The following is a 72,089-nucleotide window of genomic DNA, read 5'->3' on the forward strand; positions in this document are numbered from 1 at the left end:
GAATATAGGTCGCATCCAATATTTTCGTCGTTTTTTAATATTTTCATTTCTTTTTACAATTATATACAATGAATATAATTTTATAATCTTACGGCGTAATTCATTCTTTTTAAATATACACCAACTTTGTTTTAATTTACTTAACAATCCACAAATAATAATAAACAATTTTTCAGAATTCATATTCAATATTAAGTTGTTGTCAGTTTTGAAAGTTATATATGAAATTCATGAATTTTTTGACATATATGTGTGAATCCGATCCGCATAAATTTGTATTTCATATGTCCCATGCAGCGGAAAATACGGAAGCGTAATTTGCGCGAGCCAATAATGTACGCTGTTCCGATATAGACAACAAAAAATCTATGGGAAAGAATCTTGTGATTGGCCAACACCAATTGCGCTTCCGCGTTTTCCGCTCCATGGGACATAAGAAAATATATTTCAACGGAACGCAATTGACGGAATGTCTGTGATTGGACGAACTTCGTTCCGTCAATTCCGCATTGCGCATACGTTCCGTATCATGGGACCGCACCATAATGGCTCCAGCAGATCAGCGCGATAACGTGTGACGTCCCGCCATTTTAAAAATTACTAGATTTAGTTATTATTCACTTACTCATCTTGCTTCTTTAGTATAACCACGGAGTAAGAATATTCGATTTTATTAATTACAATCCGATTTTATTCATTATTATTAATTTTAATTTTAATATAAGCGTATATGAATTCTAACATTCAACACTTGTTTACTGTTCCTATTATACACGGTTTTTTAACCTGCTAATTAACTATGTACTCCTTAATCAATATATAATAAGGACTTTTTATATATGTTAAATTTAAAATTTAGATTTAAATAAATGCGACCGAAATAGATAATTTAAGTAAATAAGGTATTTCAGGGAAATTATTGGATTAATTTTAAATGAATAACTACCAAATTATTTCAACTTTTTGAAATGCTTTATTTAAACTCATTATGAATTTACAACCAGTGTAAATAATTTCCTTTATATGCTGTAATTTAAATTCGATTATTCTATCTAAATTGAGTTATATTTCTAAATCTTTTCTAAAATATAAGAGAAGTTATACATATATAACGATTCTATAATTTTAATATCGATAGCGTTAGATATTAGTATTGAAATTAAGAGCACATAACTTTTGCGTGAGGTAATCAAAGAGGAAGTCATAAATATGTCAAACATCGATTTTTCGGAGATGTCGACCGACACTTCTGATGAAATTCACGCATTACTCTTTGATCACCGCCGCGCCTCAATGAAAAAGATATCTATGTCTAAACAATTGATAAGAAATTCGGTGGTGCTTCCGAGTACGACGTGGTCCGATGAAGAGATCACCTTACTCGGGAATTCCTTTAGCAAAAGATCATGTAAGGAACAAAGGAATTACTAATATATAAACCCCGGATTTCGGGCGCGAGCGAACAGTAGTAATAATTAGTCAGTAAAAAAGACTCGCTGTCAGTCGCTTTTGTCAGTGTCATTTCGTCGCTATTACTTTTATATTCTTGCTATTCGTAATAATTAAACTATACTTTTGTATCAATTTGCTATATCATTCGGTCAAATTCAAATAAAAGAATTATAATTGTGCATATCTACCGTTTCAATTTTTGAAGAGACCCAAACCTCGCGTATACGAAGGCGACCACGATCAACAGAAATCCACCTCTGAGTAGTAAGTAGATTCCAGATTCCTTTACATTCTTTATTTTATTCTTTCGTTTTCAAACTCAATTATTCGTTCCTTGCATTCACTACACATTCTGAAACAAGATATCAAGAATTAAATAAATAACAATACTGTCAAGCACTAGCATGCTGCTGATAATATTCCTTTCCTAATCAGCATAAACATTGCAATAACTTATCATTTTATTCTGGCAAGCGTCAAGGTAATTATTAATTAAAATACATTATAAAGCTTTCATCCGTTAAGCGTCGAGTGTCTCCTTCTCTTGGATCTTTCCAGGCATCCTCTGTCATGCCGGAGACGTCCGCACTCTCCTATTTTTACTCCAAAAAAATTCATTACTAGCTTTAGCCGACCCCAGATTTCCATCGTCCGAGCATCCACTGTCATGCCGGAGGCATCCAACTTCCTAAATTAATTCGTTAACCGGCGCTTCACGAAATATATAAACTAAATTTGAAATTATATAATCTACTGCTATCAACTCAAACGTCTTTCCTTATACAGGGATACAGCATCTTCGCGGTACCGCCTGAAAACCTTCTTGTTCTTTCTCCCTTTTTCCGTCGCTTCCGGGCATCTTCTGTCATGCCTCTGGATGCATCCTAATTTCCTTACTCTTATGCAAACTCCGTTATCATAACGTTACTCCGCCTTAAAAGTCCCGTCGTCTCCGGCATCCTTTGTCATGCCGGAGACATTCATATCCTTATAATTTATTGACGTTTCAGTTGAACTAAAATCGCAAAAGTTAATTGCACAATTTAATAACTTGAACTGACGCTAACTCAGATAATAACAATAACAAAAACAAATACACACTAATTTCCTCAATCAATTCCTTAAATGGTGAATTCACAATTAAAATCTAAAAAGAAAAAGCATAGAGCAGGTAAAATAATCCGTGAATATCGTGATATTTCTCGATTCCGTTGAAATAAAAAATTAAAAGCTAACTCAAACCCTAATTACGTCAAATCAGATAGAAGGGTTTTCCTTTCTGAAAATTTTATATCCGCTTTAACGATCAAAGCTAAATTTCTTTTTTATTTACCAGAAAATTTTACTTCGCAGAAATTTTGTCAACCAATTACTACAAACGTAGAATTTGACTCTTTTTATAACTATTACTTAGAGATTATTAAATATAAAGATATTATTGAAAGCCCTTCCTCAGAACTAGCGAATCTAATAACTCAATTAAAATCTCAGTTACCGGAAAACCAGTGTGAGATAGAGAATTATTTACAGACTCTCCAATGAAACCTTCGTGCGACGATAAAGATTTTTTCACCCTAACAGCCAATGAGCAAGCTCAAATTCTTGAAATATTATTAGAATTCATAGATCAATATATCGCAGGTGATATTGATATCGATCAACTAATGGAATTAATAGAGAATTTTGAAATTCCATTCTAATAGATACTTATTACACACGTATATATGTCAAATAATCTCATCTTATTTAATCAATTTATCCTATCATAAAGTTTCGCGGATTCCTTATTTTTCCGTTATCGACAAGTCAGATCCTCGCTCTCGGCATCCCCAAGGTATAGCCGGTGTAAGCAGGTTGCCTTGAAAATAAAGAGAGTGCACTTTACTTTAGAACCGGGGTATCTAGGGGAAAAGTAAGTCACTGAGTGACATCGTAAAATTTTGGTGGCAGCGGTGGTATAACCAAAGAATTGACGAAGATTTTCACGGATAAATAAAAGCACGCGAATACATATAACTCTAAATACCTAAAGTTTATCATATAATCATGCCTAATATACGATCAACCTTCTGAGTCAAGCGATAGCGTAAGTCGCGCGGAATTAGAAATACTTAATAAAAGAGTAGCTGAGAAAGAGAAAATGCTAAAGGAACAAGCTCAAGCTTTACAAGTTAAACAACAGGAATTAACTATATTACAACAAAATATCGAGATTAAAAATGCGAATGCTGGTAATGGACAGATTGATATAATACTAAACACACTGCAAGAACAAATCTCTGCTTTAAGTTCCTTACCTTTCCAAATAGAAAATTTAAATCAACGCGTCGCCCAACTTTCCAATTCAAATGCAGATTTACCTCCTACAGACAACTTACGACCACATCCCCGTAAGAAATCCCACTTATAGATCCAATCCGACAGACACTTCTCCGATTCGTTTTAAAGATGTAGTTGATTCGATTCCGAGATATGACGGACACAATATTTCGATGTTCCATTTCACTAAAGCATGTGAACGAGCTTTAGAATTAATTCCTTGTTATCAGGAATATCATTTAGTACAATTAATAATTAATAAACTACAAGGACATGCCTATGCCGCTATCGAGGGCACAGAATACGAAACTATTATCGAACTAACCAAACGATTGAAAAGTATTTTCGGCCCCAATAAATCTACCGATCAATATCGCGGTGAATTAGCAAACATTTATATGAAACCGAATGAAAATATTTTTGATTACATTGGAAGAGTAAAAGAATTACGCACTGCTATTATCGATGGAGAAACTAGTCCTAGTGGATATATTGATAAAATTGTAAAACATCAAATTGAAATGAGTGTTAAAGATAATTTTGTAAACGGTCTTCCTTCCGATCTTCTAATCCGTGTTAAATTAGAAAGATATTCCTCGTTAGACGACGCTATTATATCCGCTATACAACTTTCTAAAACTTTGGAAGCAGAAAATATGCGCGCAAACGAACTGCATCATCTTATAAACCTAATACCTCGCCTCGTGCAGATTTCACAAAGCCCTCTCAATCTATTAACCAAACACCCAGTAATAATCCTCAACAATTACCTCCCCGGACTAGCGCAACTCCCTTTATAAAACCCCTCGTTCCCGGAATACTCGGTCCTAATTTTCCTGCTAGAAAAATTTGCCGATATTGCAAAGCTCCTGGACACCTAATCGAATGTCGGAAACTCGCTTATAGGCGATCGGTTGAAAATAATCCTTCGCGATTCTCTACTAATAATAATCAAAATAACCTGGGAAACGCACAGAGCGTTCCGATAACAATCGACGTCCGCCGGAACAAAGCTCAAATCGGACGTCCTCAACAAGCCCCCATAATCATTGTGCTACCTCAAACCTCTACAACTGTCCTATCTCCTGTACCGAATCAATAAATGAAAAACGCAAAATATAATAGTCTACCTTCCGTCATTCTTTCTTCTACTGACTTAAAGAATAAATGCTCTTTCATGATCGACTCTGGCTCCAGTGTTAACCTAATAAAACAACACCTCATTAAGCAAACATTATTATAAATAACGAAAAAACATTATCTCTTCAAGGTATATCTTCTAAACCTGTCCCTATTCTGAGCTTTGTTACTATTCTTTTACTTAACCGACCCACTAATTTTTACGTGATTTCAGATACGGTCAGTTTTCCTCAGGATGGTATCTTGGGGAATGTATTTTTAAAGAAACGAATGGCTAAAGTAGATTATAAAAACAAATTGCTGCATTATGATGACTCGAGCATTTCATTTGTAGAAACAACTCTTATTCATATCAAGAAACGGTCTGTTACCATTTTTTGTCCATGTTGTTAATTCCGAAAAACAATACGGATATATACCGCGCTTTATACCGTTCGAAAAAGTTTATTTCGGAGATGCTATTGTTAAGAAGAGACACCTCCGATTAGACACAGTACAATTAGACTCAACTGGCTTTGATTGGCTAATCGTGCTTGATCGTGCTGGTTACCCTAGGCATCGGTCGATATGATTGGCTGTGTCTAATCGTACTGTGTCTAATCGTACTGTGTCTAATCGGGCAATCCCCGTTAAGAACACTAATGGAAAAGCTTATCTACCTATTTTTAATACTTCTGAATCAGAATACGATATAGAGGTTCCCGTGGTTGACTTACAAGACTTCTATTTTCTTAACGAATTCACATTCCCATGTAATGTCATCGAATCCCGAAGGAATGAGACTAGTAAGGGGACTGGTAATTCTCATAATCCAATTATGACCTCTTGTAAGAAAACCGATTTTAAAGATATCACCGCGACCTTAGAACTCCCAGTGATTAGTAATCATACTATAAACATTTTCGAAAACCCTCTGTATTTTATCGAGACTCAAAATAACAATACTTCTGAGGAAGTTTACTGCGACCGCGCGTCCGCTTATGCAACTTTTGCGGTTAGAACATTTAAATTCCGAGGAATCTGATAATGTCAAATCGTTAATTCTTAATCAGTCTGATAGATTTCATCTCCCTCATGACAAACTCGAAGCTACTAACGCTACTCAACATTTCATACCTACTACGGACGAAATCCCTATCCATACGAAACAATGCCGATTTCCTCCGATACATAAGGACGAAATTAACAAACAAGTTAACGAACTTTTGTCTCATGATTTAATCGAATATTCTACCTCTCCTTATAATTCCCCCGTATGGATAGTACCCAAAAAACCGGATTCTTACGGTAATAAGAGATGGCGAATAGTCATAGATTACCGTCGCCTTAACGAAAAAACAATAGGAGACGCTTATCCTCTCCCTAACCGATATCCTTGATCAATCAGGGTCTGCCAAATATTTTTCTGTTCTCGATTTAGCTTCTGGATTCCATCAAATTCCCATGTCTTCCAAGGATGCTCCCAAAACTGCTTTTTCAACTCCTTATGGGCATTAGCAATTTAAAAGAATGCCCTTCGGTTTAAAAAACGCCCCTGCAACTTTTCAAAGGTTAATGGATAATGTTCTCTCCGGATTACAGGGTAATGAATTATTTGTATACACGGACGATATTGTCATATATGCAAGATCATTAAAAGAACATGAAATTAAATTTAATAAATTAATGCAAAGATTACGAGATACGAGTTTAAAATTACAACCGGATAAATGTGAATTCTTACGACATGAAGTAGCTTATCTCGGACACATAATCGGATTCGACGGAGTTAAACCTGATCCGAATAAAATAAAATCTATAGCCGAATTTCCCGTGCCAAGAATCGCGAAAAATATTAAGCAATTCCTGGGTTTGGCCGGATACTACAGACGATTTATTCCAAACTTTTCTAAAATCGCCAAACCACTAACTGACTTACTAAAGAAAAATAATTTTTAACTGGCAGTTACACCAAGCAGAAGCGTTTAATACGTTAAAACTCTCCTTATGCTCCGAACCCGTACTCCAATATCCTGACTTTACTAAACAATTTATCTTAACTACCGATGCATCAGGATATGCAATTGGAGGAGTACTAAGTCAAGGACTAATTGGAAAAGACTTACCAATAGCCTATACTTCTCGTATTTTAAACGGTGCTGAACAACGTTATTCCACAATTGAAAAAGAGCGCTTGGCAATAGTTTACCGCGTTAACCATTTCCGGCCTTATTTATACGGAAGAACGTTCATCATCATAACCGATCACAAACCATTAGTTTGACTTCACTCAATTAAAGATCCTTCCTCTAGATTGTGGAAATGGAGAACAAAACTAGTTGAATATGAATATGAGACACAGTATAAAAAGGGAAGTTTAAATAATAATACCGATGCCTTATCTAGAAATCCTCCTGCCAATTGTGTTGTATCTTTTTTCGCTGCTAATAACTCCGATGATTCCTCTAACAACTCGATTTCTTCCGAACGTCAAAGACCCGACGTGATTGAAGATGCGTTATCCCCACTATCCAAATTTTCTCCGTACAATTCACAATCTGAAAATGACGAACCTACGTTAGAACAATGTAATATAGTAATACAAGAATACTCTAGTGATAATGATGAGGATAATGACTAGCTGATGATCGACAATTCAGACTATAGCGAAAATCACATATACGAAGAAATTTTTGACGTTAACGAAGAATATCAAAATCTCGATCAACTCGTTATTACCGAAACCTGAGACAGCTTACTAAACAAGCAGACAATCATGTAATATTTATTTATTCAAATGGAACCCCTTTCGATAACGGTGCCAAAGAATATCAAACCGCAAATCTACTACCAGAATTTCAAGATCTTATTTATGAGAAAGCTAATGTAAAAACCTTCAGTCAAAGGACCTTAATATCAATTCCCATTAAGCTCGATAATCGAACGCGAGTAGAAGCTCAATCATTAGAAAACTGCATGCAATCACTTTTAGACGTAGTGACAGAATTACAATTAACCTCATTCAGTATTAGGAAAACCGATCACTTTGACAACTTATCGTGGCACCATATAATAAGTCGAATTCAGGCATATTTAAGAGAATTACCGCTTTGCATTACTATTTGTAAAAATTTGGTACAAATCCCTCCTATTGAACAACGAGAAGCATTAATAATAGAAAATCATGCGTCAGCACACGGTGGATATAAAGGCATTACTAAAACGTATAATCGATTAAGACCTCATTATTATTGGAGCACCATGAAAAGGGATATACAAAATTTCAATCAAAAATGTCGTCAATGTCAATTAAAGAAATTAACGCGAATAAAAACGAAACAACCCATGATAATTACAGACACTCCCGGCTCAGCATTTGATAAAGTATTTTTAGATATCATAGGCCCCCTTCCTATCACAACTTCCGGATATCAATATATTCTAATCATGCAAGATTTATTAACAAAATATTCAATAGCCGTTCCGTTAAGAGACGCAATCTCCCTATCCATAGCTGATGCTTTCGCGAAGAACTTTATTTGTGTATATGGAGCTCCTAAAGCCATTCTTACAGATCAAGGAACTAACTTTTTATCCGCCTTGATACGTAATTTAATAAAAATTCAAAATTCAACATTTTAAAACCACTGCTTATCACCCACAATCTAACGAGTCGATCGAAAGATCACATCACGTATTAATAGAATATCTAAAAACTCAAATTTTAAAAGAAAAAGAATGGGATAATTATATTAATATGGCAATGTTTTCATATAATACCAGTGTCTACGAAGGAACTAAATTCTCACCTTTCGAATTAGTCTTCGGTCATATAGCACGACTACCTTCTGCTCATGTACCAATCGATGCAAATCTTGAACCCACTTACCAAGTTTATTTGACAAATTTATTTAACCAAGTTTGCGACCTGCAAGAAGAAGCACGTCAAAATCTTATAAAATCTAAAGAGAAAAGCAAACGTTATTACGATAAAAATTTAAACCCTCAAAATTTTCGTGAAGGCTCATACGTATTTTTGTTAAAAGAACCCACGAAAGGGAAATTCTCCAACCAATATACCGGCCCCCATAAGGTTATAGAAGTTTTATCTCACGGCAATATAAAAGTTATGGTCAAGAATAAACCGCGAATCGTGCATATTAATAAATTAAAAATTTCCCACATCGAACCTGAATGACAAACTAATACCACAGTATATACAGTAGCGCAACTCCCTGTCGGCACCTTTGAAGTTTGTGTAGCATAAAATGAAATGCGCATGCGTGAAGTCAGCGAGTATATCAGTACTGCCATCTGTACTTTCCTCTCACTCTCTCCTTTGGTTTTCGTTCTCTTTCTAACACATTATAATATATAATATAAATTAAATTCAATAAAACTTGAACATATATATATAAAAAAATTGTGAAAAATATAATACAAAATATATAATGCAAATATATATAAAAAATAGTATATATGACATGATGTGAATATTAATTAACCATTTTATATATCATATATAACTGATAGAAAAGAATGAAAAGATATATACTCATAATACTCATATAATTTATAATATATTTACATATTAATACTTACATATATAATTTTTAATATATTTATATATTAATTGTACATATATATATTCTATATATATGTATATTCAAAAACTTAAAATGAAAAAAAACATTTAGAAATATATGTGTATATTTGTTAATAATATATATTATTAACAAATATATATTTCTTGTTTCTTTCTTCATTTTGATCATAAATATATATATTTTATATAATAAACTTTAAGTGATTGTAGTGTTAATCTAAATGTTTTTTTTTAATTTTAAGTTTTTGAAAAAATATATATATATGTATATAGAATATATGTATGTACAATTAATATATAAATATATTAAAAATTATATATATAAGTATTAATATGTAAATATATTATAAATTATATATGAGTATTATGAGTATATATCTTTTCATTCTTTTCTGCTATCAGTTATATGTGACATATAAAATGGTTAATTAATATTCACATCATGTCATATATATTATTTTTTATATATGTTTGCATTATATATTTTATATTATATTTTTCACGATTTCTTTATGTACATATATTCAAGTTTTATTGAATTTAATTTATATTACATATTATAATGTGTTAGAAAGAGAACGAAAACCAAAGGAGAGAGTGAGAGGGAAGTGCAGATGGCAGTACTGGTATACTCGCTGACTTTACGCATGCGCATTTCATTTTATGCTACACAAAATCGGGAGAGTTGCGCTACTGTATATACTGTGCTAATACATTATCTTTGGTTTCAGATGTATTGGCTTCGCCAACCAAAATGTTACCCTTCTTTTTCCATCACCTTCATTTCTCTAATACATTAAATCCACAATTATCTATTTCATTATAACAGATTTCACGGCACTTATACTAGATTTTTTTTTCCCTTCCAACATCCTTACCCAAAATCCAATTCTCCCTCATTACCGTTTAGATCAGAGAAATATATATAAAAAAGGAGAAAAAACCTACGCGCAATTTATTGTCAATCCTAAAATTGTAATGATATCGCACTCTTATTATATAACGCCAAATCATATATCTCCTTGTTTATAATGAGGAAACTAAATCCGCTTGTTAAATTATAGAATTTGAATTTCCTCAATTATGAATCTTGAATAACGTGAATTTTGTAAGATTGAGAAGAGAAATAGAAGAGAATGTGAGAATGATAAACAAAAACAAAAAAGCACTTGAGAATGAATGGGCGCGTGTCGAATTACGGGTGTCAGGCCGAAATGTAAACGACGATAGAGACAAAAGAATTAATATTTGGGGATAGACACAAGTCAGTACGTTACTGGGGAGCTCAGAGAAAAGACACAAGAAAACGCTATACTATCAAAATAAAGTAAGGAAAATATATTGATAAATAAGATAAAGTTAATAGTAATTAAATAATAAAAGGAATTACCTCTCCTTTTTCTTTAGAATGTGCATCCCAGTAGCTTACAAACCTAAAATCCATTAATTATTGCGGGATTTTTCCGGATTGTACGCGGTAAAGTGCGTACAAAGAATCGGAGAACAACTGCCAGGCTATGAAGCTCTATATTGCGGTGATTGTCCCCCAAGCGGCAGCAGATTAGCACCTTCGCTTAAGGCTCTCTTTGTACCTTTTCATAGTCACGCATTTGTTAAAGGACGTGTCCGAGAGATTCAGTGCAAGAAATGCAAAAAACCCGTAGAAACAAAAATTCAATCGATCCTTTCCTGTGAGCGCTGCTTCCATGCGTACACCACGGCGCATCGCCTATTAAGCGAACAATATGACATGAACAATATAAGTTTATTTCATTATGATGTAAACGCAGATCGCGTATTAGAATTAATAGTAGCACCCGAATTTGACCCCCCCCCTCCCTGAGAATATGGACGAAATTCGGGAGAATCTCTTAGAATTCGATAATATATGATAATTATTAATAAGTATATAAGTATATTTTTATTATTAACACCATGTAACCGATTGTCATTAAAATAATCTCTTATACATACATATGGATATATATATATATTAATAATAATTAAAAAAAAAAAAAATATATATATATACATATATATATATATATATATATATATATATATATATATATATATAACCACAAAACACTGATTATTTTCATTATTAGAATAAAATTATCTTATTTCTACATTAACTGCTTAATGCCTCATTAACTAATTCAATAAGAATACTAATAATTAACGAGATTCACAGTAACTAGTAAAAGTGATATAATGGTAAGAAAAAATATAAAATATAAAAAAAAGAGAAAGAGAAATATTAATTAAGCAAAATATATACGTTATAGCTGTAACAAAATATTTATATATATTGTATAATTACAGAAATGTTAGCTTACCTTGCGATAGTAATCATTATAAGGGCCACCGACGCTCTCATCGGATTCGATTGCGGTGGACAACATCTAAACATTACCTCGGTATCCTTGTTAGATGTTGGCGAATGTAACCTTGATTACCGGAAACCTAACACAAGCGATACATATGTTCAACTCTTGCAACTTTCTGACTATAATCATGCGGAAGTTATTCAGTGTAAGGTTGAAATATCTCGAACAATTTATCACTGCGGAATGCACTCACATGTCTCCGTAGTCCAAAACGGAAGAGCGGACTATATCCACGAAACTGGATACATACAATGTTTAAGGATGTTCCAAGATGGAACGCTCTCCCTAGGAGTCGGAAACCTCGTGTATGGATTGAAGGCTAACCAGAACACTCATCGCAGTCTCACCCTGGGAAGACGGATAGGCCATGATGGAAGCTATAAGGGCACTCAGTATTCTGACCCCTACGGAACCTGGGACGACGTCGTGGTCCAAGCTTCAGTCAAAATATCCATGAAATCTTTACACGTCCCTGTGCAATTAAATTCCGGAAAAATAATATTAAAATCCAGAACTGTATGTACGTTTAGCGAAAGCGTCTGTATTGACTCGGATGATGAATATACTAATTGGAAATCTGTGCCTACATCATCTTGTAATTTCCATCAATATGACGTCCTTTACGAAAGCCCAGCAACGGTAATTAAGGATGATATGACCGACCCTTCATCCTCAGTCGTCTACAGTTTAACGACGCAAGATATTACCTTTGCCCTCACCAAAACCAGAGAAACAGAGAACAACCATTATGCGGATACATCTTACTGAGCACAAAACATCCGAAATTATTCATTCTCGAAACCAAGGAGGAAAGTACGTTCTTCCGTCGAGGCATCATCCCGGTGGACAATCTAGACATCTTCGCTTACATGAATTCAAAATTTGTATACGTAGAAAAACATGTTCGCCATCAGATGACCTTCACAACGTTATGCAACAGAAATGTGAATTAGAAAGACAGGTTATAACTAATGCCTTGTCATTTGCCACTCTTCAACCAGATGAATTCGCATATCAATTAATGAAGGGACCAGGCTACATGGCAGTAACAATTGGACAAGCTATACAAATTATAAAATGCATACCTGTGGACGTTATAGTGAGAAAAACTAAAGAATGTTATGCTGAGTTACCTATAACTGTACGTAACTCCTCATTCTTCCTGACTCCCAAATCTCGAATAGTCACTAAATTTAGGAATCAATGTGAATGTAGTTATGAACTACCTACTATGTATCGTATCGAGGACACCTGGGTGCAGTTCACACCTGATGCACAAGTCAGACAAGCAGCTCCGCAGCAACTGCAACCCATGACAACTTTATCCTGGAAATACTTAATGTTAGGTCCACTCGCTATCAGTGGAATATATTCTGAAAAGGATATAGAAAAGTTGAGAGATCACATCATGTTTCCCGCAGAGAAACCTGCCCTCCTCAGTACTGCCAAAGGACTTACCGGCCATTCTATCAACGGAGATGCTATCTCGATGTACAGCTTATTGGATGAAGCCTCGCTCAATAAAATAGTTGATAATACTGCTTCCCGAGTATGGAAAGGGTTTGTCACCTTTGATTCCGCAACCGCTGGAATATTCGGCATCCTGCTAATCGTCCGCATTATTAAACTTGTGGTCGATACAGCTATCCACGGATACGCCTTACATACAGCATATGGATGCAGCATGCATTTACTCGGAGCCATCTGGAGTTCTGTCACACATCTACTACTACATCTACTACTACACCTTGCACGTGGACCCGTCAACAAAAAAGATAGCATCCAAACCAGCGAAACACCATCTCCGAACTGCACCTGAAAAATTAACAACAAAGGAGACTCCAGGAATAATCAAATCCACCAATGTTATTGTCGAGCCAATGTCCTCAACCTCTGAAATTAATTCATATCAGGCCTTAAGGGCCTATCCAGACAAACTTGCATAGGTGCATATGCATAACATAAGACCATATGGATCAATGAGCATCGAGTATTATGTTATGTAAGTCAATATAGCGATTTAATACTCGATGCTCATTGGTCCATATGGTCTTATGTTATGCATATGCACCTATGCAAGTTTGTCTGGATAGGCCCTAAGGGATCGATTAAGAACCCTAGAACAAATTCCTACGAGCACATCGGAATTTGTTCTTAAATAAGGGGGGAGGTGTGACGTCCCACCATTTTAAAAATTACTAGATTTAAAGGGATCAAAGAAATATATAGTGCGTTCGAAAATATGTTTGGTCGATGTTGGGAAAAAAGATAAAGTTGGCAGTATTAAAAACTCCCAGTGCTGCGTTTCGTTTCTCCCACTGGGATCATTAGGATTGTATTGTACCGTATGTACAATATATGAAAGTGTTGCAATTACACTAATTATTATTATGGAACAATATATTTTACTCGAAAACATCATTTTTGAATCTTCGAGTAGTTCTTCTTCAAATAGTGAGATGATAATAATGAAGAATTACAAAATATTTTATTCGAAAATAGAGGTAATAACAATAGAGGTGAAAGGAAAATAATACCAAAAATAACAGATTATTTGGAAAATGTTGTTACCAGATATACAAATATTGAATTTAAATCACATTTTAAGTAAATCATGTCACTTTATTATAATTATAGCATTATTAATATAAAACACACGTTCATATTAATAATAATATATGTGATGTTATTTGTTACAGGATGTGTAATACTTTTTATTATCTGGTGTTGCCAAAACATAAATAGCTATTAATAGTTGTTTTGTTGGATTAATTTGTTCTCTTCCTATGAATAGAAAGTTTTCTAATTTGAGTCCAATTAAATGTAATAAAAAATAAAAAGTATTACGCTCCATCCTGTAATAAATAACATCACATATATTATTATTAATACAAACGTGTGTTTTATATTAATAATGCTTTAATTATAATAAAGTGATACGATTGACTTAAAATGTGATTTAAATTCAATATTTGTATATCTGGTAACAACATTTTCCAAATAATCTGTTATTTTTGATACTATTTTCCTTTCACTCTATTGTTATTACCTTTATTTTCGAATAAAATATTTTGTAATTCTTCATTATTATCATCACTATCTGAAGAAGAACTACTCGAAAATTCAAAAATAATGTTTTCGAATAAAATATATTGTTCCATAATAATAATTAATGTAATTGCAACATTTTCATATATTGTACACTGCGCGACAACGATTCGTTCCGCGTCCCCTCTCTCGCGGGGCAAGGGGAGTGTAGAAGTGACCAATCAGCTGGCAGCGTGGCAGTGGCTGATTGGTTAGAGGCTACGCTCCTCTTGCCCCGCGAGAGGGACCACGGAACGAATCGTTGTCGCGGAGTGTACATGCGGTACAATACAATCTTAATGATCCCAGTGGGAGAAATGAAACGCAGCACTGGGAGTTTTCAATACTGCCAACTTTATCTTTTTTCCCAACACCGACCAAACATATTTTCGAACGCACTAATAATCGACCAAACTAGCTAGAAATTGATTTATTAGTACGACGTTTCGACCATATGGTTGTGGTCCTTATCAAGTATACACTGGAAAGATTATAAAAGATTACTAAATTAATTAACGGTTCAAATATATAATACGCTCAACGAATTAAAATATAACAATTTTAGTATACCGATGTAATAAAAATCAGGAGACCGGCATGGATGATAATCTTGTAAATTGCACAAGTCACATTAAAAAACACGTTATTTTAACTAAATTTGAATGATTATTTCAAAAACAATCAACCATGATTGGTCAATTTGCCTACGACTTACGACTTACGACTCATTGTAGAATGGGCCTTAATTACGCTGATGGCAGAGAACTAGATGTCTGTCGTAGTCGTGGACGTAAAGTAAGGCAGAGAAAAACGTATGTCGTACAAGGTCATTGTGACAATGGCCTTGTACGACATATATTTTTCTGTCTTACTTTACGTCTACGACTACGACAGACGTAAACGCTCACGTCTAGTTCTCTGCCATCAGCCTTAGGCTGACTACTAGTATACAAAAACTGCCAATAAGTTAAAGTAAGTATGTAATAGCTTGTATTGCTCCTTGCTTGTAAACGAACATCACTTTTAGGGAGTTATAATTACGATTGTTACTAAACCAGATTAACGTTGCTGTGTAAACGTACTCATTAAGAGAATATTCGATTGTGATTGGTCAATTTTTTAAATCTTACGCCTTAAGTCTCCTTAAAATCTCATTGTAGACGCCGCAACAATCATCTACAAACGAATTACAACAATTAAAAAAAAAATAAAAACTCAAAATAGGGTTGGTAAGTTCATGGAGGTCACTTTGCGAGCGCGTGCTGCGTTTTGCGTGTTGCGTTCTATGTAGACGGGCCTTTATATTGTTCGATACCCAGATCAAAAGGAGCAAACTGTCCATAGACATAGTAAGTATAGACCGAGCATCCATTGGCCGGTATTCATAGTCCGATCTTATATTTGAGATCGTCTTAAGTTCGAGCTTGAAATGTACGCAGCTATTTGATTGGTTGAATGAGGTCTTAAGTCAATCTCGGACCAGACTTAAGACGATCTTAAATATAAGATCGGACTATGAATACCGGTCATTGTATAAGCGTTAAGCATACGAAAAGAAAGACAAAAGATGTAAGATGAGTTTCTTTCTCTTTTTAATGCCAAAGAAGTGGGGAGCACTTCTTCTCATCTCCTCGCCCCTCCATGACGAACCGGCGTGAGAAGATGTGAGAAGTGCTCCCCACTTCTCCGGCTTTGAAAAGAGAAAGAAACTCATCTTACATCTTTTGTCTTTCTTTTCGTATGCTTAATGCTTATACAATGAATGCTCGGTCTATACCATTAAACTATATAACATACTGGAAGTCGCACAAAGATACGTTTTGTTTATTATTCCCGAGCGAGCCGAGAGAGACAGATGCTAAGTTGTCATGCTTTCCTTGTCTTACATATTACCTGAGCTGAAAACATTAGTCTAAAGAAATGTAGCATGTGCAATGTAATACGTATTTGTTCAAATATCATTTTTTCAAATTAAAATTGTGATAAAATAGTACATACATACAGTTTTGTTTCATCTACTATGGTGTGAGAACTTTAGACGAATCGACTGTAATACATTAGAGAAACAAAGAACGCATTACCTTTTAGCGCCTCCTTGTCTAACAGGCTGAATCGGCCACTTTCTATGGTAGCGCAGCTTCCAGTATGTTATATAATTCAATGGTCTATACTTACTATGTCTATGAAAGTGTCTTTATTTTGATTGGTCAACGTAACATAGGAGGCGTCTAATCGACTCATTCGGATAAATTGCAATGTGATTATTCTCTATAAAATTTTAGATTTTATGCTTATTATTGGAGCTTAGTTATCTTGGAACTTTTGCGGAAGAATAAGTTAATTGGTCTCAAATACTGAAATTCTTCGAAATTAAAGAAATGCCGATCATAGATTTTTTCAAACGTTACCTGCCGATAGTGAAGGCCGATGACGGAGAAGAAGAATTGGTAGATCCGCAAAAAGTACTTCGTGTAAGTGATATAATCATTATATAATATTGTTTTTGAAAGGGGATGCAAATATATACACACATTGTTTTTCGAAGTAAGGAAATCATTAAATTTAATTGTAAGCTTCACTAATAGGATTACTTCAACTAAAGTTTGATTTGACAAGATTGTCTAGTAAATAAAATCTAATTATACAATTCATTTTTTTTCTTTTCTGTATTAAATAAATAATAAATTATTCTATCTGTATTCACGAAATACCATGAGTATTATTTGATAAGTAGAAATCTTTTGGACATGTGTGCTGTTAGGATACATATATCAATAGACACACACACATATACTGAGTATTATTTGATAAGTTAATCGGAATATCTTAACAGTACATTTGTCCGAAAAATGTCCAAAGAACATCCATATAAATATATATATATTTTTCTCTATATATATTTATATTTTTATACTATATTTTTATATGTAAAAGAATATAAAATATAAGTCATATTAATCAATAAATTCGAATTACTATAAATAATTATAGTTATTACTAATAATTTTATTATTATTAATAAATTAGGAATTAATTTAAGCATTACTTTGTATAGGATTATTTTAATTTTAACAATTTTTCTTACCATAGGAGCAATGTTCTCAAGAAGAAAAATGCAGCAATTTACAAAAGAAATTGACTACATGCAATGATCGTGTTAATTCAAGATCCCATACAGAAGAAACTTGTCTAGAGGAACTTATTGATTATGTACAATGTGTAGATCATTGCGCCGCAAAGACTTTATTTAGTAAGCTTAAATAATTATATGGTATTCCTATAAAAAGCCAATGGTTATTCACAATGTTAAAGCTTAATTTCTCAGACATTGTATAAATATTCAAATACTAGCAATAAAAAATTAACTTATTAGAGATAAAAATTACATCAATGTGCAGTCTCTTCATTATCTGTATTTCAATTCTATGAGATAATTTAACAAATCTTAATGTGAACATGTGTATACAATGAATACATAAAATATCAATGATGCACATACAATTATGCACATACTTTCGATTCAGTTCATATACATCTGCTTTTCTCTTTCATATAAAAATCATCGGAATGATCTATTAATTTTTATATATAAATTCTTAACTATGAAGATTGAAGAGACCCAGTACCCAGCAATACATCAAAACATATGTTGCATACACGTACTGGCTTGTTTAAACCAAATTTCAAAATCGGCACGTCTTGACCTGAACACTTACTACATAAAATTCGCCCACAGTGGCGGCTGAAAAAAGAAAAAAATACAATGAAAAGTGTCAATTTAAGATTGATATATTCAATTACTGTCATTGGAATGGAAATTTTATTCATACCAATGATGCTTGCGCATTGTGAGGGAAAATTTCGTTCCACATTCTAAACAGCAATCTTTATCAGACCATGGTGCTTCTTGCGTTAAAGAGTCTAACAATCTATATAATAATTGTTTCGTCGCTACTTGATAATTAAAAATTGTGATTCCATCTTTATTCATTGAACCTAAACATGCACCAGCTTTTACTAATGTTCTACAAAGATTGCCATTACCCTTCATATATGCAATCAACAATGGTGTGTTTCCATCTAAGTCTGAAATAAAAACTTTGTAAGACATATACGTCTTATGTAATATATGCATTCATGAAAAGAAATTGCAATGTTTTTTTTTCCAGAATTTTAGTCTCTTTTTAAAAAACAAAAAATTTATTGTTTTCTTATACCTGCGTTATTGACTGGATATTGCGACATGCATTCTAAAAATAGATCACATATCGTTGCAGCATTATCTCTCGCGCATCTGGCTAGCTCATGTAGAGGATTACGGCCCTTGAGATTCACAGCTTCCGCGTCCAGCGTACATTCGGTCAATAACGTCCGTACTACTGATACATGACCCTCTCTTACAGCTACATGCAACGCATTATCGCCGTCTGCATTTACCGCGTCAAAGTTAATATTGTTCTATACAATAAATGATCGATAATTTAATAGGATATCTTAAATGCATTAAATTAGATACACTTTTAGTTTCAGATTCTTTGCATTGAATAACACAGGCCTGCAAGGTTTTTCTTTTTAAGATGCAATAGCGATTTCCGACGTAATTTTGTGCGCTGAATCTGAATCTGGCCGCCGAATTTGCGTAGCATGTCACGTTTTTGAGTAATTTGTAATTGAATGGCTCAAAAATCGCTATTTTGGCCATTTTCATGAATTTATTGTGGGGAAACTAAATTTTTTGAAATATTTCTACCAATGGCATCGTATAATACTCACTTTCGCCTTTCAAATCCACTTCGATTACCGCTGCATGATTTTTTTTCGCTGAGATATATAAGTATGACGTTGTAAGAAAATTTACGTTAAAAAAAATTTATATAGACATCAATATGATAGATCCATGATGTTGAAAGTTGAAAAGACTGACATATGTCAGGTTCGGTTGTCCAAAAAAGTATTGTAAAGAAATATCTAATACAGTTGTTACACATTTTGATAAATTTTTCTAAATTTTATGCCTTTTTATGCCCTTTTATTGTATTTTTTTTCTATTCGCCATATTGGATGCGCTATTTTTAATTTCAAAAGGTGACAGAAGGTATTTAAAAATGTATTTTATTTTGATAAAAAAATAATTAATTTTGATTCGTAGTGAGATAGAGAGGTGGCACAGTTGATTTAGAATGGCTTATTAAATCCCTATGCATGACCAGTCTTATAACTTGTATATCTGAGCGAAAAAAAATCGTGCGGCAGGGGGTAATCGAAAGTGGATTCGAAAGATGAAAGTGAGTACTATACGATGCCATTGACAGAAATATTTCAAAAAATTTGGTTTACTCACAATAAATTCATGAAATTGGCCAAAATAGCGATTTTTGGGCTATTCAACTACAAATCATTCAAAAACCTGACGTGCTACGCAAATTCAGTGGCCAGATTCGGATTCAGCGCACAAAATTACGTCAAAAATCACTATTGTATCTTAAAAAGAAATTTTGACCCCCTTTTTTGCAGGCCTGTATAATTTGTCTTACTTGTAGTAGTGCGGAGACAACAGTGGCATGTCCTGCTTTAGCCGCTATATGTAGCGCGGTGTTTCTGTTTGCATCAGTATCATTAACACGAGCACCTGCTAGTATTAAACTTCGCACTAACATCTCGTTTCCTGACATAGCGGCTAGATGCAATGGAGGTGTTTGTGTAACATCATGTATTCTCGAATTTACATCTACCTATGATAAAAGAAATAGTATTACTGTAATAACAATTCTTTACATTGTATTACAATTTATGTAAATTAAACTTAAGTACTTGTATTGATAATAAAAACAGAATGCTCTCCATGTCATCCTTCTGTATGGCAGTATGCAAGAAGTTTCTGCCCTTATTGTCGTATTGTTCGGCCGCTTTAGGTAATCTCTCTAATATCGCTTGCGCGGCTTTGTTATTACGGACTGTTAGGGCGGTCGCGAATGGCGTAAGCCCTCTCTTATCTCTCTTGTTCAGATCTATATTCGGATGACACAGCAAAAGAGATATTATCTGCGAATGCTGATTCTGTATCGCTACATGTACAGGAGTCTTTCCCTCTGCGTCTTGAGCGTTTACGTCGGCTCCGTGTTCGATCAGCGTTTGAACAACTTGCTCCAGTCCCCATTGACAACACAAATGTAATGGTGTACATTCGTCTTTTGCCTCATCTCCACCGGCACCATTTGGACCGTGTCGTCTCGGAGCATTCAAATCGCATCCGCTGCGATATAAATTGTGATTTAAAAAAGAAACAAAATAATGCAGTATTGGCAATACCTTAAATCATAATATCAGGGTTGGGTAAGTTTATATATTTTTTTAAACTAAATTAAGTTAAAGTTAATGGGTTAAAAAATTAATTTAGTTATGTTAAAAGTTATACAAATAAAAAATTAACTCAATAAAAGTTACGTTAAGATTAAATTAACGTTAGTTAAGATAAAAGTTAAAATTTTGAAAAGCATTATTTCACTTTATATTAAATTAGATTGTAATTTTAAAATTAGACTACTCTAATTAATAATAATATGACTCATCAAATAAATTTGGAGGGAAAGTTAATAAGTTTAAGTTTATGTGTTTTAAAAATAACTCGTTAAAGTTAAAAGTTAACTCTTTTTAAAATAACTAACAAGGGGAGGTCGCGGTTGACTCATCACCGATTTTGATCTCCTTTGGTGTGGTGAATCTACGTCGAAAAAAAGTTGATCCGTGTTCGAGCTTTTCGTCCAATGCGCCTTGTAAAAAAAATTTTTTTTTTCTCGAAGTGTAGAGAAATTGCTAGGTTTGTTATCAGGCCTAAAGAAAGACATTTTTCGATTCGGTGCCGCTAGTCCAGCGGCAGAGCGTAAGACTAGTAATCCCGGGATCCCAAGTTCGAGACTTTGGACTGACAATTTTTTTTTATTATTTTATTTATATATGTGTATATAACACACATGTATTATTTATTATGTTAAATAAATATTCGGCATACTAATAATGTTAGAATACTTTTCATGTTAGAACACTTTTCATGTTTCACATCTTTACAAAATCGGTTTTTCTACCTGCTGTGAACCGCTGGATGCTTGTATTATATATAAAAAATGTATTTATTTTTTTAAAATTTTTTAACTAATTATTTTTTTATGTATCTATTTAATTCTTTATGTATCTATTATGTAATTATTTCTTTATCTATCTATTTAATTTATTACTCATTATTGTCTGCATAAATATGTAATATGTAATAAATATATTATATAAATATATAAGTAAGATATTTTCTAATCGACCTTCTAGAATCTTTGACAGGATCACACGACCCTTCCCCCCTCCCCCGTGTAACGTTTTCTGTAACGATATTTTAACGATGGTAGCATCCAGCGGTTCACAGCAGGTAAAAAAACTGATTTTGTAAAGATGTGAAACATGAAAAGTGTGTATTCTAACATTATTAGTATGTCGAATATTTATTTAACATAATAAATAATACATATGTATTATATACACATATATAAATAAAAAAAATAAAAAATTATGACAGCCCAAAGTCTCAAACCTCAGATCCCGGGATTACTAGTCTTGCACTCTGCCGCTGGACTAGCGGCACCGATCGAAAAAGTGTCTTTCCTTAGGCCTGATAACGAACCTGGCAATTTTTCTACACTTCGAGAAAAAAAAAATTTTTTTTACAAGGCGCATTGGACGAAAAGCTCGAACACGGATCAACTTTTTTTCGACGTACCGTACCGTAGATTCGCCATACCAAAGGAGATCAAAATCGGTGATGAGTCAATCGCGACCTCCCCTTGTAAGTTGAGTTAAAAATTATTAACTTTTTAATTTTTTTTTAACTTTTAACTAATCAACCAGTTATTACCCAACCCTGCATAATATCTATTATAGTGATATGAATTATGATTAAAAATTGAAATAGCAATTTTTTAATATAATTTTTCTTATTTCTAACAAATCTATGATTGTTAATTTTTTATTTTTCTTGAATAAAAAATGCACACATTAAGTACCTTCTGATCAGAAACTGTGCGATATCCTCTTTGTTATCATCGATCGCTCTGTGTAGCAGCGTTTGCTGACAACCATCGGGACCATGAGCCCAACAATCTGTATCTGCTCCGTATTTAACTAAAATTGACGCAGTATCTTCCTGAAAAGAGTCTAAAGCGTCCCATAATGGACATCCTATTGAAGTGTCTACACCTCGTCTACAAAGAGCTTCCACCACTTCGCCCAGTCTACAATGTACACACAGTTGTAGCGGCGTATCTCCATTAGCTGTTCTACATATTGAAATACGAATTTATTAATATTGTGACCTCGCAATTATAATATATAGATTCTTATAATTTTAATAAACTCACTTTGCATTCATGTCAGCACCATTTTCTAGCAGAAATATAGCAGTAGATGAATCTTCTTTTAATATTGCCTGATGCAACAATGTCAGGCCTTCCTTGTTACGTTCATTCACATCAGCTCCAGCTTTTATTAAAGCTAGTACAATATCTTTCCCTTTTTTGAATGGTGTTTTTATAGCCAAGCTTAGAGGCGTTTCGTTCGCATTATTTTTAATAGTTAATTGCGAATTAAAATTAGAAGTATCTAATAATTCAATGACTATGTCTGTATATAGATTCGAAATGGCGAAATGAATTGGTGTATCACCAGTAGAAAAAGTGACGACATCAGTTGGTAATCCGTTTTTTAATAAAGCTCGAGATAGATCTTTTAAGCCAACTTTGCATGCTTCATGTAATATCGTGAAACCTTCGTTGTTAATTTTCATTAAGTTATTTTTACAATAATCCACTAAAAATAGCGCCGCCTCTTCTCTGCATTCTCGTGTCAAGATATGAAGTAATGTATCTCCGGTGGTGTTATAGATCGGATTTGGTATAGCGCCTTTAGTTAACAATTTAGACGCAAAGTATTCGTTGAAGGGATCCGTCTTCATTGCGAAACACAATGGTGTATCATCTTCGTTTGTGGTTTCATCTATATCTATACCTTTTGCATCGAGTAATAAATTAAATAGCATATCGTTTCTTTCCGAGATACAACTATGAAGTGCATTCCTATAAATATAAACAAATATATCAAAATTATAATATTTAATATTAAATTACATAGCGACTATAACTTCTATTTCAAATTTCATAAATAACTTAGTTTACATTATTCAAAGTGTAATTGTAAGTCTTGAAACTTTAAATCCAAAGAATATTATATTTACCATCCTCTATGGTCTTGTAAATTTGGATCAATTCCTGCTTGAAGTAATCTTGATCCAACTGCTAACATACTTTCTGTATTATGCTTTGCTACTAAATGTAAAGCAGTACAGCCTTCCAGTTGTTTAAGATCGGATGTATTTTTTGCACCTTCAATAATATTTAGAGGTTCACATAACTTCTGCACATTGCTATTGTTTTCCAGCTGTTCAATTATAAATTCAGACGAATAAGAGTCTCCTTTTAAAATTGCTGCATGAAGCAGAGACAGACCCCTAGCATCTTTTGCACTCAAATCTGCTCCATGGTCAACCAAAGTGCGAGCTAGAGATGGCTGACGACTTTTCAGAGCAACTTCTAGAGCTGTTTCTCCTTTGTGATCTACAGCATTGACTGCCTTTGGAAGCTGTATAAACAATCACATGTTACTAAAAGATATTAAATGCATATTTGAAGATGATTAAAATATCAAGAATTCTTAAAGAATTTAAAAAAAATAATAATTTATATATTATGAGAAATGATAATAATAAAGGTAATTTTTTGAATATTTTGGATATAACTATATAAAATAGTTATTAGATTCAGGAAGAGCTTACTCGACAAAAAATTATATATAGCCAACTGTATAAGAAATAATGTAAAAAAAATTTTAATTATTCAGTTAATTATTCAGATTCATATCAGTGTTAAGAAGAAAAAAGAAAGATAGGTATTTTTGCTCGCCATATGATTTTGTAATTTATCCTTATATATCTATTCTATAATAAAATATTTCTATTAAGAAAATATTAATTTAATAAAACTAAGTATCATGTGCATTTATTGTAAAGAAATATATATTATAAAGTGTATTACACACACACACACACACACACACACACACACACACACACACACACACACACACACACACACACACACACACACACACACACACACACACACACACACACACACACACACACGCACGCACGCACGCACACGCACACGCACACACGCACGCACGCGCACACACACACACACAGTGTCCCAAAAGTCTTGGACCGGTCGAATATTTCATCAACTATGCACTTTAGAAAGAAATGTTTCAGACAAAAGTTGTATGGCTTGAAGGGGGCCATCAGATAGTGGCAATGATTTGACATGGGAGAATCATTTGAAAGTCACGTGAAGATCACCGTCAATTTCTTAAATGGAACCACCACCTATGTTTTATTACATATTCGTGTAGTTTATCTCGAGAGCTTTCCAAAACACTATAATAAAGTATTTCTTCATTGAGTACTTTTCGAGTTGTGAGGCATGAAATCATTTCTTAATTTTGCATAAAATATCTAGTAAAATATTCATTTTTCAATTATCTTACCTTAATACTTTTATGTACAAAATAATGAGAGGAATCAATTGGTGTAAAGAAAACACATAGTTGTTTTAAAAAAAATATGTAATTTGCAATTAACAATTACATATTTTTTTTTTAAACAACTATGTGTTTTCTTTACACCAATTGATTCCTCTCATTATTTTGTACATAAAAGTATTAAGGTAAGATAATCGAAAAATGAATATTTTACTAGATATTTTATGCAAAATTAAGAAATGATTTCATGCCTCATAACTCGAAAAGTACTCAATGAAGAAATACTTTATTATAGTGTTTTGGAAAGTTCTCGAAATAAGTAATAAAAAATAGAGAACACGAATATGTAATAAAAAATAGAGAGTTCCATTTAAGAAATTGAAGGTAACCTTTATGTCACCTTCAAATGACTCTCCCATGTCAAATCATTGCCACTATCTGATGGCCCCCTTCAAGCCATACAACTTTTGTCTGAAACATTTCTTTCTAAAGTGCATAGTTTATGAAATATTTGACCGGTCCGGGACTTTTGGGACACTGTATATATAATATATATAATACAAATAATATAAAAATAAAAAATATAAGATATTTCTTTTTTTTAACAGATCAAAAAAAATTGAGAGATTTGAGAACCGCTGACTATCACATGCACAATGACCGCAATGCGTGCGCTTGTATGCGTGTATGCGTGCAAGCGGCAGTCGTGGTATGGTATCGAATCACAGGAATGACACGAGTAGCATCGGTTCGGTATGAAAAAAACGCTTGTAGAGGAAGTGTATGAAGATTATTTTCTGATATACATGGAGGAGGATGCAGGAGTATTAAAGAATCATCTAGGCAGATGACGTGGCCAGCGATACAGTTGACCGACTGTAATCAGTCGTCCAGTTGTTCTCTATGCGTTTTTACGCGAAAAAGGCGGAGAAAAGATTCAACGGCAACGAGCATATCGTACGTGTAACGCAAAGTAAATCGTTACAATGCATTACATGACGTGTGCAAACGTAATATTGTGATAGGTGTATCATATAAGTACCATCGTGTATTGCTATTTGGTAACAGAAGATACATACATATATGTAGAGTATCGACGAGGTTAATACGAGGTTAATTAAGAAAATAATAAGATTAGAAAATTATGATTTAGAAACTTGGCATAGAAATAAGAGCTTCATAGTGAAATCGGAGAGTTATTAATGAATAAAGAGGTGTTTATCAAAAATGAAAAGTGGTTATTTTTATAATTATCTTAACAATAAAAAATGTCACATAAAATATAAATTTAATTATTTATATGAAATATCTTTGATAATAAAAATGGTTTATAAGTAAACTACTATATAGATAAAATAAATATTAAAAAACAATTTTTAATCTTGAAATGTTTTAGATTTTATTACCAGAATAAATTAATCATACAAATATCTCATTATCGATTTAAATAATTTCTTGATGAGGACTACAAATAATATTGTGAATAAAATGTATAACTTCAAGCCAAATCTGATTATGATATACATCAGTATTTTATCATGTAAGAGTGTATATTTTATATCTTATTATAATCAGAGAGAAATGAATAAAACTTAAAGATTAATATAATATAAAATTTATAGATATTTCGCGAGCACAGACAGAAGGCATTTCTTGTTTTAAATGTCTCATGACACTGACAAGACCAGACGAAGATAAAGATTTGCTTTGTACCCACTTTGATAAAAGTGCCAAATTTCAGACATTTTGTCCAACTTCAACACTTTGTATGAAGAGAACTGTTCAATATAAATCTAAAAGTAAGCTGACAATATTGATAGAGCAATTATTGAATAACTTATGTAACTTTATTTGAAAATTTTCTTTTAGCATCTGTAATAACGACTGTTCAGAGGGATTGTGCACCACAAAAATATACTTCTCATGTTTACAATAATGTCAATAAGCAATGGGATAAAAAAGAAGAGATTATAGCGACTGCTTATGAAGAAGGTTGCTTTGTAGGTGAACATAGAGGTGCACCGACTGGTCCACCTGAATATTGTTTTTGTAGTTTTCATTTGTGTAATTCATCCTCACAAATTGGAATGTTTAACATAATATATGGGATAATTTTAGCACTGTTGATTGCAAAATTGATGTAAAAATTTTTCAATTGATAGCACACAATGTATTACTTAAAAGAAAGTGTTCAAAGCATAAGATAGTCTCTTCTGATAATTATGAAAATGCAAGTAGATTTTTGCGTTACAACAAATTGCAAATATAAACATATAATACAAAAATTTATGTCCAATATGAATAGCTAGAAATAGTTCATTTATTTTAAAGAATTGCTAAACAATTTTAATTGTATGATTCTCTATATTTCTATTTATGAGTTAGAACAGTAAAATGATCGATATTTCACATAAAGAAATAATAAAAAATCCTGCTAGTCAATTTTGAATTATCTTATAGATAATAATTTTTTTAAATTAAATGATTTAAAATGCTTCTATTTATAAAATATATTAATACATTTAAGTATATAAATATACAAAAACTTATCATAGACAATATATCTTTTATATAAAAAACTTTTTAAGATAGGATTTGTCTGAAATTATTAATGAAATTAGAATCATTATTATATATGTAACTTTGAAAAGCAGAGAACCTATATAATAATAGATTGAATTTATTGTTCCTTGTTATAAATAATTTCATTAAACTTTTTAAAGCTGTTGCTCTCTCATTTATATTTATAGTTACATTGAATTATTAGAAGAAATCATGTAAATTGTTTTCTTGAGATATCAAATTGATAAGTTTTTTCATTATTACAACTTCAATAATATATTTTATAGCACAGAGTTATAACTAATCAAAATTTACTAAATATTTATTAATCCACAAATAAATAAAAAATTGTCTTGAATATATTCTACTAATCTATATTATTAAGTACAAATAATAATATGAAAGATCTTTTACAATAAAAAAATTATGTTTGTTTTTGGTGTCATAATTTAATATAATATTAATAAGGAGTCAGGAATCTTAATCTATATGGAGTGATCAATTGCAATTGTCAATTTACTAGATTGATTTATTAGATTAAACTTATTAAATTGGAGTTAATCATTACCTCTATTAATATTTGAAATTTTCAAGTAATCAAATACTTGAAATTATTAGCTTTGTCCTTGTTTGAATTTCAATAGTGATAGTTTATTTTGAATTATTTAAACATGTTTAATTATACAATTCCTTCTTCTGTCTGAGCCTCAATAATTACATTTATTAACAAATAATTTATAATGTAAAAAATTGAGTATCTCAAATAATTTGCGTTCTTTTACTAGCAAAAAATACTGTGACTAATATTTTCAAGCAAAAATACTGTGACTAATATTTTCAAGCAAACGAAAGAATAAACTAAACATGTTGAAAAGCTATTATTTATAATCTAATATTTATGACAAAGATATACTTTGGGCATACAAGTACTTATCATTCAAACTTGTGAGCTGTGAAGATATGAATTGATAATATATATTAAGATATTTAAAAAAATATAATGAACAGATCACAACAGTTCCATGTATGTTAAGTCTCTGTATATATTAACAGTATAATATTTTCATATTATATTAATATATTGTATGAAATATATTCTATATATGTATATATATAGTGTGTATACACACACACACACACACACACACATATACACACAGGGTGGCCCACGTAAAGTGTTACAAATTTATATCTCGGAAACGAAGCAATTTAGAGAAAAATGTTTGAGACACCAGTTGTATGGTTTCAAAGAAGATAAGTGCCATTAGTTTGACCATGAAGAGTCACCTAAAGGTCACCACCAGAAATGATTTCAAGCTTCATAACTCAGAAATTATTTAATGAAAACTAACTTAATTATAGTGTTTTGGAAAGCTCTCGAAATGAGCTACAAGAATATGCAAAAGCATATAGGGTGTCCCATTTAAAAAGTTGGAGGTGATCTTCACATAACCTTCAGGTGATTCTTCAAACTAATGGCACTGTCTTCTTTCAAATCATACAACTTGTGTCTGAAACATTTTTCTCTAAATTCCTTCTGAGATATAAATTTATAACTTTACGTGGGCCACTCTGTATATATACAGGGTGATTCGTATAAAGTGACCGATGTGAATATTAGCTAAAGTTGAAGAGCTATGAAAAAATTTTTATACCAAAAGATGTTTGACACAGAGGGGGACATTGTATGGTACAAACGATATTTTTATAGATGAAGGCATTAGGAGATTTCAAGATCAACTTAATTTTTTTAAATGGAAGCCTCTATTTTTTATTACATATAAACATCTTGTAAAATATTCATTTTTCGATTATCTTAATACTTTTACGTACAAAATAATGAGAAGAATCAATTGGTGTAAAGAAAACATAATTATTTTTAAGAAAAAAATATGTAATTGTTAATTGTAAATTACATATTTTTTCTTCGAAACAATTATGTGTTTTCTTTACATCAATTGATTCTTCTCATTATTTTGTATGTAAAAGTATTAAGATAATCGAAAAATGAATATTTTGCAAGATATTTTATGGTTTATGTAAAATTAAGAAATGACTTTATTATAGTGTTTTGGAAAGCTCTCGAGATAAGCTACAAGAATATGTAATAAAAAATAGGGAGTTCTTTTTAAAAAAATTAAGTTGATCTTGAAATCTCCTTAATGCTTTCATCTATAAAAATATCGTTTGTACCATACGATGTCCCCCTCTGTGTCAAACATTTTTTGATATGAAAATTTTTTCATAGCTCTTCAACTTTAGCTAATATTCACATCGGTCACTTTATATGAATCACCCCGTGTGTGTGTGTGTGTGTGTGTGTGTATGTGTGTGTATAAATTTATTATAATACAGACAATTATATATATATATATATATATATATATATATATATATAATTGTCTGTATTATAATAAATTTAATTTTAATTAATTTAGTAAAATTTATTTCAATATACATATTACATCATGTTAGATTTCTTAATTTTATTATAAAAAGAGAAAGAAACTTCTTATCATATTATAAAGAGGAAAAAAAGACTCACCTCGGCGTTATTTTCCACTAAGTATAGAAACACAACGTCTTCGCGCATCAAACGTACCGCTGCATGTAAAGGATATTTACTCTTAGTTTGTAATAATTTATACAGCAAAGAACCTAGCATCTCTTTGAAATCTTCGCCTGTTAAATCTTCCTATAAGTTATATAAATATTTCTGATTATTTTATATATATATATATATATATATATATATATATATATATATATATAACACATATAATGTTGTTACTACAGTTGACATGTAATTACCCAATGTGCTGAAATTAAAGAACTACAATGCTCCTTTAACTTTAAAGCACCCAATTCCTCAGCTGCTGCATATAATTCCACACAATCCTTCAATCCCACTGTTCCAATCAAATATCTTTCACATTGATCTACCATTTCTGACAATTGAAAGCCAGCTGCTGCTTTCATTAAATCCAATGTTAAATGTTCTTGAGATACCTTGCCTGTATAAATCCATTTTAACAACACTAATGCTACTGTACTATTTAAATTGCTCCAATCTACAAACAATTTTACAATAAACATATAATAATATATTAATAATCATAAATATGAAACAAATAAACAGATAATATATTACCTAAAACAGATTTTTCAACAAGAGCTGTATCACTAAAAAAATCAGTCCTGGCAGACAATATAAATTTATGTGCTGGTATTTCTTGATCAATCAATTTTATATTTATATCACTGAAAGATATAGCTTTAAGATAACATTTTTTATTATAAATGTTATATAATTCTTCATAAAAACACAAAATTTCAAGTTATATATAAGATACCTGTAACGATGTTGACAATATAAAGATGCTATAGTTGCCAGAAGCCTACTAACAAATCCACTCTCTTGCTTCTCAGCTGTAGCAATAGCATATTCCTTTTGCAGTTCTATATTTGAATTGTACAAATTGACATATTGTTCTCGTAGCAGGGACAGATGTTGCTGCCACTTTTGTGCTTCCATAGAATCCTCTACGAAAACAGACATACATAACTATCCTTCATGAAACAGCTCACAATTATTACAAACTTACCCATAATTAAAAAGAATTTTACGTCGAGAGCGCTTAAATAACAATATTATTGCATGATGCAGTGTCCGTTGCATGTATTAATACATGATTTACGCATGGATGCCAAAGTAGAAAAAAAGAAAAAAACAGAAGAACCGACTATGACGATATGAAAAATCGTAAGTAAAACAACTGTATCTGAAAAGACGAAATTTTGGAAAAGGATTACACGAGCCGGTAATCGCGATTCAATCGAGAGAAAACACAAAATATCACGCACCATACACACACACCTACACACACACACATACACACATATATATATATATCACATATACGCCCACGTTATCGGAAACATTACGGCTCGGTAGCTGTCATATCTACACACACATACACGCACGTGCAAATAGTATTTGATATATACAAATAGTATTTAAGAGTCGGCTGGAGTGACGGGCATTTTTTTTTATTCAGAATAAAAAGGTTGTGGCTACTGTTACTATAGTGGAATTAATGTATGCGCAGGTTATCGTGAACCTCTTTATTTTATTTTGCTTATTAACGACTCTGTACAAAAGAAAACTGACTGAGGAAGTATGTACGTATATAAAACATAAAAACATCTAAGATAGTAATATATAATATAGGGAATTTCTGATAGCCAATCAGGTACAGCGGTGTCCCCACATTTAGTGCGTTCGAAAATGGGTGCTTTCCAGCTATGGTAACACAGTGATACACTGAAAATGGGTGCTTTCCAATTGAGATATCCCTAGACACTTTTATGCACACGGCGACACAAGTCGCGTCCAATTGCCGTAACTGCCGACACAACTTTACACATCCGTACTCAGCTCGAGGGCTACTAGTCAACTTGTGTAACCTTCTGTTTTCTAGGGACAAATGAAATATGCGGTTACAGACTGACGGCGATTATGTTGGCAATTTTCTTTTCGTTTTATCCTTTTTAATTAAAAGACAACCATTAAAGTACACCATACAAATACAAAAATGGACAATAAAAATATTAAAAGTATCATTGAAGTAAGTAATTCAAATTAATGAGTTTTTGTACAATTAATTTTTTTATTATATTTAATAAATAAAATAAAATTGTCTCTTTTGCATATTTGCAGGTTAGATATATTACTGATTAAATTTTCATTCATATTTATATATTAATATAATATGCATTTATATATTTTATTTATATATTATTTATATATTATATAATATTATGCATATATATACATCTATGTATGTTAATAACTTTGCTTCGAATTATTTACAGACTAATTACACAAATTTTACGTGTGCAACATGTTTTTCCCTTTTACCAAATGGAGAAGAATTGTATGAACATATTTGCTTTAAGGAAAAAACTATTTATTCGAATGAGGGCGTTATTTATTGTTTGAGTGATGATCAAGAAACTTTCATCGAATTTGATGCCTGTCTACACGCAATGGTCAATCCATTTTATATATCGATGCTATCACCCTCAGCATGGATTAAAAAATATCAAGATGGACATGGTTATGAAGAATCCTAACCCTCCACTCGAAAGTCGCACATTAACTTTGTTCCAATTGAGTCGTGCACATCGCTACACTTTGTGCCTTCCTGTGTATGTTTGTGTTAAGATGTGTTAAACAATTGGAAAGCACCCTGTGTGACACAGTGTTAAGCCTATCGCACACAAAATTGCATAGCTTGCATGTGCATAGCATAAGACGATATGGACCAATGAGCATCAAATATTATGTTATGTAAGTCAATATGGCGACTTAATACTCGATGCTCATTGGTCCATATGGTCTTATGCTATGCACATGCAGCTATGCAATTTCGTGTGCGATAGCCCTTAGGGCCTATCCAGACAAACTTGCATAAGTGCATAAGCATATGCATAAGAAAATGGACCAATCACATGTCTCATTTAAGGAATACTATACTATAGCATAAAATATATACATAATGTCGAAAAATTTTGTGGATCCAGAAAGCTTGCATGGCGTATGCATAGTGAGCTAAGCCAATCACGTCTTTTATAACAAAATCGTGATGAAACAGAAATCAACATAAATGTAACATATGCACAAGCAAAAGTAAAGTCACTAGATTTCATATCGTTGAAATTTTATGCATACGTGTATGCAAGAGCTAATGCCATTTTATAGGACATTACTGTGACATTATTTTAGAATATCATCCGGTAATCTATATACTTATTATTATCTATGATTAAACCAGTCTGATTCTCTGACAACCGGCTTCATTCAGTTTTCGCTCACCAAGTTCCATTGTGCAGGTAAGATTCCTAAAAATAAAAAAATAAAAAAATAATAATATAAATAATTAAAAAATATTTCTGTATAATGATAAGATATGATATACATTTTTATAGCTAATATATATTTAATTTTACCACAATTTACAATATTCCATTATATTTACAATATTAGAATTTGATATAAATTTTTATAAATTTTATATATTCTTACAATTTTTTAATATATCAATCTTTCCATGCATACAATTATAAATAAATATAGTGATTGTCGTATTAAATTCATGAATTGCAAACACATTGTTGATTACATATTTTTACATTATTACATACATTATACGTACATTATTATTGATTATATATTTATACCTTTCTATAATCGATTTATTAGGAGAATATAATAATAAAAAGTACAGTTAGAAATGCCAATTTAAATGTCTAAGAAAAAGTATGCGATCAATACAAAAATAATTGTAAAATATATTTACAGAGTTCAACAACAATATTCAGAAGAAAAAAACCTGGAGAATACTATAAATACTGGAGAAGATGGAATCAAACAAAGCAAATGATTTCACTCAAGAATATGAATATAATGAAGCTGATATTGATACAATTTTAATAGATGTAGTAAAAAATTTTCCTCATTTATATGATAAAAGTGTAGCCGATTTTAAAAATATACACAAAAAAGATCGTGCGTGGATGAAAATTTCTTCCATTTTAAAATTACCAGGTAATTTTCTTGGTTGTTTCTTATATATATATATATATATATATATATATATATATATATATATGTCTTATTAATTTTTTATAACATTGATTTTTATCAAAATTTTTCAATTTATAATTACAGATTGTCAAAGCAGATGGCAAAGGCTAAGAGAAAAATTTTCTCGTGAAAAGAAAAAAAGAGAAGTTGAAAGTAGAAGCGGCAGTGAGGCATGCAAAAGATCTACATTTTCACTATATGATCAGATGAAATTTTTGGATTCTTTTGTAAAATCTAGAAAGTAAATCTAATTATTCTTCAATAAGAAATTAGATTTAATATTTTTGTTACTTTTATATAATTAGTTTAATATTTGTAGAACTTATACAAATTTTATACCGAAAGGAACACAGTTTCCTATGGAAAAAGAGATACAAAAGAATATTCCGCAAAAATCTACAATTGCATCTAGCAAGTAAGTATAATTTTGTTATAACTTAAAGTATTGCAAAATATTTTCAAATTAATAAATTTAAAAAATTTAGTATAATTACCCTAACAGCACACATGTCCAAAAGATGTCCAAAGGACATCCATAGAATATCTCCTATGGATATCCTATGGATATCCTTTGGATATCTTTCGGACATGTGTGCTGTTAGGGTAAGTTCATATAATATATAGTTATATAATATTTATACCAATAGTAAGTATGTACAAAAAATGTTTTTACACTACATCTTTACTTACAGCTCATCTGCAATATTACAATCACTGTCACCATTATCATCATTATCGCCATCACCGCCACCACAATTATCAGTTTCAACTGCATCTTCATCTTCATCCACACTTGCACCTGCAGCTTTATTGGAATCCTCAACCTTATTACCAAATAATGAAATGTGTGTGCCATCGATAAAACCATGTATGGAAATAATATCAAAACATAAAAAGGAAGACAAAGAAAATAGAAAGAGAATAAGAGAAGAGACAGATGAAATAGAAAAATCGCTTGTAAATGTATCATCTATTATATCTCAAAATTATCTAGAGAAACAGAAAATGGATGAAGATGATTTTTTTAGTCAAACCATTGCACACGAACTACGTAAAAGGAAGGAGCCAAAAAAAATGGAGTTAAAGGGAAAAATTATGAAAATTTTATATGAGTTATAAAGGTATATATTATAATTTTCGATTATTTTAAGTCATAAAAATTATATACATATATATACATAAATCCAACTTATTAATTAACATGAATTTCACAATTCCAACAGGGTTTACATAATAAACATCCAGCTTTGCAGCTTGAAACTTTGAATTATATGAAGTGTGAAGCATAAAAAGTTTCAACATAAATTAACATAAATATTAATTATATTGAAAAAGATAATTCCGTTACATGTAAAAGACACAGGTTTTTTTCGCAAAGTATGTTATTTATTTTGATAATTTTTAAATTTATTTGAACATAAAATAATTTTTAGTTATTATTTTAATTTGATAATTTGCGTAATTGTCAGATATAAAGTTTTGTACAGTTCCTATAAGTTTCGTAGAGTTTCTATAAATTTCGTAAAGTTCCTATAAACTCAACACTTGTTTTAAGAGTAATATAAAAAAGTATAAGAAGTGTTATCGAAATCATATGTTTATTTTGCTAATATTTTTGTTGGAAGAGAGAGAGTAATTCTAAACATTGTTATTTTCGTTTTATTAAAATGTTCATTTTATTTTTTAGAACGCCAAAAAGGTGCAATTAAATACTATGTTATACTTAGTTAATTAATTTAATGTATTAATACTTATTATTAAATAAAATATATACTTATTAAACTTATACTTATTATTATACTTATCATTAAACCAAATATATTCTTATTATTAAACAAAATATACTTATTATTAAATTAAATGTATTCTTATTATTATTAAACAAAATATATTTTATATATTAATTACTTATATTATTCATATTAATACTTATATATTATTAAACAAATGTTTAATACATCTTGTAAAAATTTTTCTTATGATAAAAGAGTAGCTATGTCAAAAATATACACAAAAAGGATCCAGTGAGGCATGCACAAGATCAACATTTTTATAAGATCAGATGAAATTTTTGGATTCTTTTGTCAAATCTAGAAAGTAAATCTAGTTATTCTTTAATAAGAAATTTAGATTTTATATTTTTGTTACTTTTATACATATAATTAGTTTAATATTTGTAGAACTTATACAAATTTTATATCGAAAGAAACTTTCTTATGGAGAAAAAGATACAAAAGGAATATTCCGCAAAAATCTGCAATTCCAAGTAAGTATAATTTTAAATGTTTTTCATTTCTGTAATTTATAATAAAAATTAATTGTACTGCAAAATCTTTATTCATAATAAAAATCCTAAGAAAAAGTATCAATCAACAGCGATTAATATATAAAAATAATTGCAAAGTATATTTATGAAATATTTATAAAAGATATTCTTTACAATCTTATCCTTTATTATTAAGTTATGAAATGCATGTGTCATTAATTATATGCAAGTTATATTAAAAAGTAAGACAGAATACGAAGAAAATAGAAAATGACAAAAGAGACAGATAAAGTAGAAAAATTATTTTTAAATTTTATCTATCTCAAAATTACCTAGAAAAACAAAAAATGGATGAAGATGATTTTTAGTTATTTGTCGCATATGAATTACGTAAAAGAACTGAAAAAATATATAAAGTTAAATCTTTACCCATATAATAAATCGTCATTAGATCCTCTATGAATATATTCATTTTGCCATGTAACTGCACCTGCAGGTGATAATAAGTATTTAGTTAAAGTATTTCGTTGTTCATATGCTTCACGGGTTGCTCTGTGTGCTCTGGTAGGCCTTATATTTTCAAGATAAGATGATTCATTTCTCCAAGTACCAGGTATTATTCTTCCTATATCATTATCATGATCGATAAAGTTTGGTGGACAATATGTTTGTTCATTTAATGTTTTTTTTGCATTTTCTGTCATTAAAAAGTTGTGCAAAATTACACATGCCATAACTAATCGATCCACTGTTGATGGATAAGCACATATTGGGCGACGAAATATTCGCCATCGTGATACTAAGATGCCGAAAGTGTTTTCGATTACACGTCTGGCACGCGATAAACGATAATTAAATATACTCTTATCATCGCTTAAACATCGACCAGAATATGGACGTTTTTATGCAGTTGAAAAGCTTCATCAGCAACGACAAAATAAGGCAATTCTATATTACATCCAGGTAATTTTTTTGTTTCATGCGATATATTAAGCGTTTGATCATACAGTGCTTTGCCAAATAATGATTTTTGATAATACTCCGGCATCACAGTCACTGCCAAAAGCACCTATGTCTATTACAGAAAACTTGTATTCATGATCACATATTGCCATAAGCACAATACTAAACGTTTTTTTATAATTTACTACCAGATTTAGGTGGTGCTTGTATCTGAATATGTTTACCATCCATTGCACCGATTGTATTTGGAAAATTCCAGTCTTGCCAAAAACCTGTGCTTATATTTTTCCATTCATTAATTGTTGGTAAACTAAGATATTCAGTGCTAAGCTCATTAGCAATTATTTCACATGTTTCTCGTACTATAAAATGTGCTGTTGATACACCAATACGATAAGCTAATGCTAATGAAGTCATCTGGTCACCTGTTGCAAGATACCTGAGTGTAATTATTAGATGTTGCTCTGGAGGCAATGCTCGCCAATTACATTTTTCTAAATGTTTTCGTATTTTATTTAACAATAAGTTAAATGTATCCTCGTCCATACGAGTATAACGAAAAAACATATCTTTATCATCTTTTAATTCTTGAAAAAGATGCGCAAAATCTCCTTGGTATTTTCTCATATTATTTATAGGACGCACCCACCATCTTCTTTTATGTTTATTTTTTTTTAAAAAACGACGTTTTCTAATTAAAATATAAGTTAATAAAGTATGTATTATCACCTCCATCGATATACGCTGATCTTTACTGTTGTATTATAGAAGTCTGTCGCGAAACGAGGCAAATATTTTATTCTTTGGTAATAAACTATAGTATAATAACACCGGCGATTGTGTTCCGAAATTCATTGCCAATTGCCAATATTGACAATGAATTTCGGAACGCAGCTTTATGATTGGTCGATTTCTCTATATATTATGCTTATGCAAGTTTATCTAGATAAGCTTTTATTATGGTTATGATTATGTATATGCTTATGTCTTATGCAAGTTTGTCTGGATAGGCCCTTACACAGTGTCGACTTGTAGCTGGAACGCTTTTTAGCTTTTTTATTTTGCCACTAGAGTGCAGGGCAGTCACTTTTAATAGTTGTCACTAGGTCTAAATTTTCAGAACGTTCCCACACAACATTATGTCATCTTAAAGACGTCTAGATGTCTTTAAGTCGTCTTTTGATGTCTTTTGGACGCAATATCACGCAATACCATTCTTAAAAAAATTAATGATACCAAATATGAAATGTTATGTTGGCACTCACTGGGGTGCTACAAAACGACGACACAGGCGAACACAGCATTTTTGCTGTGTACGATTGTGTCGACTTGTGTCGTAGTTGGAAAGCACCTGTGTCGACACTGTAGCGACACAGTGTCGCCTGTGTTGCTTGCTGGAAAGCACCCAATATGTTTGCTTTGCGTTCGAAAATATTAGTGCGTTCGAAAATATGTTTGATCGGTGTTGGGAAAAAAGATAATGTTGGCAGTATTGAAAACTCCCAGTGCTAAGTTTCGTTTCTCCCAGTGGGATCATTAGGATTGTATTGTACCGTATGTATGTACACTCCGCGACAACGATTCGTTCCCTGGCTCCTCTCTCGCGGGGCAAGGGGAGTGTAGAAGTGACCAATCAGCTGGCAGCGTGGCAGTGGCTGATTGGTTAGGGGCTATGCTCCCCTTGCCCCGCGGAGGGACCGCGGAACGAATCGTTGTCGCGGAGTGTACAATATATGAAAGTGTTGCAATTATACTAATTATTATTATGGAACAATATATTTTACTCGAAAACATCATTTTTGAATCTTCGAGTAGTTCTTCTTCAGATAGTGATGATAATAATGAAGAATTACAAAATATTTTATTCGAAAATAGAGGTAATAACAATAGAGGTGAAAGGAAAATAGTACCAAAAATAACAGATTATTTGGAAAATGTTGTTACCAGATATACAAATATTGAATTTAAATCACATTTTAGGTAAATTATGTCACTTTATTATAATTATAGCATTATTAATATAAAACATACGTTCGTATTAATAATAATATGTGATGTTATTGAACATATTATTATAAAATATATTTAACTACTTATTTACCTCTTTTAATATCTCAAGTAGCAAATTTTTTAAATCCTAGTGATCCCAGTGGGAGAAACGAAACGCAGCACTAGGAGTTTTCAATACTGCCAACTTTATCTTTTTTCCCAACACCAACCGAGACACCTCCGATTAGACACAGTACAATTGGACACAACTGGCTTTGATTGACTAATCGTGCTTGATCGTGCTGGTTACCCTAGGCATCGGTCGATATGATTGGCTAATCGTACTGTGTCTAATCGGGCAATCCCCCACCAACCAAACATATTTTCGAACGCCCTATCTTTTTTGTCTTGAGGCCAGGGTAAATTCTTAATGCGGCGTCTACAATGAGATTTTAAGAAGACTTAAGGCGTAAGACTTAAGAAATTGACCAATCACAGTCAAGTATTAAGATAATATTCGATTGTGATTGGTTAATTTCTTAAGTCTTACGCTTTAAGTCTCCTTAAAATCTCATTGTAGACGACGCTTAAAGGTCATTCTATAATGGACGTAGCATAAGGTTGTAAGGCGTAAAACTCAAGAAATTGACCAATCACAATCAAGTATTAAGAGAATACTCGATTGTGATTGATCAATTTTTTGAGTCTTACGCCTTACAACCTTAGGCCCGTTCTACAATGAGTCGTAAGTCGTCAGTCGTAAGCAAATTGACCAATCCTAGTTGATTATTTTTTAAATAATCGACAATGGTTGGTCAATTTGCCTTACGGCCATTGTAGAATGACCTTAACACGTCGTCTACAATGGCAGTAGGATTAATGGATTAAAGCAGTAACTTAAGAAATTGATCAATCAAGCATCAAAAAAATACTCGACTGTGATTGGTCAATTTCTTGAGTTACAGCTTTAATCCATTAATCCTACTACCATTATAGACGACGCTTAAGACCCGAGAGGTTTGTTCGTGTCGCATGCCCCAATATACTCCTACTCACTCCAATACGCTCCAATACGTTCGCGTCACCGAAACTAATATGGCGACTAGGTGTTCGCGTCGCGATAGTCATACTTTAAGGGCCTATCCAGACAAACTTGCATAGGTGCATATCATATATATAGTACTCCTATATTGCCAGTTCTGTAGGAAGAATGAGCGAAAATATTACGGTGCAGACAATAGCTTTTCTCTCGCACGGTTAGCTGACGATAGCATTTTTGCTATCGACATATAAGGTTTGTTCGCGTCGCATGCTCCAATGTACTCCAGAGAGCACTTGGATCACAGGTAAGATAGCAGTTAGAGCAGATCATGTGCACCAACGTTTGGTGACACGAACGGCCTTGAGCCACTTTCCCTTCTTTTTTTGCTTCCAACCAATCGCGCATTATAGTATTATGACAACATGGATTTTGATACTTTTGCAGCCATCCATCAATTTATATTTTATATATTACGCATGCGCGCACATTTGCCCCAACTGCACCACCTTCGAAAGTGAGGCACATGGAGCATGCTCCTAATTGCTCCTTAGAGTATGTTCTATCGCGACGCGAACATCTAGTTGCCATATTAGTTCCGGTGGCGCGAACGTATTGAAACGTATTGGAGTGAGTAGGAATATGTTGAAGCATGCGACGCGAACAAACCTATACACTTTCTTCTTCTTCTTCTTCTTCTTCTTCTTCTTCCTCTTCCTCTTCCTCTTCCTCTTCCTCTTCCTCTTCCTCTTCCTCTTCCTCTTCCTCTTCCTCTTCCTTTTCCTCTTCCTCTTCCTCTTCCTCTTCCTCTTCCTCTTCCTCTTCCTCTTCCTCTTCCTCTTCTTCTTCTTCTTCTTCTTCTTCTTCTTCTTCTTCTTCTTCTGTTAATGGTATCGGGTGTTTCAATCCTCGCCCATGCTGCCAGATGACTTCGTTGGTTTCGCGGATTCAGTGAGCAGAAAATCGAGCTCAGTCGGTCAGTTATTATTCGGATGTGTTATATGAGCAGGTCAATTTTTCGAAGGAATAATAAAATAGGATTGATGACTTTAATAGTAAGATTCTTCAAAATAACAAATACGTCGTAAGGAGGAGGCGAATCCAGGACTCTTCTTAACGATTGCAATAATTGGACACGATGACACACAAACAACGGGCAGGACTAGAAAATGTGATTGATATCTTGACGAGACGACCCACATGGACAGTCAGGATGACGGACGAGACCACATCTATGGAGGCTGAAATTCAAATTGTAATGGTTAGATCTGATTCTACAAATGGTTGCGATTTCTGCTCGACTAAGGTCAAGCTTCTCAAACCAAGGTCTCCTCGCGAAAGATGGATAAAGACTAAAGTACTGCGAGCCTCTAATTTCTGACTGAGCAAGCAAATATTTTTCGATATCAGAAAAATGTTTCTCTTTTACTAGTGAGTAAAGGTCAGTGTGGGGAGAGAGATAGTCGATCGCTTCCCCTCCTCGAGCAGCTTCCCCTGCCAGGAAGTCCGCCGTTTCATTTTCCAGAATACCTAAGTGGGAGGGAACCCAAACAATAACGACATCCAAGTTCTGCAGAAAAGCTGACTTCAGCTTGTTCTTCAATGCAAAAATAAGATATGAAAGATCTCTGTCCAACGAACCATTGGACAGAGTCTCCACAACACTGCGGGAGTCAGTAAATATCGAGGATCTTTTGATACCTCTTTCTAAGATGCAATCCATAGTACAAATGATGGCAATACATTCTGGCGAGAAAATTAAGAAGTAACCTAGAGATAAGATCTAGCTTATATTTCTTTTCTATCGAGATATCAGGAGAATAGAAAGCAGCGCTTAAGTGCGGGAGCGAATCAGACTTAGATGCATCCGTAAAGAAAGAACATCTGCCCTCGATAAAATACGAGAAATGCGAGAGAAAAACAAGCTGAAGAAAAGGTGCAGAGGCAATGTCATCTACGACTAATGGAGGAGTGTAGTCAACTTTCGGAACAAAGGTAGAAGTTTTGTGAAAATAAGTACAGTGGAATCTTTGTGAAGGCCGCAATCCTAGGTCTGTAATCCCTCACGAAGCAAAAAGCTGGGTAGAGAGGGAATCTATTAAGGAGATCAACCCGAAAGCCAGACTCAAAGTGAGAGAAGTGTAGATCCTGAAGTTTATTGATCAGAGTGCTAGGCTTAATGGCGTACGACTTAATCAAGAACTTTCGTGCCAAGTAATTGAATCTGAAACGGGCGGGGCCAATACCCGACTCAGCATACACAATATTACATGGAGTAGAACTTCTAAAACCAATACAATATCTTAGGGCCCTACGGGACACCCTTTCAAAACGTTCCGTAAGGGCTTTATTGTGGTGTGGAAAAAGGAAAGAGGCATAATCCGAGGATCCCCTAATGGGGATTGCCCGATTAGACACAGCCAATCATATCGACCGATGCCTAGGGTAACCAGCACGATCAAGCACGATTAGCCAATTAAAGCCAGTTGTGTCCAATTGTAAAGGTGTCTCCCCCTAATTAATGCCTTGTAAATGCCCAAGAGAGTCCTAGGGTCAGATCCCCACCAGACCCCCCTCAGGAATTTAATGATATTTGAAAGGTTGCTACATTTATTAATAACTTGTTTGGCATGCAAGCTTCTCGTGAGACGCGAATCAAGGAGAACCTCCAAAAATCTGACAGAAGGCACAGGATAAATATCATAATCACCCAGATGAACAGAACTGCCTGCAGGGATACTCCTTTTGTTAGTGAAAATCACAAGAGCCGATTTAAAGGAGGAGATCTCCAGACCCCTTTCAAACAAGAAAGACGAGAGCGCACTCGCAGATCGCTCAAAAGTCGACAAGGAAGACGCGACATCAGAAGAGCGGGCATACAAGGCAATGTCATCCGCAAATTGAACTATATGACATCCACGAACCAAGGTGGATCCACAACCCGACAAATAAAGATTGAAAAGTATCGAGCTCAAGATCAATCCCTGCAAAACACCCTTATTAGAGAAAAAACGCTCCGTCAAATTACCGTCAATAACAAATTGCAACTCTTTGAAACAGGTCAACTGATAAACGAACCAACAAAATTTTGGCGGGAGGCCTACGTCAATAAGATGAGAAGTCAGAATAAAAGGATTGACATTATCAAATGCTCCCTGTATAGAAACTGTCAAGAAACAGTGCACTCGTCGTCTGTTTTAAAATGAATCCGTGATGAATTTCTGTACACAATATACCAAGATTGTCGAGGCATGAGGCTCTTTTATGAAATCCAGATTGAAAAGAAGGAAGAATAAGAGATGACTCCACCCACCATCCAAGGCGATATAAGATGATCCTCTCAAAAACTTTGAGGAGACATGAAGTTAAGGAAATAGGACGGAGAAGAATTTATCAGGAGACGATTTTGGAATTAAAAATACAAGAGAGTGACGCCAGACATCCGGGAAGGAGCCCGTGCTAAAAATGGAATTGTAAATATCAAGCAAAAGTTGAAAGTATTCTTCCGGTAAGAGAGAAAGCATTCTATTGTCTATTTTGTCGTATCCAGGAGATGTATGAATCTTTAAATTGCGTATAGATGAATTCAATTCCTGAATGGTGAAAGGATCATCGAATATCTTGCAAGAATAATTAGACGGAAAGTCATTGATGGATGAAAAGGTACGATTAAAGAGAGATGGGGGGCAGAGGGAGTCAATAGCATTTTGAACAGACGACGAATGAGCAGAGTTAGAAGAAGGCAGGATATAAGGTCCAAACTGACAAGATCTAAATTGTTTAACAAATCGCTATAAGTAAGAAATGGGAGTATTAGGATTAAGTTTACTACAAAATTTCCTCCAACTCCTTCTCTTCTCTGCTCTCAAAGTTTTCCTAGTTATAGCCTCTTGTTTTTTGAAGGCAAGATAGTTCTGGAAAGAAGGTTGGGTTTTGAAGACAGAAAGAAGAGAACGTCTAGAATTAACGGCCAGCTGACATGTTTCATTCCACCAAGGCGCTGAAGGGGAAAACCTCCTTCTCCTTTTACGGGAAGAAGACTCCTCAGATGAACACGATTTTTCGGGAGAGGAAGGCCACTGTCGAAGAAGATGTTCTGTAAAACAGTTATACTTATGCACTGGGCCCAGCGTCGGGTCGCTGAGAATTTCCCTCAGCAGACCTAGCGAGGAGCAGAGATTTTCTAAAAATCGTTCATCCAATGGTTTGAAATGTCTAATTCTGTGAGAGAAGAAGGATCTCCTAACAGGAGGGCGATTAAAGAGAATGGCGGTTGGAAAGTGATCGCTAAGAAAAGTGTCCTCAAGGACCTTCCATTCACAAAGACCAATGATTGAGAGTGAGATAAAGGTCAAATCAATAGCCGAAGATCTCTGTCCCGGCCGCGTCATAAAAGTGGGCGAGCCATCATTTAAGCAAGTGAAAGAAGCCTCAACAGCCGAGGAGAACAGTAATTCGCCCTCACCATCCGAGGGCCCATCGCTCCATTCACAATGCGCGTTAAAATCGCCCAACAGAATAACGTGAGAAAAGGAGTGGCAAAAAGAGAACAAGTCGTCGTACTCATCCGAGGAGAGAGAGTCAGAAGGATACCTATGAATGGAAATTATAGTGAGATCATAATTAGTATAATGAATTGAGACAGCTTGAGACAATAGTCTACCCTCGAATGTGATAGAATTATCTAAATAAGAATAAGACAAGGAGGAGCGAACAGCCAAGGCAAGACCTCCCTGTCGAGTGTCCGAATCCTTACGAAAAATATCAAAGTCATGCAGTTTAAGACGTGAATTAACGGTCAACCATGTCTCAGAGAGCGCTAAAACGTCATAATCCCCGAATAAGGAAGGGGAAATGTCAAGTTTACTTAAAATAGAGCGACAATTTCACTAGAGAACAGCAAGGGACGCAGAGGCCGAACAATTAGACTGAACAGGATTAGCCATTGCGCGAAAGTTCGCCTCCCGAAAGCCCCGCCATCGGCACAATCAGAAATCTGTTCACAAGATCGCTCACCACGTCATGAATACCATACAACTTAAATATTGGCTCAAGTTTTTCCAACGTACATATCAACTGAACAAGAACACTAAGCTGAGAAGAGTCCAGTCCCAAAAGGTCCGGACCAGCGAGAAAAAGGGCGACGAGTTCGGAGCCGCCTCCACAGCCACCCCGTCCCCGGAGACGGGGGGGGGGGCCCTGCCATTAGGAAACAGCAAAGGAGGAGAGAGACCAGAGGTAGGAGGACCAATCCCCGAAGGGGAGGGCCCCCGAGTAGGAAGATAGGAAGGCAACGGCGAGTCCCTGTCAATTCTATGGTTAAAATTAAAATTATAATTATTATTGCCATTATTATTATTATTTCAATCGACAAATTTTGTCCCCGGTGTCACAGACCTCCGCCCGAGCCCCCACAAGGATCCTAAAAATCCAGGGGGTCCAGAGAGAGGACCAAGAGGACCAACAGGGCGAGAGGAATGAGAAGAAGGAGGGGGATCCACAGAACCACCCGGCAAACCCTCCAATCCGAACGAAGAGGAAGACAACACCTCAGAATACAAACGGGAAAACCGGGAGGGCAGAGGAACTGATCCCCCCCGATCCGGAGGGGGAGAACCCAGAAGCCGGGGAAACCCCCCTCCCAGACTGCCGAAAACGGTCCTCCTCAAAAACAGGCAGCCGACCACGGACACATGAAGCCGCCTCCGAAAGGGGGATATTCTCATAAGCCGAGAACTCCCTAATCCTCCTCTGTAGAATACTCCGGAACAAGAAAAATCCGAAGCCTTATGCGGTCCGCCACAATTAATGCAGACCGAAGCGCAATCTCTCCTGGAGTAAGTCTTATTATCCTCATATCTCACATCTTCGCAATCGATACATCGAGCATGGCTTTTGCACTGAGCGCCAATGATCCGCCTATTCAACCTCTGCTCAGAAACAATATCAATACTAGATTCAAGGCCTCTTAAAATTTCTTCATCCGAAAGATCTAGCGAAATGTCTCGAATAATTCCTTTGCGAGTTGTATGATATAATAGAATATACAGGGTGTTTCATTTTAATCTAGCCAGGCGAATATTTTCAACGCTGTTGAGTTTAGAGAAAAATGTTTTAGACAAAAGTTGTAGGGTTCGGAGGGGGACACAAGATGGTGGACTTGAGTTTTTGATGAAGGTAAAACTGAAGGTCATATGAAGGTCAACTTTGTTTTTTTAAATGGAATGTAGTATTTTTCTTTGCATATTCTGAAAGAACATAAAATTCTGCATTAAAATTGTCTGACATGTTTTCATGAAAACCCATAATTTTGAGGAAATTTAGCAATTAAAGAAAAAATGTTTGCTTTTCGTAAAGAGAATCATGCATCAATTTGTACATGTTCATGAACATTTCTCGTTCTTAGAGTTACCCGGAATCAACGACATGGACATGAAAATCTGATCCCATCGGGGTGCTTGATTTACGTGAGTCCCCTTGCCTCTCACTTTCGGGGTGCTTCATTACAGTGAGCCCCTTGCCTCTCACTTTCGGGGTGTTTGATTACAGTGAGTCCCCTTGCCTCTCACTTTCGGGGTGCTTGATTACAGTGAGTCCCCTCGCCTCTCACTATGTATCAGACTAACATTACAGGAGATGTTCAAAAACGTCTCCTTCAACGGCTAGGCACATGCGCAAGTGAAAGCGTCGTTCTTCGTAACATTTCTTCAGGAATTAGTGCCATTGCATTACGTATGCGATTCTGCATGTCATCAGGAGTTGTTGGCTCTGTAGCAAAAACAATCCCTTTCACGTAACCCCATAAAAAATAATCGCACGGTGTTAAGCCTGGTGAATTCGGTGGCCAGCGTATGAAACCATTTCTGCCTATCCAACGTTGAGAAAACCTTTCATTTAAATAATCGCGGACAACATCCGCACAGTGTGCCATCGCGTTCGTCCTTAGGCAACGTTTCATTCATTACAAAAGAAAGAAGTATCGGATGATTATTTACATGATTTGAAAGAATTACTCATATGCTTCATTAAATGTCACCGTATGACATACATTTTAAGTTGTTTTTACGAGAACGTAGCATTGCAACAATGACTGATTATCTACCTATTTTCATGTTTTTTTCAAAATGAGAGTGCTGACTGATATATATATATATATATATATATATATATATATATACATATATATATATATATATATATGTATATATATATATATATACATATATACAGGGTGAATCATAATGGTTGTAACAACCTTTTACCATTAGAAATCAATTACCGACTGCAACTGTAATCAATCGAATAATTCATAGATGACAGCTGCTTGGATCGACCGTGTCTGCAGTAACGTACAAGCGAGTTAAATACTGTGAATCAAATAATATACATATTCTATGCATACTTTTCTAATATATTTAACTCTTTTATGTACATATTTTTCTTTCTACACGGTTTTTTTTTAATAACGCGATTTCTTATTGTAAAACGTATCTGCCACATAAAAAGAGATATCTTTTGCATTCGTGTATTTTTTAATACGATTTTTTTTAAATAATGGTATTTTAATACATAGAATTTGACGGCGATTTTTTCCATTCTTACACAAATCATTTTAACGTGTAAAAAGAGTTGGATTGGTAAACGATACAAAAGTATTCTTTTTTTATAAAAAAAAATGCGTAATTCTACTTTCTACAAGAAATATTCTGCTGTAGATATTAAGAATGTAAAAGTTATAACTTAGAAAATTAATAATAAGCAGAATAATTCTTGTAGAAAGCAGAATTACGCATTTTTTTAATAAAAAAAGAATACTTTTGTATCTTTACCAATCCAACTCTTTTTACGCGTTAAAATGATTTGTGTAAGAATGAAAAAAATCGCCATCAAATTCTATGTATTAAAAAATCGTATTAAAAAATATACGAATGCAAAAGATATCTCTTTTTATGTGGCAGATACGTTTCACAATAATAAGAAATCGCGTTATTAAAAAAAAACCGTGTAGAAAGAAAAATATGTACATAAAAAAGTTAAATATATTAGAAAAGTATGAATATGTATATTATTTAATTCACAGTATTTAACTCGCTTGTACGTTACTGCCACGGTCGATCCAAGCAGCTGTCATCTATCAATCATTCAATTGATTACAGTTGCAGTCGGTAATTGATCTCTAATGGTAAAAGGTTGTTACAACCATTATGATTCACCCTGTATATATATGTATATATATATATATATATATATATATATATATATATATATATATATATATCAGTCAGCACTCTCATTTTGAAAAAAACATGAAAATAGGTATATATAGGATATATATATATATATATATATATACACGGTGGGCCATTTTAATCGATGCACTCGAATATCTCGAAAACAGCACTCTTCAGAAAGAAATGTTTCAAACAAAAATTGTAGGATGTGAAGGGGGACATAAGATGGTATCATTGGTTTGACCTTGGAAAGTCATTTGAAGGTCACATAAAAGTCACCTTCAATTTCTTAAATTGAACCCACTATTTTTCATTACATATTCTTGTAGCTTATCTCGAGAGCTTTCCAAAACACTACAGACAAATGTTTTTTCGTTAAATACTTTTTGAGTTATAAGGCTTCAAAGTTTGCAGTACTTCGATATAAAATGCAAAATATCTCGTAAAATATTTAGTTTTCGGTAGTCTTACCCTAATACTTTTATGCACAGGATAATGAGACAAAACTACTGGTGCAAAGAAAACGCATGATTGTTTATAACAAAAAGTGCATTGCAAATTACACATTTTTTATTATAAACAATCATACGTTTTCTTTGCACCAATAGTTTTGTCTCATTATCCTGTGCATAAAAGTATTAGGGTAAGACTACCGAAAACTAAATATTTTACGAGATATTTTGCATTTTATATCGAAGTACTGCAAACTTTGAAGCCTTCTAACTCAAAAAGTATTTAATGAAAAAACATTTGTCTGTAGTGTTTTGGAAAGCTCTCGAGATAAGCTACAAGAATATGTAATGAAAAATAGTGGGTTCAATTTAAGAAATTGAAGGTGACTTTTATGTGACCTTCAAATGACTTTCCAAGGTCAAACCAATGCTACCATCTTATGTCCCCCTTCACACCCTACAATTTTTGTTTGAAACATTTCTTTCTGAAGAGTGCTGTTTTCGAGATATTCGAGTGCATCGATTAAAATGGCCCACCGTGTATATGGGGCATTCCACGCCAAATCGGACACCATTTAGCTTTTGCATTGCCGATTTTTTTGAAAATTTTTTATGTTTTAGTATTGGTTGAAAGAAGCTTCCATGATTTTTTTCAATTTTTTTTGTCGAATCGTTTTCATGATATCGATTTTTCAAAAATTACGTTACTTTTTCTTTAGACGTCCATAAGTTTGCGAAAAATGGGCCAAATGGGACGTTTTTTTTTTTGAAATTTTTCTTTTTAAACGCACTTTTGATAAAAAATATCGAAAAAATTTTTCAAACCGTATTTCTATAAGATTTTCAAGTTTTAAATATAAATTGTTGATTTACCAAAAACACGTACTGATCGATTTTCTTAAAAATTTTTTGTAAAAAACTGTCATTCATTCCACAACTTTTAAGCCTAAGTAGATAATGGGATAACGATGGGATCTATTTTTTTTCGATTTTTCTATTTCCATATTTAAGTTATCCTTGTTGAAAAATATCTGAAAAAAAAAATACTATATAGGAGCTACTATTAATAATTATCTGACACATAGTGATTATTAATTAGTTCACAGATTGATTTCAGGAAAAAGATACAGGCGAAATAAAGTACTTATTATGCTTGATAAAGTTTTTTTTATTCAGTAGAATTTATTTTCTCACACATTTAAATATTTTATAAATTCGAGATTCAACAGATAACGAAAATTCTTTCAATCTCAAAGTGTCTTCTCCGTCTGGAATTACACAATGATATTTTTGCGTCCCTGTTATTGTCTTTGCTCTCATATATCGTTTTTCTAATGATTCTTTGGCTCGAATGTATTCTTCGTTAGAGAAGAATTGAGCATAAATATTTGGCAAAGAATTTGGTTTTATTGCCCAGTCATATAATTGTTGAAGTTGAAATTTGTATATATTGTGGTTTATTCAAATAAAAATTATCGGTTATCGTTCATTAAATGATTAAGATATATCTATTTTATTTAATAAATAAGAATGACCGTTGCCGGTGAGCCTGAAAAAAAGATTAATATTTATTTTCAACACGGATAATTAAAATATGGAAATAAAAAAATCGAAAAAAAATAGATCCCATCGTTATCCCATTATCTACTTAGGCTTAAAAGTTGTGGAATGAATGACAGTTTTTTACAAAAAATTTTTAAGAAAATCGATCAGTACGTGTTGTTTGTAAATCAACAATTTATATTTAAAACTTGAAAATCTTATAGAAATACGGTTTGAAAAATTTTTTCGATACTTTTTATCAAAAGTGCGTTTAAAAAGAAAAATTTCAAAAAAAAAAAACGTCCCATTTGGCCCATTTTTCGCAAACTTATGGACGTCTAAAGAAAAAGTAACGTAATTTTTGAAAAATCGATATCTTGAAAACGATTCGACAAAAAAAATTGAAAAAATCATGGAGGCCTCTTTCAACCAATACTAAAACATAAAAAATTTTCAAAAAAATCGGCGATGCAAAAGCTAAATGGTGTCCGATTTGGCGTGGAATGCCCCATATATACACGGTGGGCCATTTTAATCGATGCACCTGAATATCTCCGTTGGTAAGCCGAATACAAAAAAATTGTTCAGACAAAAGTTGTATGGTTTCAAGGGGGACATATGATGGTGTCATTAGTTTAATCTTGAAGAGCCACTCGAAGGTCACGTGAAGGTCAGCTCCAACTTTTTAAATGGGATACCTTATATGCTTTTGCATATTCTTGTAGCTCATCTCAAGAGCTTTCCAAAACACTACAATTATGTTAGTTTTCATTAAAAACTTTCGAAGTTATGAGGCTTGAAGTCATTTTTTAATTTTACATAAACCGTAAAATATCTTGTAAAATATTCATTTTTCGATTATTTTACCTTAATACTTTTATGTACAAAATAATGAGAAGAATCAATTGGTGTAAAGAAAACACATAATTGCTTCGAACAAAAAAATGTAATTTGCAATTAACAATTACATTTTTTTGTTCGAAGCAATTATGTGTTTTCTTTACACCAATTGATTCTTCTCATTATTTTGTACATAAAAGTATTAAGGTAAAATAATCGAAAAATGAATATTTTACAAGATATTTTACGGTTTATCTAAAATTAAAAAATGATTTCAAGCCTCATAACTTGGAAAGTATTTAATGAAAACTAACATAATTGTAGTGTTTTGGAAAGCTCTTGAGATGAGCTACAAGAATGTGCAAAAGCATATAAGGTGTCCCATTTAAAAAGTTGGAGCTGACCTTCACGTGACCTTCGGGTGGCTCTTCAAGATTAAACTAATGACACCATCATATGTACCCCTTGAAACCATACAACTTTTGTCTGAACAATTTTTTTGTATTCGTCTTACCAACGGAGTTATTCAGGTGGCCTGTTTTAGATGCCTCACCCTGTATATACACGGTGGGCCATTTTAATCGATGCACTCGAATATCTCGAAAACAGCACTCTTCAGAAAGAAATGTTTCAAACAAAAATTGTAGGGTGTGGAGGGGGACATAAGATGGTAGCATTGGTTTGACCTTGGAAAGTCATTTGAAGGTCACATAAAAGTCACCTTCAATTTCTTAAATTGAACCCACTATTTTTTATTACATATTCTTGTAGCTTATCTCGAGAGCTTTCCAAAACACTACAGACAAATGTTTTTTCATTAAATACTTTTTGAGTTAGAAGGCTTCAAAGTTTGCAGTACTTCGATATAAAATGCAAAATATCTCGTAAAATATTTAGTTTTCGGTAGTCTTACCCTAATACTTTTATGCACAGGATAATGAGACAAAACTATTGGTGCAAAGAAAACGTATGATTGTTTATAATAAAAAATGTGTAATTTGCAATGCACTTTTTGTTATAAACAATCATGCGTTTTCTTTGCACCAATAGTTTTGTCTCATTATCCTGTGCATAAAAGTATTAGGGTAAGACTACCGAAAACTAAATATTTTACGAGATATTTTGCATTTTATATCGAAATACTGCAAACTTTGAAGCCTTATAACTCAAAAAGTATTTAACGAAAAAACATTTGTCTGTAGTGTTTTGGAAAGCTCTCGAGATAAGCTACAAGAATATGTAATGAAAAATAGTGGGTTCAATTTAAGAAATTGAAGGTGACTTTTATGTGACCTTCAAATGACTTTCCAAGGTCAAACCAATGCTACCATCTTATGTCCCCCTTCATACCCTACAATTTTTGTTTGAAACATTTCTTTCTGAAGAGTGCTGTTTTCGAGATATTCGAGTGCATCGATTAAAATGGCCCACCGTGTATATATGGCATATACAGGGTGGCCCATTTTAATTTCCTCAGCCAAATATTTCAGAAAATAATGAAAAATCAAAAAAATGTTTCAGACAAAAGTTGTATGGCTTGAAGAGGGCCATTAGATAGTGACAATGATTTAACCTTGGAGAGTCATTTGAAGATGATGTAAAAGTAGCCTTCAATTTCTTAAATAGAACTCCCTATTTTTTATTACATATTCGTGTAGCTTATCTCGAGAGCTTTCCAAAACACTATAATAAAGTATTTCTTCATTGAGTACTTTTCGAGTTATGAGGCTTGAAATAATTTCTTAATTTTGTATAAACCGTAAAATATCTTGTGAAATATTCATTTTTCGATTATCTTATCTTAATACTTTTATGTACAAAATAATGAGAGAAATCAATTGGTGTAAAAAAAATACATAGTTGTTTCAAAGAAAAAATATGTAATTGTTAATTGCAAATTACATATTTTTTCTTAAAAATAACTATGTGTTTTCTTCTTCAAATGACTCTCCAAGGTCAAATTATTGCCACCATCTGATGGCCCCCTTCAAGCCATACAACTTTTGTCTGAAATATTTTTTTGATTTTTCATTATTTTCCGAAATATTTGGCTGGGGAAATTAAAATGGGCCACCCTGTATATGGCATATTGTATATTTGACGCATGCGCAAAAGTGCCCGCGTCAGCTAACCATGCGAGAGAGAAGCTATCGTCTGCATCGTAATGTTTTCGCTCATTCCTCCTACAGAACTGGCAATATAGGAGTACTATGGCTGTGTTCCAAAATTCACTGCCAGTACTGAAAATCTATAGTGTACGTCACGTAAACTATAGATTTTCAGTATTGGCAGTGAATTTTGGAACGCAGCCTATATATATGCATATATATACAAGTGCATTAATCCAACACCTACATTAAGGCCGGTATAGTCTGATCTTATATTTAAGATCGTCTTAAGTCTGGTCCGAGGTTGACTTAAGACTTCATTCAACCAAATAGCTGCGTAGCATCTCAAGCTCAAACTTAAGACGATCTCAAATATAAGATCGGACTATGAATACCGGCCTAAGTTACTTATTGTAGACCCGGCCTAAGGAAATTGATTGGTCCACAAGTATATGCTGTGACGTTGCCGTTCTGTAGCGCCATCCGCCCCGAGATTTTTTACGGGGCGCGGGCCGAGCGGCCGCGCCAGAATCAACCTCGAGAGAGCGTTATCGAAAATCCCCGGAGAGACGAGCGCTATTGTTATTTTGTAACGATTTTTATTAATTGTAACGATTTTTGTTTGTTTGTCATAAACGACAACGGGCACCTCGCCGGAGAAGATCCGGAGGACCGGAAGCACATCAAGGAAGATTGCGTCAAGACGCTCGTCGACAGCGACCGGAGGAAATAGTAGCGCTTGGAAGCACGATTGGCAAAGGACGATACCGGTGGAATTCGCCCGCGTCCCGGAAAGGGGGACGGAAGTCCGGTCAGCGCTACCCTCCGAGGAGGACAAACGACAGTGGAGTCTCCAACGGGTCCTCGAAAATGGGCCCGTGTCAGCAAACAATTTAAATCAAATTAATTGCGCGCGAAGTGCTAAAGCGTCGCGGATCTCGCGAGGCACTAGGACCTCTTGCGTGCCGTGCCCTGATTGGCCGCGGGGCTGCGCACCCCACTAAGCGGTCATTGACGCCGCTATCGACCCCGGGCCGCGAGATCCCAGGATCACTCTGGTGCGGACGCTCGCGCGAATAAGTCGAGTTATCGTTTGTCGTTGTCGCTTTCTGAATTCGAGTCTGTCGCCGCTATCGAGACCGAGCAGAGGACGAGGCCGAGGACCATCCCCAGCAGGAGGAAACTTTATCGGTGAGGTTGCCCATCTTTCCTTTGTGAGCCACGTACGCGATATTGTCCGCGGGCCGGCCGTTCTGCCGCCGTCGCCATTTTTCGCGTTTCGCGACCGCTCGAGCCTTTTGCTGAGCCGTCGATATTTTTGTGTATTTTCGGGCGATCGGAGGCAAGCGACCGAGGAAGGACCATCGTGACGTCGGCGTTAGATTGATAAGGCAACGTTCGTCTCTCTCCGGGTTTCGGGTGTTCGGTACGCGTAGCTATCGATCGTCGAATATCGACTGCGTGCGCGAAGGATCGCGAAAGCAAATACCGCCCGTGTTGTCGTACCGCTGTCGCGTAGAATATTCCGTGACGTATCTCAGGGCGATTTTTGATGACTGATTGCGTGTATGTCGTCGTTAATTGTTAAGAGTGCGTATGAGCGTTTCTGGTATTTTATTGTAGTGTGAGCGTGAAAGTATTTGCGTCATTGTCGCGCTATTACGCCGTCGCATCGAGCGTAATAAAGGATAATAGAATATTTGCGTCTTCGTCACGTTTATTACGCCATCGAATAGCGCGTAATAAATGACAATTTGTATCTGCCGAATTGGTCGCGGTGCGAGATAATCGCCAAAGTATTGAGAGTGAAATTTGAGCGGCTTGCGCGGAAGAAAGAGGCGAAACGTCGGCGGAGAAAAGTCTCCGTCTACCGTCGGCTATCGAAATTTGAGAATATCGTTCGCCTGTCGCATACGTGATCCGTCTTCGCAAAAGTATTGAGTATTTTCGATCTTTGGTTACTTATGCTGTCGAATTATTAAGCTGTCGATTTGTTTTGCGAACTAGGAAATTGCGAGGAAAAGTCCGTAGCGATAAGTTGTCGATCTGGCTGCCGAAATTACGCTATCGTTTGAGTATTATCCGCGAATATTTCCGTGCCGAAAACCCTTGGTATTCCGTAAAGTCTCGCTCTGTCTTGCGAACTCCGGCCATAAAAACGGGCTCGGATAAACAACCGGATTGTCTTAGCGCTCTCGTATTAGTTGTCGAGTTCGAGCAGATATTTGCTCAGAATACCGTCGTATTATTCGCCAGGATTAAGTGTATGGTATATTTCGCTTTCGCATTTCGTTCGAATTTATGTGAACCGTCGTTTCTTGATTTGTATGATTCGTTCTCGTTTCTCGTGGAATTAATAGCGAACCAATGTCTCTGTAAGACATTATTAATCTCAGTCAAATTATCGCTTCTTATTGATTGCTGAGTTATTGTTCAAAATTGATTCATTTCTTATTATTGATTTGTTAATTATTCACTCGTATTGTTACTTTATTTTTCTAGTAATAAACTTGTTATCTTTCTTTGTTCAAATCGCGTAATTTATTTAAGTGTTCGTCTCGCTTGGTTGTCGATTGTCGTTTTGTCTGTCGTCTGTCGGCTCCGTGAAGACTCGCATAATCAATTAACTTTCTCTAACAACCCCTCCCCTCTACCGTTAGGCAAGCTAGTCGGCCCGTGGCGAAGCAGGCTATCGTTTTTAACATCTTTCGGCTTTTCGCGAAAACTGATGCGTGAAAGACCGCATCTGGCGCCCAACTTTTCGATACGGTCTCCGCTCCGCCGCGGCTTGCGCGAGAACGTCCTCCATCCCTGTTCCTCAGAACGCGAGTATATTAATTTCGTTATTTTTTTTGACGGCGTTTTCGCTCCCCCGCGCACGCTCCCATCCAACATCTCGAGGAGTGTCGCGATTCATTTGAATTGAATTGAATAAACGTCGCAATGCATAAGAAAATGAAAATCACCAATCAATTTTCTTATGCTTATGGTTATGCGCTTAATCCCGATCTACAATAGGTAGATTGTAGGTATTTAAGTTCTAAGCCTTAAGAAATTAATCAATCACAGTCGAGTATTTTCTTCATACTTGACTGTGATTGGTCAATCTCTTAAGGCTTGAGGCTTAAATTGCCTATTGTAGATCGGGACTTATGCAAAAGTCTGTGCTTCCCGCTAAAGTCCACTTCGGACACCATTGGGTTTTACGACAACTAATCGGATCTCTGTTCGAACTGAGCAGTGATACTCAGCGATAGACTTCCTAAATTTCCCTAGACTAATCTGGATCAATGATGTGTCTCTGGAGTAATCAAATTAGATTAACAGTCATCGAAAGAAATTGCAGTCAAGCTGATCGAAAAAATTGTGAAAAACATCATAAGAAAATATAGAAGGTACTTTATTATTCTTTTAATTAATATATATTTATTTATCAAATATGTATTAATAAACAAATGTATTTTACCGGAATAAGATGTTTTCTATAAAATAAGAATAACTCTAAACTTCACTTTATTTTAATTATTAATATAATAAACAATATTAATTTGCAAAATAATACTGCAAATAACAAAATGTATGTACGTAGCAATAATAATTAAATTTTATCATGAATTTCTTATTTATCAGTAATTATTAATTTTTGAAAGTTTATCAATTAAATATGTAATATGTGAAGTTTTTATTCGTTACAATATTACTTAGACTTTTTTTATTTAGAAAACATACATAGAAGATAATAATAAAGTACCTTCTATATTTTCTTATGATGTTTGTCACAATTTTTTCGATCAGCTTGACTGCAATTTCTTTCGATGACTGTTAATCTAATTCGATTATTCCAGCAGAGAGAAGACTGAGAAGTGTCATGGCCCGCTTTTAGGTGATCCCTGAAAGCGATACACCCTCTGTTAATCTAAAAAACGTGGACATGAAGCCAATGTTCACGAAAGTTCTCAGAGGGTAACATATAATGTGCACAATTTCTGGTTCTGTTCCGTGCTATGTGCACAAAATGGCGGTAACACTAGTGCTGTAAAGCAAGGTTCTTACGTATATCAAATAAATTTTAATATAAATGAGAAATGATGAAGTTGAATATATATATATATATATATATATATATATATATATATATATATATATTCAAATTCGTCATTTCTCATTTATATTAATATATATATATATATATATATATATATATATATACAGGGTGAATCATAATGGTTGTAACAACCTTTTACCATTAGAGATCAATTACTGATTACAACTGTAATCAATTGAATGATTCATAGATGACAGCTGCTTGGATCGACCGTGTCTGCAGTAACGTACAAGCGAGTTAAATATTGTGAATCAAATAATATACATATTCTATGCATACTTTTCTAATATATTTAATTCTTTTATGTACATATTTTTCTTTCTACGGTTTTTTTCTAATAACGCGATTTCTTATTATTGTGAAACATATCTGCCACATAAAAAGAGATATCTTTTGCATTCGTGTATTTTTTAATACGATTTTTTTTTAATACATAGAATTTGACGGCGATTTTTTCCATTCTTACACAAATCATTTTAACGCGTAAAAAGAGTTGGATTGGTAAAGATACAAAAGTATTCTTTTTTTATAAAAAAAATGCGTAATTCTACTTTCTACAAGAAATATTCTGCTGTAGATATTAAGAATGTAAAAGTTATAACTTAGAAAATTAATAATAAGCAGAATAATTCTTGTAGAAAGCAGAATTACGAATTTTTTTATAAAAAAAGAATACTTTTGTATCTTTACCAATCCAACTCTTTTCACGCGTTAAAATGATTTGTGTAAGAATGAAAAAAATCGCCGTCAAATTCTATGTATTAAAAAGCCATTATTAAAAAAAAAATCGTATTAAAAAATACACGAATGCAAAAGATATCTCTTTTTATGTGGCAGATACGTTTCACAATAATAAGAAATCGCGTTATTAGAAAAAAACCATGTAGAAAGAAAAATATGTACATAAAAAAGTTAAATATATTAGAAAAGTATGCATAGAATATGTATATTATTTGATTTATAGTATTTAACTCGCTTGTACGTTACTGCAGACACGGTCGATCCAAGCAGCTGTCATCTATGAATCATTCAATTGATTACAGTTGTAGTCGATAATTGATCTCTAATGGTAAAAGTTGTTACAACCATTATGATTCACCCTGTATATATATATATATATATATATATATATATATATATATATATATATATATACAGGGTGGGGCATTTATCTTGAGACAAGATAATATCTCGATTGGAGTCGATTATTATGAAAAAAGTTTTAGACAAAAGTTGTAGGGCATTAAAGAGGCTATCGAAAGGTCCATATTACAACTTCCGGTCTAGACCGGAAGTGGCGTTTTTTGATCAGAATTCGTTTTTTTAAATGGAAACACTCATTTTTTGCCGCGGATTTCGATTGGAAATCGAAAAAAAAATACTTTTTGTTCTTATTATTTTTTCGATTTAACCCATATTTTGGCCATAAAAAACAAAAAAACACAAAAATCTTGAGATAACGGAGTACTTTGTTGGGGTTGTGTCCAGGAGGCCAAAACACTTTGGATAGCATATATCACATGTAAAGTACAGACTACTTTTTCATGGGGTGATGATTTTTAATCTAAACTTAATAAACTAGAAAAAGATTTAACGGATTACTTTGAAAAGGCATAATTGACATTTTTTTGTATTTTCGTTTTCTTTTTTCGTGAATTTTTAAATTTAATATAGGGGATATTCACCCCATTTCATTTATCTTAATTTTTTTTCTGAAATCAGATTATCTTTTCAAATTTTGTCAGTGCAAAACTTTTTTTAAAATGGAGGCTGTTTCTGTAGAAGAGAAGATAGAAATGATTCTTATTTATGGTGAATGTGGTAGAAATGTTGACGATGCCGTTACACTTTATGCTGAACGTTTTCCGAATGCGATCTCGAGCATCTTTTTATCGGGTTGTTACACAATTTCTACAAGAGGGAAGTGTGTCTAAGAGAAAAAGAGCCCGTCGAAACCTAGTTACTGGAACTGACAATGAAATTGCTGTATTAGCTGCAGTAAATGTTGACCCTCATGTCAGTACTCGACAAATTGCACGCGATTCTGGAATTTCGCGACGTAGTGTAGGCAGGATATTAAAACGTTATAAATATCATCCCTATCACATTTCGTTGCACCAAGAACTTCATGATAATGATTTTCAGAACTGAGTTATCTTTTGTCAATGGGCATGTCAACAAATACAACAAGATCCTAATTTCTTTGCTAAAGTCCTATTTTCAGACGAGTCCTCTTTTACGAACCACGGCACGGTTAATAGACATAACATGCACTACTGGAGTATTCAAAATCCACATTGGTTACGTGAAGTTGACCATCAGCGTCAATGGTCTGTGAACGTTTGGTGTGGAATAGTTGGTGACAAGATAGTAGGTCCATACTTCATTGACGGCAATTTAAACGGCGAAACATATCGTAATTTTTTACAAAATCAACTTCCGCTTTTACTTGAGGACGTATCCTTAAATGTAAGACAACAAATGTGATTTCAACACGATGGATGTCCATCGCATTACTCCCGAACTGCTCGTGAAGTTTTGGATCGCGAATTCAATGGACGCTGGATCGGTAGAGGGGGTCCAGTAAATTGGCCAGTAAGATCTCCAGACCTTACGTCTCCAGACTTTTATTTATGGGGTTACATAAAGAGCGAAGTTTACAAAGAAGTGCCAACATCTCGTAAAAATATGATGCAACGAATCCGAAATGCTTGTGCCAAAATATCACCTGATGTACTCTGCAGTTGTGTACGATCTATGGAAGTTCGGATCAATAAGTGCATTGAAGTCGAAGGTCGCCAATTTGAGCACTTATTAAATTAAATTAATTTCAAACAGATAAGACAATCATACCAAATTGTGAGAGGCAAGGGGACTCACCTAAAACAAGCACCCCAAAGGGGATAAAAACCTACTACGTCCACGTCGTTATTCCTGGGTAGTGCTAAAAGTAATTAATAGTTGTACAGTTTTTCAACCTTAAAGTTAAAAAAGGGATTCCAATAAGGTACTCCGTTATCTCAAGATTTTTGTGTTTTTTTGTTTTTTATGGCCAAAATATGGGTTAAATCGAAAAAATAATAAGAACAAAAAGTATTTTTTTTTTCGATTTCCAATCGAAATCCGCGGCAAAAAATGGGTGTTTCCATTTAAAAAAACGAATTCTGATCAAAAAACGCCACTTCCGGTCTAGACCGGAAGTTGTAATATGGACCTTTCGATAGCCTCTTTAATGCCCTACAACTTTTGTCTAAAACTTTTTTCAAAATAATCGACTCCAATCGAGATATTATCTTGTCTCAAGATAAATGCCCCACCTGTATATACAGGGTGACCCATTTTAATCTCCCCACCTAAATTTCTCGGAACCTAAGCAAGATAGAGAAAAATGTTTTAGACAAAAGTTATATGGTTTCAAGGGGGACATAAGATGGTGTCATTAGTTTGATCTTGAAGAGCCACCTGAAGGACACGCGAAGGTCAGCTCCAACTTTTTAAATGGGACACCCTATATGCTTTTGCATATTCTTGTAGCTCATCTCAAGAGCTTTCCAAAACACTATAATTAGGTTAGTTTTCATTAAGTACTTTCTAAATTATGAGGCTTGAAATCATTTTTTAATTTTACATAAACCGTAAAACATCTTGTAAAATATTCATTTTTCGATTATTTTACCTTAATACTTTTATGTACAAAATAATGAGCGGAATCAATTGGTGTAAAGGAAACACATAGTTGTTTCTAAGAAAAAATATGTAATTTGCAAAAGGTTAAATGAGATTGTGTAGTCGACCAAACTAGCCAGAATTATAATTTATTCAATACGACGTTTCGACCATATGGTTGTGGTCCTTATCAAGTATACACTGAAATAGATATATAAATTACAAAAAATTATTATTTACATCTAATTTTCGGTTTAGACCGTAATATGCACAATTAATTTAGTTTAAACGTGAGATGTTTTAATATACATACAAATTAGCCGACGTAATGATAATCAGAGTATCGGCATAGATAGTAATCTTGTGCAAAGCACAAGGCACATTAACAAACTTTATTTTAAATTCGATTTTTGAGAACAATGAGTCCGTGTGGGACCTCGTCAAAGACTGAACACGATCATAAGTAAAACGGAATTACATGACCTTTATTATTTTGTCATAAATGTTGTTTAAATTTTCTGTGTCTCTTTGTAAGTTGATTAGGTTATCAAATCTCTTTATGAAAAACATCTCAGCAATTTCTCTTTTACGAACATACTTTTCCGAACATACATATGTAATTTGCAATTAACAATTCCATATTTTTTCTTAAAAACAACTGTATGTTTTCTTTACACCAATTGATTCCTCTCATTATTTTGTACATAAAAGTATGAAGGTAAGATAATCGAAAAATGAATGGTTTACTAGATATTTTATGGTTTATGTAAAATTAAGAAATTATTTCAAGCCTTATAACTCAAAAAGTACTTAATAAAAGGGTACTTAATTATAGTGTTTTGGAAAGCTCTCGAGATAAGCTACAAGAATATGCAATGAAAAATAGGGAGTTCCATTTAAGAAATTGAAGGTAATCTTTATGTGACCTTCAAATGACTATCCAAGGTCAAATCTAAGGTCACCGTCGGATTGCCCGGGAAAAATCCTACAACTTTTGTCTAGGTTATTTTCCTCTGTGATGCGTATTTTTCAAATTATCCAGCCGTCCCGGAACTTTTTCCCATCACTGTATATATATATATATATATATACAGGGCGATCCCGAAAAACCTTCCGTCTTTAAAATGACGTATTCCTGACACTATTCTAAGACAATTTTTTCTTTACCAAAATTTGATTTGAAGCGTAGTTTTTGAGTTATAAGCAAAAATAGTTAGTAAATCACGCGTCGAGTACAGGAGGCAGGCAGGGGCGGCCCGGCGCGCCGTGAGCGCGGGCGCAGCTGATCGCCCGACAGGCGATTACCACTGCATGAGTCACTAACTATTTTATCTTATAACATAAAATTATGCTTTAAATAAAATTTTGGTAAAGAAGAAAATGTCTTAGAATTACATCAGGAATACGTGTTCCTTAAAATAATGTTAATTATTAAAAGTTATTCTGGATCGCCGACCGTCGAACGCTGTAATCAGCTGATTGCTACATGCGATGTGTGTATGGCGGAGTGTGTGCGTAAAAGAGAGAGAGAGAGAGAGAGAGAGAGAGAGAGAGAGAGAGAGAGAGAGAGAGAGAGAGAGAGAGAGAGAGAGAGAGAGAGAGAGAAAGAGAGAGAGAGAGAGAGAGAGAGAGAAAGAGAGAGAGAGAGGGAGAGAGAGAGAGAGAGAGAGAGAGAGAGAGAGAGAGAGAGAGAGAGGGAGGAAGGGTAAGAGGGACAGACATTCACACACTCGCACGCACGTACGCATACACTTTTTTCTCTCTCTCTTTCTCTCTTTTACAACACTCTGTCATTTAGTCACTCATTCTCTCACTCACTCACTCACTTACTCTGCTTACTTATTGCTCACTCACCTGGTAGCAGCGTAGCGAATCTTCATGCTACGTATTGTTGTAACTGCTGCACGATTATTAGATCGCTGCACCGCTGATTGTTAGAGATGCGCGACACATCGAAACTTTCTCACTTCGAAACACTCTTACACTCGATTGACACAGATTACGCGATAACGAGTTTACTGTTTATTACTCACTCGATTCACATCGTTTTATCGAGACTTAAAATTACTTTAAAAGAAACGCGAATGCGAGAGAACACATGACTCGACGCGAAGCGACGGACCGCGGAGACTGCGCGACCACGAGGGTTATGTGTTGCCAGAAACGCGACACGCGACATCTAACAATAAACGCCTTGCGCGTGGCGCGTGATTGACGCGAGATAAGACGAACAATCGGCTAAAACCTTCTCATTGCGAATGCGATAGAAAACATGAAACGTATAATGACGTACTTAAAAAAATTAATTATTTATTATAAATGATAACTATTTTTAATTATAATAAATAATTATTATTTTAAAAAGCATGTGTTATACGTTATTACATTTTCGAAACTATTGCATTCACGATGCGAAGATTTAAGTCAATCAGCAAGAATAATGTAATTAACAAATTACATTTGGGAAAATTTATTTTTATTCTGCTCACAATGAAATGTTCCAACGTGAAAATGTATTGGTCGCTCTGAAAAGAGTGGATTGATTAAAAAAAATTTTAGAGCAGATGCTCAAAATGCCCGCCATCCATCCTAACGCAAGCTCTCATGCGTTTTAATAAATTTCTTTCGAAGTTTTCCATTATTTCTTCGTCGATATCCTAAATAGCAAATCGTAATCTTGTCTCTAGATCTTCGATATTTTCGGGAAGCGTTTTATAAATTATTTCCTTACAGTATCCCCATAAGAAAAAATCTAGAGGGTTGAGATCCGGAGATCTTGCGGGCCAACGTATCGGGCCGTATCGACCCATCCAGCGTCCAGGAAAATTCTCGTTTAAAAAATTTGTAACAATTCTGGCGTTGTGTGGCCCAGCACCGTCTTGTTGATAATATCGTTTCTTTCAAATAATGGCACATCTTCCAGGAAATGTGGTTTCTGTTAAAAAATCGACATAGGTTCTTCCAGTTAAAATGTCTGGAAGAATAACCGGACCAAGTATTTCAGTGCCCATTATTCCAGCCCATACATTAATCTTCCAACGAGTTTGAAAATTTCGTAATCGCGTGATTTTCTTCGCTCCAAAAGTGCATATTATGCACATTAAAAATTCCTTCTTATGTGAATAGCGATTCATCGCTGAATATCACACGAGAGGAATATCTTGGATCTCGATCGATGTTTCGCAAAAAATTTTCGCAAAACGTTCGTCTTGCAGGGTAAGCTGCTGGTCGTAAATGCTGCACGCGTGTATAATGAAACGCGTGCAACTTTTCTTCTTTTAATATTCTTTGTACGGTTGTATAAGATAAATCATGTTCTCGAGCGACTACCCGAATACTTGTTTCGGGATTATCCTCGAAAGTACGTATAATTCTTTCTGTATTCCGTACATTTCTAACGCCGCGATTTCTCCCAGCGTCGTGTTTGTTCGGCAGGACACTGCCAGTATCGTATAATCTTTGAGCTGCTCCAAGTATGACATAACCCGATGGATGTCTTCGGTTTGGATATAATTCGGCGTATCTTCTTGCAGCAGGATTCTGCTGCCCGTGATACTCGCCAAGTGCCATCAGCATGTCGTAGTATTCTTGATTTGTACGTCATTATACGTTTCATGTTTTCTATCGCATTCGCAATGAGAAGGTTTTAGCCGATTGTTCGTCTTATCTCGCGTCAATCACGCGCCACGCGCAAGTCGTTTATCGTTAGATGTCGCGTGTCGCGTTTCTGGCAACACATAACCCTCGTGGTCGCGCAGTCTCCGCGGTCCGTCGCTTCGCGTCGAGTCATGTGTTCTCTCGCATTCGCGTTTCTTTTAAAGTAATTTTTAGTCTCGATAAAACGATGTGAATCGAGTGAGTAATAAACAGTAAACTCGTTATCGCGTAATCTGTATCAATCGAGTGTAAGAGTGTTTCGAAGTGAGAAAGTTTCGATATGTCGCGCATCTCTAACAATCAGCGGTGCAGCGATCTAATAATCGTGCAGCAGGTGAGTGAGCAATAAGTAAGCAGGTGAGTAAGTGAGTGAGTGAGAGAATGAGTGACTAAATGACAGAGTGTTGTAAAAGAGAGAAAGAGAGAGAGAAAAAAGTGTATGCGTACGTGCGTGCGTGTGTATGAATGTCTGTCCCTTTTACCCTTCCTCTCTCTCTCTCTCTCTCTCTCTCTTTTACGCACACACTCTGCCATACACACATCGCGCGTAGCAATCAGCTGATTACAGCGTTCGACGGTCGGCGATCCGGAATAACTTTTAATAATTAACATTATTTTAAGGAACACGTATTCCTGATGTAATTCTAAGACATTTTCTTCTTTACCAAAATTTTATTTAAAGCATAATTTTATGTTATAAGATAAAATAGTTAGTGACTCATGCAGTGGTAATCGCCTGTCAGGCGATCAGCTGCGCCCGCGCTCGCGGCGCGCCGGGCCGCCCCTGCCTGCCTCCTGTACCCGACGCGTGATTTACTAACTATTTCTGCTTATAACTCAAAAACTACGCTTCAAATCAAATTTTGCTAAAGAAAAAATTGTCTTAGAATAGTGTCAGGAATACGTCATTTTAAAGACGGAAGGTTTTTCGGGATCGCCCTGTATATATATATATATATACCGGGTGTTTCAGACCACCCGTACACCCCATTTTAAAGCAAAGGAAGTGATTATTTTGAAAAATGTTTCAGACAAAAGTTGTTGAAGATAAAGTAATGCATTACATGGGTAAATTTGATTGACCTTGGGTGGCGTCGTGAAGGTCATGTCAAGGTCGACTTGAATTTTTTAAATGGGAACCCCTATTTTTCATTGCATATTCTTGTAGCTTATCTCGAGAGCTTTCCAAAACACTATAATTAAGTACCTTTTTATTAAGTACTTTTTGAGTTATAAGGCTTGAAATAATTTCTTAATTTTACATAAACCATAAAATATCTAGTAAACCATTCATTTTTCGATTATCTTACCTTCATACTTTTATGTACAAAATAATGAGAGGAATCAATTGGTGTAAAGAAAACACATAGTTGTTTCTAAGAAAAAATATGTAATTTGCAATTAACAATTCCATATTTTTTCTTAAAAACAACTGTATGTTTTCTTTACACCAATTGATTCCTCTCATTATTTTGTACATAAAAGTATGAAGGTAAGATAATCGAAAAATGAATGGTTTACTAGATATTTTATGGTTTATGTAAAATTAAGAAATTATTTCAACCCTCATAACTCGCAAAGTACTTAATAAAAATGAACATTATTATAGTGTTTTGGAAAGCTCTTGAATTAAGCTATAAGAATATGCAATCAAATGTAGGGGGTGTCATTTAAAAAAGTCAATGTGACCTTGACCTGACCTTGACGACGCCATCCAAGGTCAAACTGATAGAATCAGTATATAGATCTTCTTAAACCTTACAACTTTTGTTGGAAACACTTTTCTGTAAAACGTATATTTTCCGAGATATTTAGGGGTTTCCACACTTTTGGTAGACCCTGTATATATATATATATATATATATATATATATATATATATATATATATATACATACAGGGTGTCCCATTTTAATCCATCCAGTCGAATATCCCGAAAACCAAGTCCGAGAAAGAAAAATGTTTCAGACAAAAGTTGTATGGTTTCAAGGGTGCCATAAGAGGGTACCATTGGTTTGACCCTGAAGAGTCATTTGAAGGTCATGCAAAGGTTACTTTGATTTTTTTTAATCGAACACCCTATATATTTTTGCTTATTCTTGTAGCTCATTTCGAGAGCTTTCCAAAGCACTATAATAAAGTATTTCTTCATCGAGCACTTTTCAAGTTATGAGACTTGAAATAATTTCTTAATTTTACATAAACCATAAAATATCTAGTAAAATATTCATTTTTCGATTATCTTACCTTAATACTTTTATGTACAAAATAATGAGAGAAATCAGTTGGTGTAAAAAAAAAAAACATAGTTATTTTTAAGAAAAAATATGTAATTTGCAATTAACAATTACATATTTTTTCTTTGAAACAACTATGTGTTTTTTTTACACTAATTGATTCCTCTCATTATTTTGTACATAAAAGTATTAAAGCAAGATAATCGAAAAATGAATATTTTACTAGATATATTACAGTTTATGTTAAATTAAGAAATAATTTCAAGCTCATAACTCGAAAAGTACTCAATAAAAAAATATTTTATTATAGTGTTTTGGAAAGCTCTCGAGATAAGCTACAAGAATATGTAATGAGAAAATGTAGGTTCCATTTAAGAAATTGAAGGTGACCTTCATGTGACCTTCAAATAACTCTTCAAGGTCAAACCAATGGTAAACCATCTTATGTTCCCCTATAAACCATACAACTTTTGTTTGAAACATTTTGTTGTATCTCACCAACATTCCGAGATATTTTCCATTATAGATTAAAATGGTCCACCCTGTATATATATATATATATTGCGACGTTTTCTCCTTCTTTATTCTATTTTTAATTGGTTAAAGCGCCGTCAAACATCGGATAAATATAAGATTTCCGCGCTCGGAGGAACAGGGATGAAGAGTGCTCGCGCGGGCCGCGGCGGAGCGGAGGCAGTTCGATATCTCGATAGGTTGGGCGCCAGATGCGGTCTTTCACGCATCAGTTTTCCACGAAATTTTTAAACAGCGCAAAAGATAGCCTGCTTCGCCACGGGCTGACTAGCTCGCCTAACGGTAGAGGGGAGGGGTTCTTAGAGCGAGCCAATTAATTATGCGGAGATTTCACTAATTCGATGTGCGACACACAAAAACGGATATCGACGACCACAGAGGACTAACATTCAAGTAAATTACGCGAATTTAACAAGGCAATGTAACAGATTTATTAATAGAAAAATAATAGACGAGAGAAAAATATAAAAACCAACTAGAATGACAAGTCAGATTGAAAACGAGATTCACAATAACTTCGATTAAAGATAAGCGAACGAAATATATAATCCAATCAAAAATGACGCGAATAATAAGACGCTGTTCACAGCAAATGTTCGCTTGAGGTAACCAATCGAAAAGAAAGCGCTAAGACTTTATAATGACGACAAACAGAGTCAAATACGCAAGACTTTATAGTGACGGAGGACAGAATCAAATACGTGAGATTTTACAATTACAGTAAACAGACTCGAATGCGCGAAACTTTATCATTACGGAGAACAGCGAGAAGTGTACCGAACATTACAGTTACGGAGAACCGAAAGAAGTGCGCGCTCTTGCAATTACGGAGAACGGAAAGAAGCGCGCGAGCGCTTACGATTTCGGAGAACCGAACGAGGCACGCTATTGCGAGTATGAAGAACAGAACGAAATACAAGATTTTATAATTCTCGAAAACGGAAATGCGCACGTAATATTTTATATTCAATTACGGAGAACAGATATAACGATAGGACGATATAATGTGCTGAAAGAACGACAGTATAATCTAGTCGATCGGAACGCGGAATTCACGTATCGCAAAGATAAGGCGCTCCCACCGGTGCACACACGGCACGGCGGGTGTCGACAACTTGCGCCTCCGATAGCCGATTGCTCGCACGTCCGTGGACGGCGGATCGCGAGCTGCCCAAAAGGAACGTACGTAGAGAGAGATGGTCGAGAATCGAGGCCCGCTTTGGTCGCGCAACTTCCGGCCCGCTGCAACAATTTTTCAGGTACTCACCCTTTCCATTTGAGAGGGGTCGTCTCGTTATGAACCGCCTCTGTGAACGATCTCTCAAAAATTTGCCGTTCAAGCGGTCGCGGAACTTTCCCCCTTGGGTGGCGGTCGACAACACTTCCGATCGGTCGGAGTCGCTCAACTCTGACCGGCGATAGCCTCGATTTAAAGATTCTACACCAACGCGCGTCACACGGATAATGGAGAGGCGAACGAGTATATCGGGTGAGACCGATCGACGATTCACTGTCGCCCCTTGACTACGGTCGTACTCAACTTCTTTTCACTACCGCAAATTTTATACAAACGAAACACTAATCGCGACCGGCCAGAGGGGTCGACCCGCGAGCCGTATCGGTGGACGGCGTACCAATTTTCGTAATTATACACGAAGATAGCCGGGTGACCTCACCATTGAACTCTCCACTCGTGGTTTCCGCCAATTCGTCTCCTTCCGTGCCGAGCGTCCGCGATACTCTCTATCAGATTTCGCCGAAAATCTCGAAAGTCTCTCATTTTCTCGGAATCGCCGTATTTATCCCTAGCTATTCGCCCCGCATCCCATCGAGAGGGGTGCTAGGCCCGTTCTCGCGCGCTCGGATTTTCGAGCGTGACGCAAGGGCGCATCGTGCGTCCGCGGTCCCGCGCCTCCGACGGTCCGCTGCTCCTGTGCGTTTTTCAGCGCCAGGTGGTCGGGAATTCTCCCGTTAGGGCCGATTTTTGCTGCCTCTATCCCTCTCCAGTGGAGGGTAGCGAATTTCCTGGATCTTTCCGATGAGGTTCAGACGCTTCGCGGGGTGCTTTCGGCGCCCGTCATGGCCCTGGGATGCTGAGCTGATGGACCGAAATTGTGCGAGGCTGATCGAGTATCGCCGACCCCTGTTTTCCACGGCCGATGTTTTGATCGGTGATGATTCGGCAAGGTTGCTTTTCTTGTAGACTTCCAGGTTGTTCTTCGTTGAAGATTTATGGCCTCCGAAACAATATAATTTCGACAAATAGGATTAATAACAATACTTTCGATTACAAACGAACGCGCTCGCCTCTCTGAAAATCCCGGCGGGGCTCTCGATTTCTCGACCGGCGCGGCCGCTCGGCTCGCGTCACGCGGTCTTTTTGGTAGGTGAACGTCCGTCGTGACGGCAATGTCACAGTATATATATATATATATATGTATATATATATATATATATTCAAATTCGTCATTTCTCATTTATTTGATATACGTAAGAACCTTGCTATACAGCACTGGTGCTACCGCCATTTTGTGCACATAGCACGGAACAGAACCAGAAATTGTGCACATTATATGTTACTCTCTGAGGACTTTCGTGGACATTGGCTTTGTAGTTCATGTCCACGTTTTTTAGATTAACAGAGGGCATATCGTTTTTAGGGATCTCCATAAACCATTGAATAAAGAACATCAGAAGGAGCATATGACCGAAAATTTTTTGTTTGCCGTGCGACGGATGTGACATAATGAAAGTGAACCATATATCGATAGAATCGAATTTATGACGTCATTCTAGTATATACTGTGACATTACCATTGAATTCAATAGATGTCACATGTGTAAGAACTGTGTAAGAACTGTGAAAATTGAATAGAGTGAGAATTAAAGAAAAAAAGTAAAAAATGGTCAGTTGTTGCTTATGTGGATTTTCTAAAACAAAAGGACGTATAGAAACATTTCATACGTAAGTGGTATAATATATTCTATTTAAAATAATAGAGTCAAAATAAAAGTATTACAACTTGTAGTTAATTTTATTGTATTTTATATCTAACAATAGTCATGTTTAGTAAAGTATTTATTCACATTACTTTCATATTTTTTGTTTGATGCATTTTTAGTGTGTTTGAAATATACCGCCAGATATGTGATGACGTCATTTATGACGTTCATGACGTCATAAAACTAACCCAATGTTCCCGCGATATATCGCTACATGCTCCTTCCTGGTATTCTTTATTCAATGCCATAGACTTACTAGAATAGACTGCTCATGAGCCCTCATTATGGTAGTGGGGGTATCCGTCACTGAGAAAAGGATAACTGTCGTTAATATGAGTTTCTATCTCTTCCTAATGCAGAATAGTGGGGAAGCATAACGACCAATAACGGTATCAAAGCGTGAGTGTCATAGTATGCGTATTGTCGATGTGAGCTAAGTCACGCTCTGGAAAGAGATAGAAACTCATATTAACGACAGTTATCCTTTTCTCAGTGACGGATACCCCCACTACCTTCATGAGCAGTCTATTCTAGTAAGTTTATGGGGATCACCTAAAAGCGAGCCATGATATCTCTCAGTCTTCTCTCTGACTCCAGAAACACATCATTGATTCGGATCTAGGGAAATTTAGGAAGTCTATC

General features: G+C 34.3%; 4 protein-coding genes and 1 long non-coding RNA gene across 14 annotated transcripts; 3 read left to right on the forward strand and 2 right to left on the reverse strand.

Annotated features, from left to right (window-relative positions):
* Nucleotides 1–976: 976 nt before the first annotated feature.
* Nucleotides 977–13,832, reverse strand: LOC105249867. Of its 5 annotated transcripts, none has more exons than XR_003123729.1 (9): nt 13,345–13,832; nt 12,080–13,259; nt 11,836–11,962; nt 10,887–11,225; nt 8,700–8,818; nt 7,282–7,448; nt 7,017–7,199; nt 6,231–6,451; nt 977–1,804 (listed from the first exon to the last, which is right to left on the reverse strand). It is a non-coding gene; the product is annotated as an uncharacterized LOC105249867 (long non-coding RNA). The 5 variants fall into 5 exon arrangements; XR_003123730.1 differs by having other exon boundaries at nt 6,198–6,451; XR_003123727.1 differs by having other exon boundaries at nt 1,954–6,451.
* A 3,423-nt stretch (nt 13,833–17,255) lies between these two features.
* LOC105249863 (cytochrome b-c1 complex subunit 6, mitochondrial) lies at nt 17,256–18,724 on the forward strand. Its single transcript, XM_011255629.3, has 2 exons — nt 17,256–17,444; nt 18,064–18,724. Exons 1-2 carry the CDS (start codon nt 17,352–17,354, stop codon nt 18,235–18,237), a joined length of 267 nt encoding a protein of 88 aa, XP_011253931.1. The 5' UTR covers nt 17,256–17,351; the 3' UTR covers nt 18,238–18,724.
* On the reverse strand, nt 18,528–32,339 carry LOC105249869 (rabankyrin-5). Of its 4 annotated transcripts, none has more exons than XM_025415197.1 (14): nt 32,176–32,339; nt 31,773–31,949; nt 31,521–31,710; nt 31,319–31,428; nt 30,979–31,238; nt 30,713–30,862; nt 24,245–24,648; nt 23,373–24,086; nt 23,019–23,291; nt 20,785–21,226; nt 20,508–20,705; nt 19,191–19,431; nt 18,804–19,071; nt 18,528–18,715 (listed from the first exon to the last, which is right to left on the reverse strand). In XM_025415197.1, the coding sequence occupies exons 2-14, from the start codon at nt 31,774–31,776 to the stop codon at nt 18,574–18,576; spliced, it is 3,396 nt and encodes a 1,131-aa protein (XP_025270982.1). In that variant the 5' UTR covers nt 31,777–31,949; nt 32,176–32,339; the 3' UTR covers nt 18,528–18,573. The 4 variants fall into 4 exon arrangements, with proteins under 4 accessions (XP_025270982.1, XP_025270983.1, XP_025270984.1 ...); XM_025415198.1 differs by lacking the exon at nt 32,176–32,339 and adding an exon at nt 32,032–32,052; XM_025415199.1 differs by lacking the exon at nt 32,176–32,339 and having other exon boundaries at nt 18,804–19,059; nt 31,773–32,078.
* Nucleotides 26,232–28,033, forward strand: LOC105249864. 3 transcript variants are annotated; one of them, XM_011255630.3, is made up of 4 exons: nt 26,232–26,819; nt 27,002–27,145; nt 27,228–27,404; nt 27,475–28,033. In XM_011255630.3, exons 2-4 carry the CDS (start codon nt 27,064–27,066, stop codon nt 27,747–27,749), a joined length of 534 nt encoding a protein of 177 aa, XP_011253932.1. In that variant the 5' UTR covers nt 26,232–26,819; nt 27,002–27,063; the 3' UTR covers nt 27,750–28,033. The 3 variants fall into 3 exon arrangements, with proteins under 3 accessions (XP_011253932.1, XP_025270986.1, XP_025270987.1); XM_025415201.1 differs by having other exon boundaries at nt 26,232–26,717; XM_025415202.1 differs by having other exon boundaries at nt 26,232–26,562.
* A 146-nt stretch (nt 32,340–32,485) lies between the features above and the next one.
* On the forward strand, nt 32,486–36,200 carry LOC112639895 (transcription factor Adf-1-like). Its single transcript, XM_025415205.1, has 7 exons — nt 32,486–32,795; nt 33,043–34,062; nt 34,532–34,777; nt 34,901–35,057; nt 35,136–35,231; nt 35,509–35,937; nt 36,040–36,200. The coding sequence occupies exons 3-6, from the start codon at nt 34,591–34,593 to the stop codon at nt 35,933–35,935; spliced, it is 867 nt and encodes a 288-aa protein (XP_025270990.1). The 5' UTR covers nt 32,486–32,795; nt 33,043–34,062; nt 34,532–34,590; the 3' UTR covers nt 35,936–35,937; nt 36,040–36,200.
* Nucleotides 36,201–72,089: the final 35,889 nt, after the last annotated feature.

Source organism: Camponotus floridanus, unplaced genomic scaffold (assembly GCF_003227725.1).
Source record: "Camponotus floridanus strain SB8 unplaced genomic scaffold, Cflo_v7.5 scaffold116, whole genome shotgun sequence".
Taxonomy (NCBI): Eukaryota; Metazoa; Arthropoda; class Insecta; order Hymenoptera; family Formicidae; genus Camponotus; species Camponotus floridanus.

Coding starts and splice junctions, on each gene's coding strand:
- LOC112639895 (XM_025415205.1), top strand. CDS start 34,591: ATGGAATCAAACAAAGCAAATGATTTCACTCAAGAATATGAATATAAT. Junction 35,058..35,135: donor TCTTTTGTAAAATCTAGAAA/GTAAATCTAATT, acceptor TAATATTTGTAG/AACTTATACAAATTTTATAC. Junction 35,232..35,508: donor TCTACAATTGCATCTAGCAA/GTAAGTATAATT, acceptor CTTTACTTACAG/CTCATCTGCAATATTACAAT.
- LOC105249869 (XM_025415197.1), bottom strand. Junction 30,863..30,978: donor CTTTAATTTCAGCACATTGG/GTAATTACATGT, acceptor TATAACTTATAG/GAAGATTTAACAGGCGAAGA. Junction 24,087..24,244: donor TTACAAGACCATAGAGGATG/GTAAATATAATA, acceptor TTATATTTATAG/GAATGCACTTCATAGTTGTA.
- LOC105249864 (XM_011255630.3), top strand. CDS start 27,064: ATGAGGACTACAAATAATATTGTGAATAAAATGTATAACTTCAAGCCA. Junction 27,146..27,227: donor ATACATCAGTATTTTATCAT/GTAAGAGTGTAT, acceptor TAAAATTTATAG/ATATTTCGCGAGCACAGACA. Junction 27,405..27,474: donor TGTTCAATATAAATCTAAAA/GTAAGCTGACAA, acceptor ATTTTCTTTTAG/CATCTGTAATAACGACTGTT.
- LOC105249863 (XM_011255629.3), top strand. CDS start 17,352: ATGCCGATCATAGATTTTTTCAAACGTTACCTGCCGATAGTGAAGGCC. Junction 17,445..18,063: donor ATCCGCAAAAAGTACTTCGT/GTAAGTGATATA, acceptor TTCTTACCATAG/GAGCAATGTTCTCAAGAAGA.